Here is a 72089-nt window from a genome sequence, read left to right as displayed (position 1 = left end):
GATTTCTAAGCTCATGTAGAGTTTGAGAGTGTGAAAGAGATTCTTTCAGAGTGTTCTTTTCTTTCACACCTCGATTTGATTAAAAATTTTTGTGTACACTCAGATAGTTCCAAGATATGTCTTGTTACTGAGCTCTTCCACAGTTTTGTGGTAGGTGAAGTGATGAAGCATTTTTTTTGAGCTGATGCTCACAAAGTGTGAATGCAACTACCCAGTCACTGAGATTGAGGCTGTAGCTGTTGCATGGGATTTTGTGAAGTTCAGATTTTATTTGTTTAGTCGGATGAGCAAAGTCTATACTGATCACATTGTACAGGAATGTTTGACGTGTGTGACGATGACTCATGGTCATTTAGCAAGGTGGGGACTGTATCTGCAAGAGTTGACCTTCAGGATTGTGTATATTCCTGGTAAGACAACATTGTTGTTCATGCTCTTTCTAGATCTCCTCGAGTGTAGAATCATCGGGCCAAGGATGATCTTATAGAAAACAGTTTCAATTTCTCGTAGTTGTAGAACATGTCATCCAACCATTTCATTAAAAGTTCACTTGAGAATATTGCTGGGTGCAAGGGAAGGATCCATCTTGAAAGTAATGAAGGTGAAACGGAGAAATCAAACCAATGTTGCAATTAGGCACATTTATTCAGTGAAAGTGAGTTGTACTTATTCTGATAAATAATTCAATAAACTGGTTCGGCAGACACAATTTAAATTATGTATACTTTGGTGCAAAGAAGTGTTTTTACAAATGTCATAAAACACGCTATTTTCTGAATATGGAGACATGGTTTAGTAAGGTTTTAGCTACGTGCAAGCCTTGGCAAAAACGTGAAAATGCCGATGCGTTCATCATGCACCATTATTTCTGATTATTCTGTTGAGATTAAGAAGCTTGCAATAGGTTATTTGTTTGGTCCTCTTCTAAGAACTAGTTAAGGGCATTCCTTAGTTTTTGTTGGTGTTAACTTTGAAGTTTGTATCACTGACACCACTGAGGAGACCTACTAGTCGATCTGTTGTACGAGCATTTTTGAATCGCTTTCTGTGAAGACTGGAAAGGTAATATCAGGAAATGGTCCACAATTCAGATCTGTAGTTTGGAAATGTGATTTGCATAACAGAAGAGTGAAGACAATATTCATATCATTGTACCATCCGGCATCTAACTCCTCTGAGCAGGTCATGAAAGAGCTTGGTAAACACTGTAGACTATTCTTTCAGTGATGTCATAAATATTTTGATTCATATTTACATTTGTTTGAAGAAGTGATAAATGAACTGCCAAATGATTCAACATATTTGTCTGTTTTAGTAATGCATACCTGACCACGTTCGAAGTCCATGAGGTCCGTCCAATAAGGTATTGGAGAATGTACTATTCCCAGTTTCTCCTATGTTGACACGTAAGTACTGTATCTGGACACCTGGCTGAAAAAGACTTACATGTTCGTGGGGCCCTCCATCGGTAATGCTGGAATTCAGTATAGTGTTGACCCGCTTTTAGCCTTGACGACACCTTCCACTCTCGCAGGCATACGTTCAATCAGGTGCTGCAAGGTTTCTTGGGGAATGGCAGCCCATTCTTCAGAGTGCTGCACTGAGGAGAGATATCGATGTCGGTCGGTGAGGCCTGGCACGAAGTAGACGTTCCAAAACATTCCAGAGGTTTTCTATAGGATTCAGAACAGGACTCTGTGCATGACAGTCCATTACAGGGATGTCAGTGTCTTGTAACCACTCCGCCACAGGCCATGCATTATGAACAGGTGCTCGATTGTGTTGGAAGATGCAACCGCCATCCGCGGATTGCTCTTCTACAGTGGGAAGCAACAAGGAGCATAAAACATTAATGTAGGTCTGTGCTATGATAGTGCCACGCAAAACAACAAGGGGTGCTCGCCATATCCATGAAAAACACGACCGCACCGTAACACCACCGCCTCCGAATTTTACTGCTGGCGCCACACACGCTGGCAGATGACGTTCACCAGGCATTCGCCATAAGCCCACCCTGCCATCGGATCGCCACACTGTGTACCGTGATTTGTCACTCCACACAATAGTTTTTCCACTGTTCAATCGTCCAATGCTTACGCTCCTTACACCAAGCGAGACGTCGTTTGGCATTTACCGGTGTGATGTGTGGCTTACGAGCAGCCGCTCGACCATGAAATCCAAGTTTTCTCACCTCCAGCCTAACTGTCATAGTACTTGCAGTGGATCCTGATACAGTTTGGAATTCCTGTGAGTTCCTGTTGATAGATGTATGCCTATTACAAATTACGACCCTCTTCAATTGTCGCCGTCTCTGTCAGTCAACAGACGAAGTCGGCCTGTTCACTTTTGTGCTGTACGTGTCCCTTCACGTTTCCATTTAACTATCATATCGGAAATAATAGGCCTAAGAATGCGTAGGAGAGTGGAAATCTCGCGTACAGACGTACGACGCTAGTGACGCCCAATCACCTGACCACGTTCGAAGCCCATGAGGTCCGTGGAGCGCCCCATTCTGCTCTCTCACGATGTCTAATGACTACTGAGGTCACTGATATGAGTACGTGGCAGTAGGTGGCAGCACAATGCAACTGATAAGAAAAACGTACGTTTTTGGGGTTGTCCGGATACTTTTGATCACATAGTGCATGTAGTAAGAAAGGCTTTAGAAAATTTGAGAGGCTGCAGAAAGGTGTCGAATGAGAAGTGCAAGAGATCAAAGGCATCTTTTGTGGTAGGGCAGAAAGTTCTGATGAAGATGCACAAACTGTCCTGCAAGCGTCATGCATTGACACACAAATTTTTCCTTATTTAAATTGTACTATTTATGGTACAATAAGTGGCGCACCAGAATGCAATAAGAGTAGAAACTCTGTAAACCAAGAAATCTAAGGGGTTACATTGTATCTCATATGTAAAATTATTTTGTGCCTAGTCGTAATGGTAAGTGTAGTGGAGACACTGAATCTAATCTGCAATTTTATATTATAATGCGTTTTTATGTTTTATGTATCATATGATATTGTGTAAAAGTTTTTAGCCGCAGCTACCAGTCATATAATTCCTCAACTAATGTATTACTTATATATCGTGCAACATATTTCGAGGTCATGCCTCTTCATCAGGCTATACGGCATTATAAAAACAATTTCACAATAGGATCATTCAGATGTTAGTCTTTTCATAAATGCTGTGGTTATCCTGTGGAAGAAGGGAAAACCTAGTAAGAGGCGATGTGGCTTTGTAAGCTGGACTGATGTTTGCATGAATTGTTTTATAACAGTCGCTCACTTTGTTCTTATGGCATGGCAGTCTCGTTGTGATGAGCTGAGGTGTTTCCATTTCTGTGACTTTCTTGGCTTTCTTGATTACTGTTCACAAATTTTCACAAACGTACCAGTAACTTGGAAACACGATCACAAAAACAAAGCTGTAGAGCAATGGACAAAATGGCGATCAAAATACAGCTGGTTTCGATTTGACTATCGATCTGTCGATCTATGTGGTGTCAAATGTTTACAATGTCTTCTGCACGTCTTGTTAACGTATTACAGATGTAGGTTGACGAAATACATTGTAAATTGAGCACATGTTACAATATTATTGTACAAATGATGACATAAAAACTATTTATTTTACACGTTTCTAAGCTATTACTGGGGCTAGAGTCAAATGACTGTGATGTTATGTCTCTTTTATTCTGAGAGCACTGTAATGAAAATGGAAAAGAAATATGAATTTTTGAAGTCTTTCACTTTATTCAGGATCTTGTTATTCCCCATGTGGCCATGGATGAATATTTCCATTTCTTCCAAGATGTCCATTTTCCAGCTCTTTTGTAAATTATTTAGTACTTTGAGATCGTTGTCTGTTGTAATATTGTGTCCTGTATAGCTGCTTTAATTGGTTTGCCTGAAGTAGTCAATGTGTTCTTTAAAGTGGGTTTTAAAATTTCTTCACGTTTGGCCAATAGAATATTTGTCACAATGGGTGCATGTAATTTTATAAATTCCTGATTTGTTCAGTTTCTCTGTAGGATGTGAGATGTAATGTATCAGTTTCTTACTTAAGTCGTTGTTGGTGGCAAAAGTGATCCTGATGACTGCTTTTTTACACAGCTTGGCTATTTTGTCTGATATGACACCTAAATATGGTAACGTTATATACTTGAGTTTTTGGATGTTGTGTGAGGAAGCTGTGTCACATTGTTTGTTGTCATTTTTAGTTGTTCATTGTGAAAGTGTACCTAATTCTTTGAATTGCTTGGTAGCTATGTTTCACTGTGAAAGAGGTTTGAAATTTGTATTGTTCTTTATATTTGAATACAGCTTATGCATAAATTTGTAGCCTGTTTGATTTATAGCGTTGATAATTGGTCTGAGAGGGATATTAGGTTTATGGACCTTTGGCTGGGTTCTTAACTTTGGAACTGTTGAGTTAATAATTGTTAGTCCTTGTGTTTCTTCCCCTGTGAATAAGAAATATGTTTTATTCAACTGTTTTTTTAGGTTACTGTTGAATTTCTGTGTGTGGGCATGAGAGATTCCTTGTATATGATTATTTTGAAGAACTCAAGTGTTTTATTTATACATTCAAGTTTGTCCATGATGACTACTGCATTGCCTTAGTCAGATTTTACTGCTAGTGCATTACCCTCAATGAGATTCTTGTTGGTGTTTTTAAGTAACTGGTTCTCTCCTTAGCGTCTTTTACTGGATTATTGCTGCAGTGTTTCTCTATTAATTTGTTAGTTTTATGTCCATGGCCAAACGGGGAATAACGAGATCGTGAATGAAATGACAGACTTCAAAAATTCATATTTCTTTTCCAATTTCACTATGGTACTCTTAGAATGAAAGATACATAACATCACAGTCATTTGACTCTAGCCCCTGTAATAACTTAGAAATGTGTAAAATAAATAGTTTTTATACCATCATTTGTAAAATAACATTGTAACAGGTGCTCCGTTTGTAATGTATTTCGTCAACCTACATCTGTAATACGTTAACAAGACGTGCAGATGACATTGTAAACATCTGACACCACATAGATCGACAGATCGATAGTCAAATCGAAACCAGCTGTATTTTGACCGCCATTTTGTCCATTGCACTACAGGTTTGTTTTTGTGATCGTGTTTCCAAGTTACTGGTACGTTTGTGAAAATTTGTGAACAGTAATCAAGAAAGCCAAGAGAGTCACAGAAATGGAAACACTTCAGCTCATCACAACGAGACTGACATGCCTTAAGAACAAACTGAGTGACTGTTATAAAACGTTTCATGCAAACATAAGTCCAGCTTACAAAGCGTCATCGCCTCTTACTAGGTTTTCTCTTCTTCCACAGGATGACCCCGGTATTTATGAAAAGACTGTTTAACATCTGAATGATCCTATTGTGAAACTGTTTTTGCTTATGCCGTATAGGCTGATTCGTACACTCGAAACATGTTGCACAATAAGTAAATAATACATTAGTTAACAAATTTTGTGACTGGTAGCGGTAGCTAAAAACCTTTACATATTTTTGAGGCAGTCACGATCGAAAAACAGTCAAAATGGCTTCAAATTCTCATATAATATTAATAAACAACTAAGTTTCCGGATATGAGAACTTCTTTTTTAATCCTTTTCCATCATCTATGTGTTTTAAATCATTCAAACCAAGGAAATAAGTTTATTATGGGAAGGATATGTTGGATATATATACAATCCTGAGCAATGAATAATGGTGTATCACACTGGAAGGTGTCATACAACCTATGAGGTAACGCATTAGCAAGGGAGGTTCAAGGTACTGGTATCATTTAATGTGATTTTGCTTCTACTCTGAAAGGCAGGCACACTAAGATAGTTAACGTGATATTTCTTTTTGCTCTTTTCATATTCTTATGTACTGTGATAATTCTTTCCGTTTTGTTATGTAATGTGCTGACTCATATTAGGTGTTACGAGCACTGTGATGAAGGAAGTGCAACAAATGCTAGAGGATATAAAAGTGGTTTCGTATAATTATACAGGATATCTTTCCTAAGAGTCATCAAGTACAGTTTCTCTGGTGTTTTGGCAGATATTTCCAATTTTGTTTTTGAGATCTGTAGCTGGAGTCACCCCAAACAAATACCGTTGTTCATGTCTCTCATGTGACACCTAGTGTCGACAGGAACCATCAGATTGTTACCTATTAAAAATAAAATGATTTTTAAAGCAGACTTATGTGTCCATTCGACAGAGCAGTTCCAAATTAGTATAGTCCAATAACTTTTATCGATATGTATCAAGATGGGGAGTAAAACATTGTAGTGGTTAATAAAAAAAAAGAGAAGAGAAGAAAATAAAAGGTTGAAAATGTGGGAAGAAATGGTGAATAAAAAGGGGGTTTTAAAATCGTTAATGACCGTGAAAAAGGGAAAGAATGAAATGCAAATCGGACTTCGTATTACAGAAAAGTTATCGGACTTCGCGATTCGGAAAAGCTATTGTTGGGGTGGTCCTTGTGGCGTTTCTGAGCAAAAGTCAAACCAATTTCCACTACAAAAATTATTTGAAAGAGAACAGAGAATAACAAAATGTGATTAACAGGGGGAAATGGCGTAGATAAGAGTTCATCATTTACCATGTTAACATGTGTTCTCTCGTGCGGCGTCCAGGTCTTGTTCTCAAAAATCTCCTGCTTCATTTCTACGAGAAAGCTCTTAGCTGCTCCGAAATTTTTCAATAAATTTCGTTGTCCAGGAATTACTAATGTATACTAATCAAAATCGTCTTGATATTAAATGCAATGTATTTTATGTTGCTGCTTCCATCCTCTGAATTTCATACAAATATTTCCACAATATGTCTGCACATCAATAAGTTTTTTCGTCTTCATGCGACCAAGACTAGCTGAAAAGTAAGTTAAGCTTCCGCTCTCCAAGAGACAAAAAACGGATAGAAAACAAATAGAGTTTCAATTTTTGTACCTTCATTTTGTTATATATTTTCTCTGCCGTCGAGCGCTCATACCGCTGCGACGGTATAATTTATATCTGAGGGAACGAGTGTAGCGCGTCGAAATTCAAAATCCCGCTACAACATGATGGGTAGCCAACTCTACAGCAGCAACAGCACCGCTCTTACTCACAATGACTGCGACTGCCATGCAGCAGCACTGCATAGTCACTGCTGAAGTATCGGCTATTCTGTTTTAATGTTAATAGTGTTTAGCTTTCAGAAGTATTCGTTGATAAGTTGTTTATTTGTTACGAATTGCGTCAGCTGTCTGTTTCAGTGAGTGAAGAAGCGAACATATATGGGTAATGTTTGGTCTTGACTGTGGTTACCAAAAGATGATCAGTAGATGTGAGTTGGGCCGAGTAGTGTTGAAATTAATGACGTAACCGTGTGTAGTTTGGAGTGCTGTGTATAAGTAAACTTTATTGTCATGAAATGTGAAAGCACTTTCTGGTACTAATCTGAGGTCTCTGCATGATGTGATTATTTCTATGTTGTCTTGTCATGTTGCGATGTAAATCCAGTCTTATTTGGGCAAGCCTATAGTGACTGTTATGAACCACCTTTTCTTCTCATTACATCACTGTAATATTTTACTGTCATCCATGAGTTTTGTATACTAATACTGTCTTAATTGTTGTCATTGGAAACGATTTTAGTAATTCCATAAGAACGATTTTGATTTCATTTGTCAATGTATGATATACAGGGTGGTCCATTGATCGTGACCGGGCCAAATATCTCACGAAATAAGAGTCAAACGAAAAAACTACAAAGAACGAAACTTGTCTAGCTTGAAAGGGGAAACCAGATGGCGCTATGGTTGGCCCGCTAGATGGCGATGCCATATGTCAAACGGATATCAACTGCGGTTTTTTTAAATAGGAACCCCCACTTTTTATTACATATTCGTGTAGTACGTAAAGAAATAGAAAAGTTTTAGTTGGATCACTTTTTTCGTTTTGTGATAGATGGCGCGTTAGTAGTCACAAACATATGGCTCACAATTTTAGACGAACAGTTGATAACAGATAGGTTTTTTAAATTAAAATACAGAACGTAGGTACGTTTGAACATTTTATTTCGGTAGTTCCAATGTGATACATGTACCTTTGTGAACTTATCATTTCTGAGAACGAATGCTGTTACAGCGTGATTACCTGTAAATACCACATTAAATTATGTCCGTCAACCTCAATGCATTTGGCAATAAGTGTAACGACATTCCTCTCAACAGCGAGTAGTTGCCTTCCGTAATGTTCGCACATCCATTGACAATGCGCTGACGCATGTTGTCAGGCGTTGTCGGTGGATCACGATAGCAAATATCCTTCAACTTTCCCCACAGAAAGCAATCCGGGGACGTCAGATCCGGTGAACGTGCGGGCCATTGTGTAGTGCTTCGACGACCAATCCACCTGTCATGAAATATACTATTCAATACCGCTTCAACCGCACGCGAGCTATGTGCCGGACATCCATCATGTTGGACGTACATCGGCATCCTGTCATGCAGTGAAACATTTTGTAGTAACATCGGTAGAACATTACGTAGGAAATCAGCATACATTGCCCCATTCGATTACCATCGATAAAATGGGGGCCAATGGTCCTTCCTCCCATAATGCCGCACCATACATTAACCAGCCAAGGTCGCTGATGTTCCACTTGTCGCAGCCATCGTGGATTTTCCGTTGCCCAATAGTGCATACTATGCCGGTTTACGTTACCGCTGTTGGTGAACGCGTGCAAAAAATCTGTCATCGTCCCGTAATTTCTGTTATGCCCAGTGGCAGAACTGTACACGACGTTAAAAGTCGTCGCCATGCACTTCCTGGTGCATAGAAATACGGTACGGGTGCAATCAATGTTGATGTAGCATTCTCAACGCCAACGTTTTTGAGATTCCCGATTTTCGCGCAATTTGTCTGCTACTGATGTGCGGATTAGCCGCGACAGCAGCTAAAACACCTACTTGGGCATCATCATTTGTTGCAGGTCGTGGTTGACGTTTCACATGTGGCTGAATGCTTCCTGTTTCCTTAAATAACGAACTTTCCGGCGAACGGTCCGGACACTTGGATGATGTCGTCCAGGATACCGAGCAGCATACATAGCACACGCCCATTGGGCATTTTGATCACAATAGCCATACATCAACACGATATCGACCTTTTCCGCAAGTGGTAAACGGTCCATTTTAACACGGGTAATGTATCATGAAGCAAATACCGTCCACACTGGCGGAATGTTACGTGATACCACGTACTTATACGTATGTGACTATTACAGCGCCATCTATCACAAAGCGAAAAAAGTGGTCCAACTAAAACATTCATATTTCTTTACGTAATTCAGGAATATGTCATAAAAATGGGGGTTCCTATTTTTAAAAAAACGCAGTCGATATCCGTTTGACCTATGGTAGCGCCATCTAGCGGGCCAACCATAGCGCCATCTGGTTTCCCCCTTCAAGCTAGACAAGTTTCGTTCTTTCTAGTTTTTTCGTTTGACGCTCATTTCGTGAGATTTTTGGCCCAGTCACTATCACCACCATATATATATATATATATATATATATATATATATATATATATATATATATATATACAATGATGTCGTCCAGGATACCGAGCAGCATACATAGCATACGCCCGTTGGGCATTTTGATGACAATAGCCATACATCAACACGATATCGACCTTTCCCGCAATTGGTAAACGGTCCATTTTAACGCGGATAATGTATCACGAAGCAAATGCCGTCCACACTGGCGGAATGCTGCTCGGTCTCCTGGACGACATCACCCAAGTGCCCGGACCGTTCGCCGGATATTTACGTTCTATATATAGAGTGAGTCACTACTGCCACCAAGAATAACTCCGAAAGTATGATAGGAGCTGAAAAGTTTGTGGGACAAATGTTGCGTGGGACAACGGGGGCAATAACATGACGTTGGTTTTTTGTTGCTAGGTGGGGTCGCTTCAGAGACATGCAGGTCAACTTTGTTTTTTAAAATGGGATGCTATAGTTTGGTACTTATTTTCTGATAGCGGCTATCGAGACGAATCCTACGATGTACAGCAGTAAGGTCTTTGAAGGCTAACGAAGGTCACAAAGGTGGCGTGAACGTCCATTTACAGAAGGTGTTCGAAGTGGTGACTATTGGTATCAATACAGTGCTTCAATCTTCTTATCATGGATTGAGTAGTATTCCTTATCACATCGGCACTTATCGAGGCACGTGTTCTCTCCATTCTCTCTCTCATATCTTCAGGTGTAGTTGGTAGGTCTTTATAAACAATGTCTTTTACGAATCCCCACAGGAAAAAGTCCAGAGGCATCAAATCTGGCGAACGAGCCGGCCACGATACATCTCCTCTGCGTCCAATCCAACGACTTGGGAATTGTCTCTGCAACTCATTTCCAGCCATCAGCAAAAAAATGTACCCGACACCCATCTTGTTGATATCACATTCTGTTCCTTGTTCTTATAGGTATTTCTTCGAATAAAAGACCTAATGTTTCTTGCAGGAATGTGGTGTACTTCCTACCATTGAGATTTCCTTCGATGAAATACTGGCCTATAATTCTGTCCTCCAGAATCCCACACCATACATTGACCGACCACGCTTTTAGGTGTGCAACTTGCCGAAACCAAATGGATTTTCAGTTGCCCAATAATGCATGTTTTGCAAATTAATATTTCCATGGTTCGGGAATATAGCCTCGTTAGTAAATAAAATCAAATTAATAAATGCGTCATTCCTCAGAATTCAATGTGACGCATACAATCCGTACCAGCCAATTCTTGGTGGAGAGTGATATGGTAAGGATGATATTTATGGCGATGCAGAACACGAACAACACTACTCTGGCTTATGCCAGATTCCCTTGCGATTTGAAGCGAACTAACACAAGGATCTCTAACCACAGTGGCAAGAGTACCATTTTCCGTTTCCTCATTAGTAACTTCCCTCTGCCGGATATGTTTCCGATGCGTTAAAGATCCAGTTGTTCTCAATTTATCATACACGTATTTAAACGTACGACTTGTAAGGCGAGTAAGTTGAGGATATCTTTCAGCGTATAAGTCTCTAGCTCTCACTGAATTTCCTTGGCATTCCCCGTAAATGAGAAGCATACCGACTTGTTCTTCGAAGGACTACATCATTCACATTCGCTTGATTCGACGATAATAGCCTTACCGTTCCTATTAGTGTTGTATTACGAAATGGCGTTTACATGTCAATGGTACGTTAGATGTATTCGCGAATATTTACTATTTCTGCGATATACGCGAGAGAATTGTCACAGCATGTGCTTCGTTAAGTGCCAAAGTGATGAGGAATACCACTCAATCCATGATTAGAAGATTGCAGTACTGCATTGATACCAATGGTCATCACTTCGAACAGTTTCTGTAAATGGACGTTCATGCCACCTTTTTGACCGTTGACCTTCAGATGCCTTACTGTTACACATCATTGGATTCGTCTCGAATGCCGCTATCAGAAAATAAGTACCAAACTACAGCATCCCATTAAAAAAAACAACAAAGCTGAGCTTCATATCTCTGACGCGACCCCACCTACCAACAAACAACCAATGTCATATTATGGTCCCATTGTTCCATGCAACATTTGTCCCACAAAATTTTCAACTACTATCATACTTTCGGAGCTATTCTTGGTGGCGATAGTTAGTGACTATAATGTTTATATGTAAAGAAACCTATGTAAAATCATGATTATGATGTAAATTTTCTGCAGTTAGGATCAGAAAGATTAGAGGAGAGAGAGGATTAGGTGCTGGAGTGGTAGATCTCATGGAGGTTCCCTCTGGAAGTGCAGTGCCATAACTGAATCAGGAGCCTGGCGTCGTTAGCTGCTGTGTATTCACAGAGGTATCAGAAACTTCCTGATCTGCAGATCAGTGGATAAATGTGCGTATGGGAATTAGATTCCCCTAAGGAATCGGAAGTGTTGTTGGTTCACACTAATTTAATGTATCTCTGGGACAATGTGGTATGTGTGCGTGTGTGTCAAGGCCACATTGCACTTTGTATCACACTTTCATGATCAGAGAGATTTGGTATGCAAACCAGGTACTTGCGCTTAATCGCAGTGAAGAAGATAATGAAGTACTGTTACTGCTGTGGCGGTCCACTTCTAGACATCGTAGCGCCTACTGCATCTGCATCCCCCTTCACGTCCAGCCAACACGGGATGCCTGCATTACAGGGCGTATATTCACCAGGAAAACCCAAGTCGTCTGTGTTGTCAACCCAAATATTTGCCGGCGGCCACAGCACAACACAACACCAGGTCTCCACCAACGGCCACCAGAGACCACTACCCATTTGCGGAGACTGCAGAATAGCTCAACCAGAGGTCGCAGCTAGCCCAGGAACTACTTTCATACGCCAGGCACGTGATCGCAAGTAGTTCCAGAAGATACATCCGCCAAATGGGTTTTATAGTGCGGCGTACTGCCGGGAAAGTGCCGTTCGACGCACTGCTTGGAAGCGTACCGAGCTGCCACCTCGGCAGCCACGGCCAGACGCCTCTTCTAGCTGGTCGATCTCTTATGGATGAACTTGGTATATTCGACGAACCTCCAGACATTGTAGAATTGTTTGATTGTGATCTTTCCCGGTGACGAGTCGGGTCTTTTCTATTATTATTTGTTACTTTCTATTTGTGACGATCCGCAGTTGGGATCGAGTTTGTTGTTCTTTTGGAGTTGTATTATTGTTTCGTTTTGGTGAGTCCAATAAATTGTTTCGGACTTGTTTTCCGCTTTTATATTCTGCTAGTGCAGATACGAGGGTGAGTCAAATGAAAACCTTAAATAGTTTTTAAAATATTATTTATTGTGCAGAAGTGGTATAAAGCTGTATAACTTTTCAACATCATCTCCCCCAAGCTCAATGCAAGTCCTCCAGCGTTTACAAAGTGCATAAATTCCTTTAGAAAAAAATTCTTTTGGTAGTCCACGCAACCACTCATGCACCGCGTGGCGTACCTCTTCATCAGAACGGAAATTCTTACCTCGCATTGCGTCTTTGAGTGCTCCAAACATATGGAAATCACTTGGGGCAAGGTCTGGTAAGTATGGTGGATGAGGAAGACACTCAAAATACAGGTCTGTGATTGTTGCAACTGCTGTACGGGCAGTGTGGGGCCTTGCATTGTCATGTTGCAAAAGGACACCTGCTGGCAGCAATCCACGTCGCTTTGATTTGATTGCAGGCCGCAGATGATTTTTTTATGAGTTACGTGTATGATGCACTGGTGACAGTGCTCCAAAATGACGCCATTTACGTCCCAAAAGAGCCAGCATAACCTTCCCTGCTGTTGGTTTTGGTGATGAGGAATGGCGCCATTCCTTACTCGCTCTCTTCGTTTCTGGTTGGTGGAAGTGAACCCAGGTTTCGTCCCCAGTAACGATTCTTTCAAGGAAGCCGTCACCTTCTCGTTCAACGCGTCGAAGACGTTCTTCAGAAGTATCTTCACAAGCATCAGCACGTCGTTCTCTCATTTCAGGAGTCAGCTGCCGTGGCACCCATCTTGCAGACATTTTGTGAAACTGGAGCACATCATGCACAATGTGTGTGCTGACCCATGACTAATCTGTAAACATGCTGCAATGTCATTCAGTGTCACTCGGCGGTTTTCGTTCACTACGGCTTCAAATGCTGCAATGTTCTGGGGAGTCACAGCTCGTTGTACCTGACCTGGACGAAGAGCATCTTCCACTGAAGTCACACCGTTTGCGAACTTCCTACTCCATTCGTAGACTTTCTGCTGTGACAAACATCCATCACCGTACTGAACCTTCATTCGTCGATGAATTTCAATAGGTTTCACAGCTTCACTACGCAAAAACCGAATAACAGAACGCTGTTCTTCCCTGATGCAAGTCGCAAGTGGGGCTGCCATCTTTATACTGATACTGCGACGGTATGTGTGCATCTGCACTATGCTGCCACTTACAGGACATTCTGCACGCTGTCTGCAGCAGGCTTGCCAACTTACAGGATAACGGCGCGAAATTTCGATTTGTTATTACAAATTTAAGGTTTTCATGTGTCCCACCCTCGTATTTCAGTTGCAGGTAGTTTCTTCTGTTCAGAAGAGTTGAAATGATTACTCCTGTGTCAAGTGTGTGTAAGAATCTCAGCTGCACAGGGGAGTCTGTAACGAAAAGTATGAGTTTTGAGGTTTTTGAAGCTACTGCGCACAGTGTAACTGGGGTCGGCTCAGTCTGGTCCGCCAGTACTGTGGATGCATTTGAATACCGTGAACGGTGGTGTCAAAATTCTTGTTAGGGAGGAGCAAACCCCACATGAGGTCTTTATAAATGAACATGTCATCATAAAATAAAACACTGTTACGTAAAACAACGAATATTTATTTGGCACTAGGAATTGGCAGTGGCTGGTGAATACATGACTAGACAGTTGGTCGATTGATCTCGTCGATGGTCTTGTGGTAGACGACGACATCCCCGATGTGGGTGTTGGGCAAGTCGTAGTAGTGCGGGATGCGGCGGTCGAAAGGGAAGGCGACCGGACGGCCATCTGCGAGCTCGGCGGTCCAGTAGCCGGCGACGAGCGACTGCGCGTCAGCAGAGGCGGCGGTGGCGTTCGAGGGCAGGTAGCTGGCGATGACGTAGAAGCGCAGCGGCAGGCCTTGGCGGGAACCGCGCGGCAGCACCAGCCGCTCGGGGAATCCCCGGCGGGCCGCGGCGGCCGGGCTGAAGGGCTGCTTGCCCTGCAGGGCCTCGTTCACGGCCGACTCCAGCTCGCTCGTCGACAGCGGCGAGGGCCGCACGCTCGGGAAGTCGCGAGAGCTGCGCGAGATCTCGTTCTCCCCGGCTTGCACTGCACAGCGGAACAAGCGAAACGTAATTACTGTTTGTCTTGAAACTAGGGCTTTTGATTGTGAAATTTTTCTAGATAAGCTTAAGTATTGTGATATGAGTGGGACGGTGCATACATGGTTTAATTCATACTTAACTGGAAGAATGCAGAAGGTTGAAATTAACAGTACAGATAGTCTACAAAAACCAGCAGTCCTCTAACTGGGGAGGTATCAAGAATGGTGTCCCACAGGGTTCAGCCTTGGGTCCCTTATTGTTCTTAATATATATTAACGACTTGCCACTCTGTATTCATGGAGATGCAAAGTTAGTTCTTTTTGGTGATGATACAGGTAGTCACCACACCCAAGAAGCAAGAATCAGCTGAGGAAATTGCAAATGTCTTTCAGAAAATTATTAAGTGGTTCTCTGCAAATGGACTCTCACTAAATTTTGAGAAAACGCGGTTTATACAACTCTGTACAGTAAATGGCATAATACCATTGATAAATATAGACTATGAACGGATGTCTGTTGCTAAGGTAGAATACTCAAGACTTCTGGGTGTGTGCATTGATGAAAAATTGAATTGGAAGAAACACATCGATGTTCTGCTGAAACAGGTTCAGCTGTTTATGCTATTAGGGTTATTGCAAATTTTGGTGTTAACCATATCAGTAAATTAGCCTACTATGCCTATTTTCATTCACTGCTTTCATATGGCATCATATTTTGGGGCAATTCGTCATTAAGAGAGAAAGTATTCATTGCACAAAAGCGTGTAACCAGAATAATAGCTGGAGCCCACCCAAGATCACATTGCAGAAATTTTATTTAAGGAAGTCGGGATATTCACAGTACCTTCGCAATACATATATTCACTTAAGAAATTTGTCATTAGTAACCCATTCCAATTCAAAAATAACAGCGAAGTGCATAGCTACAACACTAGAAGAAAGGATGATATTCACTATTCTGGGTTAAATTTCACTTTGGCACAGAAAGGGGTGGATTATGCTGCCACACAAATCTTTGGTCATTTGCCAAATAGTATTAAAAGTCTCCCAGATACCCAACCAACATTTAAAAGCAAATTAAAAGAATTTCCGAATGACAACTTCTACTCAACAGATGAATTCTTAGATATGACGTAGTAACTAAAAAAATTAATTAATTAATTAATTATTTTGTGCAAAGAAAACTTATGTTAACGTGACACGTTCTACATCATTACGGAATGTCGTATTCATGGTCTACGGAACAAGTACTAATGTAGGTATGTATGTATGTATCCATAATTTCTGTCTGAGAAACCGGGACGTTTGTCTTAAACTGACTGAAAATGGACTTAATTTGGGAAGCAGAAACCGGGACAAACCGGGACACTTCTCTAAAGCTTAAACAGAGTGAATTGGTTAATGGAAGAAGAAACTGGCGTAGGCACACGTATTCAAATACAGAGGGTGTAAACAGGTAGAATACGGCGCTGCGGCCGACAACGCCTATATAAAACAACAGTTGTGGATCGATTACTGCTGCTACCATAGCAGGTTATCAAAGATTTAAGAGAGTTTGAACGTGGTGTTATAGTCGGCGCACGAGGAATGGGGCACAGTACCTCCGACGTAGCGATGAAGTGGGGATTTTCCCTACGACCATTTCACGAATGTACCTTGAATATCAGGAATCCGGTAAAACGTCAGATCACCGACATCGCAGTGACCGGAAAAGGATTCTGCAAGAACGGGACCAACGACGACTGAAGAGAATCGTTCAACGCTACACAAGTCCAACCATTCCGCAAATTGGTGCAGATTTCAATGCTGAGCCATCAGCAAGTGTCAGCGTGCGCACCCTGAACGAAACTTCATCGATATGGGCTTTCGGAGCCGAAGGCCCACTCGGGTACCCTTGAAGACTGCAGCACACGCCTCGCGTGGGCCCGTCAGAACTGACATTGGACTGTTGATGACTGGAACATGTTGTCTGGTCGGACGAGTTTCCTTTTATATTGTACTGAGCGCAAGGATGTGTACGGGTATGGAGACAACCTCATGAATCCGTGGATCCTGCATGTCAGCAGGGGACTGTTCAGTATGGTGGAAGCATTTTAATGGTGTGGGGCGTGTGCAGGTGGAGTGATGTGGGACCCCCTGCTGTGTCTAGATACAAATGTAACAGGTGACACGTACGTAAGCATCCTGTCTGATTACCTGCGTCCATTCATGTCCATTGTGCATTCCGACGGACTTGCACAATTCCAGCAGGACAATGCGACACCCCACACGTCTCGAATTGCTACAGAATGCCTCCAGGATCACTGTCCTGAGTTTAAAGACTTTCACAGGCCACCAAACTCCCCAGACATGCAGCATATCTTGGATGCCTTGCAAAGCGCTATTCAGAAGAGATCTCCATCCCGTTTACTCCTACGGATTTATGGACAGTCCTGCAGGATTCATGGTGTCAGTTCCCTCCAGCACTACTTCAGACATTGTTTTACAGCATGCCACGTCGTGTTGCGGCACGTCTGTGTGCCTGCGGGCCACTGCACGATATTAGGCAGGTGTTCCAGTTTCTTTGCAAATCTGTTTGACAGCGTCGCACGCTGTCATTGATGTCACGGTTGCTGTTGCTTTTGTTCTGCCCAACACCACTTCTTTTTTTTTTTTTTTTTTTTTTTTTTTGCGAGACCTTTCAGAAATATAGATTTAGTAATGGTGAAAATGTGTTTTTCCTCTTTTAAAATAAGTACCACATCAGGGATTCCCAAACAGTGGTACACGTTCCATTGGTGGTACGCAAGTACATTTCAGGTGGTCGCATACAAGCAGACAAAACACGCATTAATATAAGTAAAATTATTCTCTTCCATTACTTTATTTTTAAAGCAAAATGGTAGTGACAAAAACTAATTAATAATAGTAGCACCTCTATAATCATAAAGAAAATACATTCACGCAGAATGTTTTGGACTGTGTGCACGACACAGGAAGATCGGATTGTAACTTGCCTACCCCTCCCACTTTCTTAATTAGTCGTCGCTGCCTTGGCAGGGAATGATTCTTTTTGTTTTGATGTCAGCGAATTTCTGATAGGGACTTGACGGTGGTTATTCGAAAGTTTTGATGCCGCTTTGCAACTGCTGCCAACTTACACGGTGTGCCAGTGTGTGTTATCACTACGCAGTGCATCGTTTATTGCTGATGTTATCGCTTTCTTGAGCGTTAGGGTAAATGGCATCGTGATACGAAGGAAGCTTTCTTCTGGAACCGAAATGAGCATATTACAACGAGTTGATTCTTGACTGTCATATGAAGCTTAAATTGACTGTGTGACTTATACGTGATTCTATTTTCAGTTAACCGCAAAGCAATTTTTAACCCAGGAAGCCACTTCTAAATTCAAGGGTGCAGTTAGAAAACATAAACCGACACTTAACCGCAAGTATGATGAAAACTCTTTTTAAGTTACAAGTACTGAAGAATAACTTTTTCGCATTCCCTACTCGTACATCATTGTTGGAAGGTACCCTACTATTACATCGTTGTTGGAAGATAATGAACTAACTCCGATGGAAGATTTACTTCGAGATATACGTTTAGAGGTACTTCAAGAAAGTTTTGGAAAGTGCTTTCCCAAATATGCAAGTGCATAGGCTTCCTTGGCTAGAGTCAGTCGACATAAAAGTTTTCTAAGTATCATACGGCGGAATAATGTGGAAAAAGAACTATACTGGAGGCGCTGAAGAAGGCCACTGTGATCGTGACTGAAACGTTGATTTCTCCAACATAGTTGTTTACATTATGACGTGATACGACACGAGAAGACTTTTATGTCTACTATCCCAAAGATCATGCAGAAGGCCTGTCTAAGTCGGTTGTCTCGTATGTCTAGGGACGCCCCGGACACCGGTAGTATACCAAACTGACTGTCGCTTGCCATACTGCCCGACAACCAGGTGTGATAGCCTGCGATGCCATTTCTTTTCTTTGGTTGTCATGTGCAGCACCCGTACAACATAGCGGTACGTAGATGATTTTCAACGCCTCGTTTTGTTGCCCTCAATTACAAGCTATCCTGGGCTTACATTTCAGCAAGATAATGGCCACCCACACACGGCGATGAGGAGGAGGAGGATATTGGTGTTTAACGTCCCGTCGACAACGAGGTCATTAGAGACGGAGCACAAGCTCGGATTAAGGAAGGATGGGAAAGGAAGTCGGCCGTGCCCTTTTCAAAGGAACCATCCCGGCATTTGCCTGGAGTGATCTAGGGAAATCACGGAAAACCTAAATCAGGATGGCCGGACGCGGGATTGAACCGTCGTCCTCCCGAATGCGAGTCCAGTGTGCTAACCACTGCGCCACCTCGCTACACACGGCGAGAGTTTCTACTGCTTGTCTTCTTACGTGCCAAACACTACCGTTGCCAGAATGGTCGCCGGATCTTTCCCCATCTGAGAATGTTTGAAGCATTATGGGCAGGGCCCTTCAGACATCTGGACAGAATTTGGTACAGTATCCATCAGGAAGACACTCAACAACTCTAGCAGCCAATGCCAAGCCTAATAGCTGGATCAGAGGTGGACCAATGCGTTATTGACTTGCTCAGTTTGTGTAGCTCTTTCTCTTGAATAAATCTTTACAAATTTTTTTGAAATTGTAATGGTTTGTTTGTTCGTATATGTACATCACATCAACCTATTTCCGTCCCGTTCCATAATTCCTTCCATGTGTGTAGTTTTTTTCGTCTGTGGGAAAAATTAATATTTGGGTCAACACTTGTGAAACTCTAATTCCTCTCTCTCAGACCCCACCCTATGGTTTAGTAAATCAAAATTTACGACGTAAATAAGTATATTTTATTTATCAGTAACCATTTTCCACGCAAAAATGAGAACATGGATTTTGTTGAATTACAGCGCCAACTACCAAGAATCAAAACAAATGTTTAAGGCAAAATATACGTAGTTTTTTAATGTAGAATCAGATTCGGCAATAAAAATGGGGGTTACCATTTGAAATTTTAAAGTTGCCTCCCGCCAAATCCCCTAGGGGCTGGGGAGCGGGCTAATTTTAGCACCAGCAAATGTCCCCCTCGAAAATAAACAACTTTGGATTCCACACATTTTTTCGTGTGAAGCTTATTTTTCGAGTTATCCTGGTTTGTCAACTTAAAATTTACACCATGTATATGAAGAAACCTTAACCTGCAATTCTGAGCCCGAAGGATAATACATATGCTGCCTTAGTTCTTGAATTTATATTTGTTTTCGGAAGGGCACAAGGTGTGAAAACCGGATGTGGAGATATGTAATGTATCCAATTTAAGACATTATGGGACTGGGCGAATGGTTAGTAAAATTATGACAAAAACTCTGGGGAAATGATGTCCACATTATTTAGAAAGAGTGTACGTACCGCCGATGGTTTTACTGCAGTAAATTTAACATCTAATGCACGTGGGATAATGTATGTAAGATAAGCTGTTAGCTTAAAGCCAAATGAAAATTCTAATGCGTCCATAAGGTGTATATGACGCTTGATAAATTAGTTGTGCGGATAAACAATGTGTTCACTATCCGCTGTTCAGTTTTGCTGTATTTGTAATCCTATGCGGCAAAGTGTAATGTGCACTTACCTTCGTATACGAAGCGATCAAATTCAACGAAGTACTGCCTAGCCTCGTCCACCGTCATCTCGTTGCCGTACGAGTCGTAGCGTGGTCCATAGAAGGTACGGAAGATGGCCTTGGTCGGCTTCTCGCTGGACACCTTGATGCGGTACGTGAAGGGTTTGTGGTTGAGGCGTGGCTGGCGGGCGAAGATCTTCACCTTCTCGGCTTCTTCGGCGCTGGATACTTTGAGCGTGTTGTCCACCTCGATATCGAAGGTCTCGAAAAACGTCACCAGTCGGTCGACGTCCACAGACTCGATTTTGACTCCAGGGAATTCCAGCTGTAAAGAAGCAGAGTTGGTTTGTGACTCATAAGCATAGAGTGGAGAAACAGCACCTAATACATGTATGGAACAAGAGCAGTCGATTCTGTGTTATCTGTGCTTGAGATGAAAGCAGTGTAGTATGTCTTTCCGTTACTCTAGAAAGAAAACTGACGCTGTTCACCAGCTGCAATGGAGAAACTGGAAAAGACAAAGCTCTGTGAAGTTACTGAAATCGTAAATTACTTTAAACATACGAGGCACGTCCGGAAAGCAAGTTCCGTTTGTATTTCTTTCCGCAGCAGCGATACAGTCGCATGATAGATGCGCTGAGTAAAGGAGGAATGATGGCCGTTGAGCTCTGGGTGCTTTTTAATACTACATGGTGCTTGTTTAGAAAGGCAAAGTTGATTAAAAATACCGCTGCCTGTGAAATTAGATATGTAATTTGTTTACTGGATGTGAAGATTTCTAAACCAGTCGATAGTCACCGACATACTTGTATTTCCGAGGTTTACAGAGAAACTTGGACGTCTGATTCAGTGGTAAGGAGATGGGTCCGCCAGTTCAAAGAAGGACGTGTTGTACATGGTGACGCAGGAAGTGGTCGTCCGTATTTAGTTAACCCTTTGTACTGCCACTTTGTAGTTCAGCAACATATCATTCAAGTCTCCATAAATAATTATTCTCGAATATTAGAGCACGAAATTTTCAGCGTTGCAGTGCTCCGACATTTCCTCTTCCTTTCTAAGTTCTCAACCTCCACCAAATATCTCTGCTGCGAGTATTCGTCAGTTGTTTTCCAAGGATACATGTACCTGAAGTCAGCTGTTTTTGATGAGGGAAAAATCGGAAAGAAGTGTTAAGTGAGACTGAACTGCCGGTATATTTAATAGGTAATTTTACGTGTATAAGTAAAGTTATTTCTTTATTGCAGTAATGCAACACTACGTGAATACGGTCCTCAAAAACCCACTATTTCATGCAAGACGCTCAAGATGAGAGACAGATAATAGTAATTTGCTTCCTGTTACAGACCCTATCTGGAACAGATTGTTTAAAACATCTCTGACAAAGAAACTCAGTGAAAAATTTGGTAAAGGACCTCTTGAGCAATACTTGGCTGTTAGTGAATACATGTGCTCAGCAAACCCTCGTAACAGCATGAGCCGGCGCATGCCAGACAAACCATACTATTAGGGTTATAAAAAGGGGTTTGTACATAATGCTGTATCAGGTTTTGATTACAGGCTGAAAGAGACAAACAGAATTTGGTAAGAGATAGAGATTCCACATATGGGAGCTTCCTCAAATATAGATATATGTCTAGCAAGGGACATTCCAAGATATCAGAATTATCATCTTTTTTTGATAATTATTTCAATTCCTTTGTTATGTGAACCAAGGGAGGTTCCTACCCTTTGTACTCTTAGAAGAAACTCTATTCCGAACTGTAATATGCCAGTTGTGAATGAAATACGGAAAAAGGACGTCAGTGGAGGAGAAGTTTCTGTGATTATTTGGACGGATAGTAAGACAGAAAATCTGGCATTAACATTTGCGTGAGAAACGCCTAAATGACAAGTGCCGCGTTATGACAAATCTCAGGGAAAGTATATTTCCATTTACAGGCCACTGATTGTTGGTGAATGTAATCGACATACTGGTGGGGTGATCTGACCGACAGTATTATGGGGAGATAAAGAGGAGCAAGAAATGACCTGTATGCATTTTTTACCATTTTATTGTTTGTTATATAAATGTGTGTAAAAAGAGAAAGCGCTTTCAAGGAAAACAATGACTTTAGCGGAATTTCGACATTATTTCGCAGAATTATTGCGCAGTCTAAACACAAGTGTTCAGTGGAAGAGGATATTCAAGAAAAGAAACATAAAGGCCCCACACAATATGTGCCACCAAAACCTCTACATCAGGTCCAAGTTGGTCATTAGACAATAGGGACAATAGGGACAAGAGGATTATATGAAAATTCCTGAAACGTTCAAGTTATGCACAAACCGCTTGTGAGAAGTGTTGCGTTGAATTCTGTTGCAACAACAATTGTTTCAAGAGATCTCATAGCAACTAACACCCCAGAAGTGCTATGTTTTTCACATGTAAAAATTATGGCTTGATATCGCAATGTTGCAGAAGAACTGCAACACTCACATTTGTCAATAAAAATAGTGTTACTCGAAAGCAACGACCTTTTTAATTATTTTTCCCTCGTACCATGCCTGCTGAAGAACATAATTTTAGCTATGTCGCTTGAAATTGTTGAGATATAAAGGTTAATGAAGAACTCGTAAAGGGGAACCGTTATTTCTACACTACCCGACTTTTCTAAAAATTTTACACAAGTTTCAAGGTCGCTTCTTCATAACATTGTTTCTGAAAAAGTGAGTTATCGAAAACTGTGCGATCGCTGGGTGACTAAAGCCGTACAGAGCAACATTCAAACACACACACACACACACACACACACACACACACACACATGAAAAAAGTCTGGACAGTGCAGTTGGTTTTTTTTGGCGCTTTACAATAAAGATGGGGATGAATTCCTAAGCAAGATAGTGACAGTGAGCAGGGATGAGTCTCGGATCGGTTATGAAACCCCTCAGTCGTAACAACAACCAATGAAATGGAGGCTCACTGCATCACCAGTGAAGATTAAACCTAATCAATTCTTGACACCTCGGAAAGTCAAGTTTACAGTCTTTTGGCACAGACGCGGCGTCCTAATGTTGCATTTTTTTTACTGCGAGTCGAACAATCATTGCAAATGCTTACTTTGAGACGAGAATGAGCGCTGCGGAAAGCTCACATACAGTACTGTTTTGATTAACGTCAGTATCCGACGTCACTCACCCTGCGAACAACTCTCACTGTACTTCGTCTGGACCGAGCGAGGTGGCGCAGTGGTCAGCACACTGGATTCACATTCTGGAGGACGACGGTTCAAACCTGCGTTCGGCAATCCTGATTTAGGTTTTCCTTGATTTCACTAAAATCGCTTCAGGCAAATGCCGAGATGGTTCCTTTGAAAGGGCACGGCAGACTTCTCTCCCCAATCCTTCCCTAATGCGATGGGGCCGATGACCTCGCTGTTTTGCCGCGCGGGATTAGCCGAGCGGTCTCAGGCGCTGCAGTCATAGACTGTGCGGCTGGTCCCGGCGGAGGTTCGAGTCCTCCCTCGGGCATGTGTGTGTGTGTGTGTGTTTGTCCTTAGGCTAACTTAGGTTAAGTAGTGTGTAAGCTTAGGGACTCGTGACCTTAGCAGTTAAGTCCCATAAGATTTCACACACATTTGAACATAAGATTTCACACACCTCGCTGTTTGGTCCCGTTCCCAAAATCAACCAACCAACCAACCGACTTCGTCTGGAGCTGATTTGACCGCTATTCGTACAGCTCTGACGTCGCCCCTATAGACTTCCACTTTTCTGCACCTGAAAACGTTCTTTGGTGGTTAAAAATTCAACAACAACGTCGATCTCGAAGACCATATTACCACATGGTTGTGAGACAACGAAGGCGGCAGCGTTCTATGAGGAAAGCATACAAATCCTCGTGCCAGGCTACGACAAGTTGAAAGACGCCAAGCTCTCCTGGCTTGTCCCCTTCCATTTTTTGCCTTGATTCAGTTTTTTCTCACACTGATGACCACACAGTTGAGCGCCGCACAATCCAAACATCAATTTTTTCTCGTGAAGTTCCCGAGTGGTGACGGCGAATTAAGGTCACTGGAGTAGTGAAATCTGGAATGAGAGCTATGATTTTCTAAAGACAGAAAATGGATGACAAGGCTGGCGTACTTTGTTAGGCATGGGACGATGTGTGGTGGCAAGTTATCTGAGCGAGAGGAGGAGTGTAACTTCTCACTCGTCGCAACGCAGTGGATGCCTAGCTTTCTTTGTAGCGGTACGAGCAAGTTATCTGGGACATGGGTACCACCTGCGATGTGGCCTTAGTGCACTGGGGTCCGCTGCACGCCTACCAGATGACGTCCAAATGGCTGCATTGCCTGCATCAGCTCTGCGTCCAAAGGGGTCGACAATACGGCGCCCACGGGAACAGTGCGGTCCATCGGCCAGATATAGTTTCAGGCCTATACTTCCCCACGTATAGACCGAAAAACGCCATCTGATTGACGCGTGCTGACGCAAAAGAGCGCACTCCGAATCTGGAGGGACAACCCACGATAGGAGGAACATTTGTTGTAATGGCTTGGATGGGAAAGGAGCGGCAGAATCTGAGTGTGATTAGTAGCTGTTTCTGTGTCCTCCCACGATTGAAGGTCTTCCTGCGCAGTGGGGGACAAGGCACTAATATTATGGTGTGAGGGTGAAGTGAGGAGTTTTCTGGCATTTGATAATGGACAGCTGGAGAGATCGGTCGTGTCTCACTTCTGGACCGCCAAAGCGAACCGCAAAGTTCTTCACATCTGGTCAGCCAGAGTGAAGGTGATCATATAAGAGTTACTGTTACGGTAATCCGGGAAGCGCCTATCTGTTACCATTTGGTGACAACAGTCGGGATTGTTTGTCCTTTCGCGCTTGCGCTGTTTCGGTCGGGTCATTAACCATGGGAGCGGACCCCACTGAGAGCAACTGCACGCAACATAATACCCGTGCTCCGAGGTGTCGGTAAGTGGCCAGTCTTGCAGACTGGTAACGTATTTGCAGCACTGGCGCAGCAGGTTGTCTAGTTAATTGGACCCCTCCCAGCTTACGCTTTCGTCTTGTCGCCAAACACAGACACTGCTTGCGTGTATGATCTGTTCCAAGGACTCTCATTCCCGATCAACATTGTTCATAATAGTCAGGGGTAACGTGTTAAGGCATACTCTTACTCACAAAGTTTGTAGGGCTCTATAACGTGATAGTTGATCTCACTCCTGTATGCAAATGCCGCTGTGGACGAGCGGTTCTACGCGCTTCAGTCCGGAAGCGCGCTGCTGCTATGGTCGCAGGTTCGAATCCTGCCTGACTAATGACCTCAGATGTTAAGTCCCATAGTGCTAAGAGCCATTTGAACCTTTTTTTTTGTAAATGCAGCCAACATCTCAATATCTAAGTTACATTGTTCTTGGAACTTCCTAGCAGATTAAAAATAAGTGCCATACCGAGACTCGAACTCGGGACCTTTGCCTTCACGGGCGAGTGCTCTACCGACTGAGCTGCCCAAGCCCGACTCACGACCCGTCCTCACAGCTTTACATCCGCCAGTACCTCGTCTTTTCGTCGGTAGAGCACTTGCTCGCGAAAGGCAAAGGTCCCGAGTTCGAGTGTCGGTATGGCACACAGTTTTAATCTGCCAGGAAGCTTCATAACAGCACACTCGTCGCTGCAGAGTAAATATTTAATTCTAGTTACATTGTTCTTATTTACATTCTATTCAATATTTTTGTGGTGTAGTACTTTAGGAATTCTCGCAACAAATCACTTTGTGATACCAACATCTCTGTGTTACTTAAAAGTTGAATTTCACCTTTATCATCAGCTCCCGTTGCCCGATACGAGTGATCAGCTATTAAATGATCACAAATAGATTCATGTCGAAGGCGCAACTCTTCAACTGACCACAAACAGGGCCATATCATGATTTTCCCCATAAATTGTCTGTTGTGTGATAGGAACTGTGGTAATTAAAGTGGGGTTGAGAGTATTAGCCGAAATAATACGGATTTATTTAATGAATTTGGGTGACATGTCCACCTCTCAACCCCGGCATTTTGCAAAGTGCCTACAAAATGTAGGCAGCAGCCTTTAGTCGCATTTTTTTTAATTATTTTGCCTATTGGCTACCAGTTTCGGCACATAGTACGATCCTCAGGCAATCCCGTAGTCACGCACAGTCACCAGGCTCGCTTTCCAAGTAGGTCTGTCAAATATTTGATACATCTGCTTGGGAAGCGACAATGACGATTGAATGCCAGAGAATGGCCTGAGGATGATACTATGTGCCGAAGCTGGTGGCCACTAGGGAAAATAATAAAAAAATTGCTGCCATAGACTGAAACTTGTATTATTTTCAAAAAAATTGGTAAGGCTAACAATAGCTCTCCCGGTAGGGAATTTTCTGTCGGATGTGAACATGCGGTAAGACTGTTCTAGAACTACCTCTAACTTACCTCTCGTCTCGTGTACGGTTTAAGATAGTTCTGGTACTCCTGGAAAACTCTCAACACTCTCTTGACAATCTGGTAGTACAATGGGTCACGGAGCATGGTTTCATATTTCCCAAATACTGTGCCGGCGACCTGTGAACAGAAATGAACGACATTTTCTCCATGTCTAGTTTGAAGCTGGTAATTTCTGTGCGGTTCTGTTAGACCATGCCTTAGACACTTACTCCATATCGCTGTGCGGGTTCGAGGTATTTGCCAAAGAACGACAGGAGGTCGTTGTAGACGGAACCGTAGTACCTGGGGTGGATGGAGTCGGCGTTGTTCTGGATCATGTTCGCCAGCATGTTGATTGCTTCGCTTGGCTTGTACCTGAACCTGCCGTCTATTGCCTGCGGCAGAAAACGAATTTCGTCAGGAAGTCTGACTTGCGAATCTGTTACACAGAGACAAAAGAGGAAGGGAGTTCAGGTACTCACGTGTATGGCGAGGCCCATGTCGATAGCCTCGAGCACTCTGTACTCGCTAAACCAGATCCTTTGCAGGGCGGTGAGGTCACCCTCCGGAATGTTTAGTTTTGCAGGACGCACGGGAATTTCGACGCCGTTCTGCAGCCTGAGCTCAGGGTAGTAGGCAGTCTGGAAAGGAAACGAAGCCGATCTTAATAGCACGCGCAAACTCCAACTCATAACAGCTCTCCACAGAAAGTGGCACCATCTTTCAACTCTTACATTTAAACTACATAATGGAATTTACAAAAATCAAACAATGGAAAATCCAGGATGGATTATAACAATACCAGAGAAGGAAAGTTGCTACTCACCATATAGCGGAGATGCTAAGTCGCGATAGACGCAACTATAGCTTTCGGCTATTAAGGCCTTTGTCAGTAGTAGACACACATACACACACACGCACACACACACGCACACGCACACACACACACACACACACACACACACACACACACACACACACACACACACACGCAAACGCAACTTGCATACACGTCTGCAGTCTCAGAGGTGTGGTTTCAGCTCTCTGAGACTGCAGACGTGTATGCAAGTTGCGTTTGCGTGTGTGTGTGTGTGTGTGTGTGTGTGTGTGTGTGTGTGCGTGTGTGTATGTGTGTCTACTATTGACAAAGGCCTTAATAGCCGAAAGCTATAGTTGTGTGAATCTTTTTGTTGTGCCTATCGCGACTCAATGGAAATTACAAATACATCTAGCAGTAACTAATGAACTACCAATTAGATTATTAATATCATTCAGTCGTATGTTGCCACACGTTTACGTTTTAATGTTTCCATGATTTTATGATTCCCTTCTTTCAGTTTCTATAGTTTTATAATTCCCATTTTCCCCTTCTTTGCCTTGATATATCTCCACAATGTGACAGTAATATGTTAAGTAGGACCGTAGATGTAGGGTGTGTGAAGTACAGATTGCTGTGCTTTGTTTGGAGTGTGATAATACACTCAAGCGGCAACGAAACTGGTATAGGCATCCGTATTCAAATACAGAGATATCTAAACATGCAAAATACGGTACTGCGATCGGCACCGCCAATACGAGTATAAAATAAAAAGTGTCTGGAGTGGTTGTTAGATCCGTTACTGCTGCTACAAAGGCACGCTATCAAGATTTAAGTGAGTACGAACGTGGTGATATAGTCGGCGCTCGAGCGACGGGATACAGCATGTCGGAGGTAGCGATGAAGTGGGGTTTATCCCGTACGACCATTTCACGAGTGTATCATGAATAGCAGGAATCCGGTAAAACGTCAAATCACCAACATCGCTGCGGCCGGAAAATAATCCTTGTAGAACGGGACCAGCGACGACTGAAGAGAATTTTTTTAACGTGACGGAAGTGCAACCCTTCCGCAGACTATTGCAGATTTCAATGCTGGGCCATCAACAAGTGTCAGCGTGCGAACCATTCAACGAAACATCATCTATATGGGCTTTCGGAGCCGAAGGCCCACTCGTGTACCCTCGATGACTGCTTGACATAAACTTTTACCCCTCGCCTGGGCCAGTCAACACCGCCATTCGATTGTTCATGACTGGAAACATGCTGCCTGGTCGAACGAGTCGCGTTTCAAATTGTGTCGAGCGAATGGACGTGTACGGGTATGGAGACAACCTCATGAATCCATGGACCCTGCTCTTGGCTCTATAATGGTGTGGGACGTGTACATCGGGAGTAATGTAGGACACCTGATACGTCTAGATACGACTCTGACAGGTGACACGTACGTAAGCATCCTGTCTGACCACCTGCATCCATTCATGTCGATTGTGCATTCCGATGGACTTGGGCAGTTTCAGCAGGACAATGTGACACCCCACACGTTCAGAATTGCTACACAGTGACTCCAGAAACACTCTTCTGAGTTTAAACACTTCCGCTGGCCAGCAACCTCCCCAGGCATGAGTATTATTGAGCGTATCTGGGATGCCTTGCTACATGCTGGCGGTACTTCTGCGTGCTCACGTGGGCGCTACACGATATGAGGCAGATGTTTCTTTGGCTCTTCAGTGTATTTAACTCGTTCAAGCTGGCGTGTACCACCGGTGGCTTACTGTCGATTCTACCAATTATGCTACTAGCAATACACTTACGCATGGTGTATTGCCTTTCACGTAGGCGCAACGAACAACTGTGAGTAAAATTTTGTGTGACCCTTCAACGAGAGACCTTCCCCTGCAAATCATATATCTCATAATTTGTGATTCATTTAATGTACCATTATTTTATGTGATAACTGTTGTTTGAAAAAATGAACTTACGCCACTTTCAAAATAAAAAGTCAGTATGTTAAAACAGTAGTAGCTTGTGGCGTTTGAATACGGCCACCGCATCACTGAGAAAACGTGAAAATCAGCGCTGCCAAAAGAAGGATAGCATGAATATTCGCGTCACCCCATTGCGAAAAACATAATTCTTGGCGCCAGCGTGAACGTGTTATGAAGAAAAGATAAAGCAGCATTCTTGAATGGGGCGAAGAAACTACCCTTAAATGAAGAATTTGCTAGTATCCAAGTTTAGAGTGTGGAACGCATTTGACAAACTATATGAAAAAAATAGTTGTAGCAACCTGTTAACTGCGAATGCGGGACTGAGAAGAATATGACGTGGAAAAGTTATCGAAAAACAAATGATATTAGTATAGAATCTTTAGCTTCATTGGTGGCACTCGCAAGAGCATTTAAGAACAAATGCATTACAAATGCAGTACAAGAGCATTTAAGTACAAAGTGCATGAAGGTAGTAAAACCTTCTAGAAGGAATTGAAGTGCAAGAAACCAGTTTTCTGATAAACCATTCAGCCCCATACACACATACATAAGGTAGGATGAGTAAAAGAGAATCTACATCTACATCCATACTCCGCAAGCCACCTGACGGTGTGTGGCGGAGGGTACCTTGAGTACCTCTATCGGTTCTCCCTTCTATTCCAGTCTCGTATTGTTCGTGGAAAGAAGGATTGTCGGTATGCCTCTGTGTGGACTCTAATCTCTCTGATTTTATCCTCATGGTCTCTTCGCGAGATACACGTAGGAGGGAGCAATATACTGCTTGACTCTTCGGTGAAGGTATGTTCTCGAAACTTTGACAAAAGCCCGTACCGAGCTATTGAGCGTCTCTCCTGCAGAATAGTGGGTTTATAATCAAATTTTGTATTCAGTTACTTGTATTACGAGTTATTGAATGGTTTTACTTTACAATTCGTGCGCTGTACTTATTCTCTTTGAAACATGAAAATAAAATGGCTCTGATGTAATTTTTGTACATAGGCCCTTTGCCCGTATAAGAAAATTGGGATAAATAAAGGACTGGACTACACCGCGCAATTAGATAGCCAGTGTATGAGAAACCATTACCAAAGTTAAAGACAGGTTAATGATACATTTGCAAAGATTTCGTGGAACTGAAGACCCAACAGTGGACAAAAGCACAGGGTGTTTATAAATGAATATCGGGGTTTTAACGCTTTATAATATTTATTATATTAAACTTACAATTATAAATGATGTGTTAAATGAAAGAGCAACTCAAACAGTTTTACCAAGAACCTTATAAATGTTCAATGTGAGCACCATTTGTCACGCGGCACACATCAAGTTTATAGCCGAGTTCTTGCCAAATGTTGATAAGTATGTCATCAGTGATAGTAGCAACAGCTACTTCAATCCGGTTTCTTAATTCAGGGAGATCAGCTGGTAGCGAAGGCTCGTACACACGATCCTTGATGAAGCCCCAAAGGAAAAAATCGCATGGCATTAGGTCAGGTGAACGTGGAGGCCATGCAAAGAAAGCCCTGTCATTGGGGCCCTTGTGGCCTATCCAGCGCTTGGGTACAGTGAAGTTCAACCAATCGTGTACTTCGCTATACCATTGAGGTGGTGCACCATCTTGCTGGAAAATGAAGTTCTCTGACTCATCTTCTTCCAACTGAGAGAAGAGCCATTGCTCTAGTGTGTCAAGGTAGGAAGTGCCAGTTACAGTAGGTTCACCAAAAAAGAAAGGCCCATAAACTTTCCGCTGGGATACGGCACAAAAAACAGTCACTTTAGGGGAATCTCGTTACATTTGTACCACCTCGTGAGGATTTTCTGAGCCCCAGATGCGCACATTGTGGGTGTTAACATGTCTACTACGGTAAAAGGACGATTCATCACTGAAGACAACATGATCCAGAAAATCTTCATCGTCATGAAACAACATTTCGTTTGTGAAGTTGGTACATAATCCATTGTCTGCCGGCTTTAGAGCCTGTAATAACTGTAAACAGTAAGGACGTAGTTGTACGCATTTTCTTAAAACTTTCCAAACAGTCGACACGGGGACTTGTAATTCATGACTAGCCTTCCGGACTGAGTTCTTTGGGTTATGAGTGAACGAGTCTCTCACTTGCTCAAACAGTCTCTTCACTATTTCTTGGTCGTCATGTGCTCTTCCCTTTACAAAGACAGCCGGTATTTTCAAATTGATGATACCATCTACGAATGCTATTATCACTTGGAGGATCACAACCGAACTTCAGCCGGAACGCGCGTTGCACAGGAACTACTGATTCGGTCTTTGCAAACTGCAAAACACAAAACGCTTTCTGTTCACTAGTCGCCATCTTCGCTACTACCGCTGTCTAGCGGATTGCGGTGGAAACATAGCACGCTGCGCATGCGCACTGGTGCCAAACACAACTGTCTGCGTTGCTCTTTCATTTGACATATCATTTATAACTGTAAGTGTAATGTAATAAATATTATAAAGCGTTAAAACCCCAAATTCATTTATAAACACCCTGTAAATGTGAAGCTTGTAAGGGCAGAAAAATGATGTATTCAATTATCTAGATTTTATTCCTTTACGGGCTAGCTCTTACAGTTTAAATATATGTCCAGTGCGACCCAGTGATGGAAGACTTGTGAATGCAAAAAATGAACTATGAAGCGAAAATCTTGTGTGAAATGTGTAGAGAACGAAGAGTGTATTCCAAGAGAACGTTACATAAGACACAAAGAGCTATTGCAAGCAAATGAAAATTATAAAAGGGCGAAGAAATACAGAAGGTGGTGGAAAGTGTGTGCTTTTTTTGAATAATGCCTAGAGCGATAATGCCAAGATATCATCAGGTAGGAGGCCAGGGGAGAATCACAGCAGCTGTACATAGGAGGTGTGCAGGTGTCAGTAGGTAGGAGTGCTAAGCACACAAACCACGAAAACAGAAGAATTCTTAGGCAATTGTTGTTGTCGTGGACTTCAGTACGAAGACTGGTTCAGTGCAACTTTCCACTGCAGAGCTCCATGTCCTCGGGAAATATAATGGCTTGCTTCCAGCCTTTCGCAGTACCAACATAGACAAGATCATGTCGGTCAACGTCAGAAGGCCCAAATCAGTCAATCATCCAGAGACTGTTGGCCCTGCAACTTCAGAAAAGGATGTTACCCCTCTTCAGGAACATCTCTGTAGACATCCCTCCCCATGTGGCTGCACGTGTATCGCTGAGGCATGCAAGCCACCTCACTACGCCAAGATCCATGGCTTGTAGGGGTCTTAGAAATAGATCGTAAGGACGATGGAAATAGTTATGTTGTGGGAAGATAGGGAAGAGGGAGGAATGTTGCATGGAACACGAGACAAGAGGAGACAGTCATAGCCATACTGTGAATGCCCGTCAGAGGTGAGTTTGTAAAGAAATGCCTACCAGTGAGACTTTGTCGTCGTTGATAGGGGAGACATCTGGCAGGCCGAGCGACAACCTCTCGAGGAAGTAGCGGGCGAACAGTTGCCGCAGGACTTGGTAGAAGACGTCACCGCGGGCTTTTCCGTACTCCATGGTGTAGTTGGAAGCGCTGAGGAAGTACGGGAAGCGGTAGTTGAAGTCTGCAAAGAACTCGTTGAGTCCGACATCTTCCAGGTAGTACGAGAGCCTCTGGTCGGGTGTGTGGGCAGTCGGATAGCCAGTGTAGTTGGCCAGGATGTAGTAGGGCTTCCCGCCGGAGGCGTATCCTGTGAACAGACACCACACCTTTCAGTGACGCAGTCCAGGTACATAGAGTGAAATAGTGCTATCTGGTTCTGACAGATATTTCTTGTATTACGTACATTATCATGTTTTGTCACATTACTTGCTCTGTCAGTAAAGTCATAGCAGAACATTATAATGTTGTCAAGGATATAACAAAGAGTCATCTTTGGTGTTCAGAATGAGATTTCCACTCTGCAGCTTAGTGTGCGCTGTTAAGAAACTTCCTGGCAGATTAAAACTGTGTGTTTGACCGAGACTCGAACTCGGGGCCTTTGCCTTTCGCAGGCAAGTGCGCTACCCAAGCACGACTCACGACCCGTTCTCACAACTTTACTTCCGCCAGTACCTCGTCTCCTACTTTCCAAACTTCACAGAAGCTCTCCTGCAAACCTTACAGAACTAGCACTCCTGGAAGAAAGGATATTGCGGAGACATGGCTTAGCCACAGCCTGGGGGATGATTCCAGAATGAGATTTCCACTCTGCAGCTTAGTGTGCGCTGATACGAAACTTCCTGGCAGATTAATAATGTGTGCCGGACCAAGACTCGAACACGGGACCTCTGCCTTTCCCGGACAAGTGCTCTACTGTCTGAGCTACCCAACCACCACTCACGCCGTGACCTCACAGCTTTACTTCCGCCAGTACCTCGTCTCCTACCTTCCAAACTTCACAGAAGCTCCTTTCTTCCAGGAGTGCTAGTTCTGCAAGGTTCGCAGGAGAGCTTCTGTGAAGTTTGGAAGGTATGAGACGAGGTACTAGCAGAATTGAAACTACGAGGACGGGTCGTGAGTCGTGCTTGGGTAGCTCAGATGGTAAATCACTTGCCCGCGAAAGGCAAAGGTCCCGAGTTCGAGTCTCGGTCCAGCACGTAGTTTTAATCTGCCAGGAAGTTTAATCTTCGGTGTTGTTGTGACATCTATCGTTGCAAACACCTTGAATGCACTGAATGCTAGATGCAGGCAAGGCTTTTGCCAAACAGGGTTACACCACTTGCCGAAAACGGTTATAGTGTTTTGCCACTACGCCAACTCGTTGCGCTAAGCGACAACACTAGAACGAATCATCCTTGTGGTTGGACGGATTGTTTATGTAGGCAAAACCGGGAGTATTTCCTCTATGATTGTTTCCTGCTTCGGTTTTTGGAACACACCTAAGACGCTCTGACAAGAACCCCCAACAAGTGCTTCATTACAGGAAACATTTTGGTGTTCGCCGGCCGGAGTGGCCGTGCGGTTCTAGGCGCTGCAGTCTGGAACCCAACGACCGCTACGGTCGCAGGTTCGAATCCTGCCTCGGGCATGGGTGTGTGTGACGTCCTTACGTTAGTTAGATTTAATTAGTTCTAAGTTCTAGGGGACTGATGACCTCAGAAGTTAAGTCGCATAGTGCTCAGAGCCATTTGAACCAACCTTTTTGGTGTTTTAATAACTCCAAGATCACTTCTCATGGATATCATGTTGTCGAACGACAGCTGTTCCTTCCTCTACCAACGGCTTAAGTGAAATTTGCTTAGTACACTGCTCTCCCAACTGAACACACTCCATATGAAAAGGGGTCACTCATATGTTGCATTAGTGAAGGGCGCCGAGCGGTTCTAGGCGCTTCAATCTGGAACCACGCTACCGATACCGTCGCATGTTCGAATCCTGCCTCAGGCATAGATGTGTGTGATGTCCTTAGGTTAGTTAGGTTTAAGTAGTTCTAAGTTCTAGGGGACTGATGACCTCAGATGTTAAAGTCCCATAGTGCTCAGAGCCGTGGCGTGGCAGTAGTGAAGGGCATGCTGTTTCTGGATGTGTAACGCTACACTCTAGAGTAATATGTATGACATCTATATGAATTTTGACTTTTGATTGGAGTGTGGATTGAAATTATAATCAGATTTGAGTATCGAAGTTCAAATGTTGTAGGAATGCGAAGCTTACTACAGCGTGAGAACATCGGAGCCCATTATTACAGAACTACACTCCTGGAAATGGAAAAAAGAACACATTGACACCGGTGTGTCAGACCTACCATACTTGCTCCGGACACTGCGAGAGGGCTGTACAAGCAATGATCACACGCACGGCACAGCGGACACACCAGGAACCGCGGTGTTGGCCGTCGAATGGCGCTAGCTGCGCAGCATTTGTGCACCGCCGCCGTCAATGTCAGCCAGTTTGCCGTGGCATACGGAGCTCCATCGCAGTCTTTTTTAACACTGGTAGCATGCCGCGACAGCGTGGACGTGAACCGTATGTGCAGTTGACGGACTTTGAGTGAGGGCGTATAGTGGGCATGCGGGAGGCCGGGTGGACGTACCGCCGAATTGCTCAACACGTGGGGCGTGAGGTCTCCACAGTACGTCGATGTTGTCGCCAGTGGTCGGCGGAAGGTGCACGTGCCCGTCGACCTGGGACCGGACCGCAGCGACGCACGGATGCACGCCAAGACCGTAGGATCCTACGCAGTGCCGTAGGGGACCGCACCGCCACTTCCCAGGAAATTAGGGACACTGTTGCTCCTGGGGTATCGGCGAGGACCATTCGCAACCGTCTCCATGAAGCTGGGCTACGGTCCCGCACACTGTTAGGCCGTCTTCCGCTCACGCCCCAACATCGTGCAGCATGCCTCCAGTGGTGTCGCGACAGGCGTGAATGGAGGGACGAATGGAGACGTGTCGTCTTCAGCGATGAGAGTCGCTTCTGCCTTGGTGCCAATGATGGTCGTATGCGTGTTTGGCGCCATGCAGGTGAGCGCCACAATCAGGACTGCATACGACCGAGGCACACAGGGCCAACACCCGGCATCATGGTGTGGGGAGCGATCTCCTACACTGGCCGTACACCACTGGTGATCGTCGAGGGGACACTGAATAGTGCACGGTACATCCAAACCGTCATCGAACCCATCGTTCTACCATTCCTAGACCGGCAAAGGAACTTGCTGTTGCAACAGGACAATGCACGTCCGCATGTATCCCGTGCCACCCAACGTGCTCTAGAAGGTGTAAGTCAACTACCCTGGCCAGCAAGATCTCCGGATCTGTCCCCCATTGAGCATGTTTGGGACTGGATGAAGCGTCGTCTCACGCGGTCTGCACGTCCAGCACGAACGCTGGTCCAACTGAGGCGCCAGGTGGAAATGGCATGGCAAGCCGTTCCACAGGACTACATCCAGCATCTCTACGATCGTCTCCATGGGAGAATAGCAGCCTGCATTGCTGCGAAAGGTGGATATACACTGTACTAGTACCGACATTGTGCATGCTCTGTTGTCTGTGTCTATGTGCCTGTGGTTCTGTCAGTGTGATCATGTGATGTATCTGACCCCAGGAATGTGTCAATAAAGTTTCCCCTTCCTGGGACAATGAATTCACGGTGTTCTTATTTCAATTTCCAGGAGTGTAATTGATTTAGATTTCCAAATAGTTATTGCTACTATTGGGGGACAACATATTCTGTAAATAAATTATTTTAACAATTGAAACTACTATCACTAGTCTCTTCGTCCGTCACCGAAATGTTTGTCTGTGATGGACATCAATCAGGGCACAGTGTTCTGCCATCATTCAGGTGTTGAGTGACAGCCTTTCTGATGTATGGGAAGGTAGTGTGCCCATTGGTCCATTTAAGAATTCATTGTAATTGAGCAGTTGGTTAAATGAATATCACTCTTTTTTCCTCAAAATAATGCCTGTTCAAAATGTTCAAATGTGTGTGAAGTCTTATGGGACTTAACTGCTAAGGTCATCAGTCCCTAAGCTTACACACTACTTAACCTAAATTATCCTAAGGTCAAACACACACACCCATGCCCGAGGGAGGACTCGAACCTCCGCCGGGACCAGCCGCACAGTCCACGACTGCAGTGCTTTAGACCGCTCGGCTAATCCCGCGCGGCAAAATAATGCCTGTCCGCGAACAACAGTAAAGCATGTGAATATCTGATTTCATGGATCAGGTTTAATTCCTTACTTACGCCACTTCAGTACTTATAGGAAGGAAAACATATACATGTACGAGTGCATGCAGTACATTTCGTCTTAAAGCCGCTTTTCGATCCGCCACTGGCCTTAAGCAGTGCCTCCTTACCTCCCAGTCTGGCGTCGTAGACCTGCTGGATGACGTCAGAGGTAATGAAGAGCTCCGGATATATTTCGTAGAGGGGAGGCAAGACGAAGTCCTTCGTGTCCTGGCGCATCCTTATGGACGTGAGGAATGCTACCATAAACTGATCTCTGTTCACTCGCTCGCGGAGGTACAGGGCCGTCTGCAAAACGTAAAGTAATGTTGGAGTAGTCGCTACTTCATGATCTTAGGCGCAGCTTCGGCTGTAATAATACGATATAAAGCAAAGAACATAGAACACTTGGAGGCAAGTGAAAGGTCATGAAAAGTATCAGAAAAGACAATGACGACAAGTGCAGTATATATTATTGTCACAAGGAAATTATCTGTTTCTGGAGCTATTGGAGGTAACGTACGTATTAGACAGTCACTTAAAAACCAGTAAATGATCGAAGACAAAGTGAGCGTACATGACACACGTGCGTAGAGAGACAAATATGCACACATCAGTATCAACAGCATCAATACAGCAAATGCACCACATAGTCGAAACACAGGCACACACAAACACAACACAACACACACACACACACACACACACACACACACACACACACAGAAGGAGAGAGAGAGAGAGAGAGAGAGAGAGAGAGAGAGAGAGAGAGAGGGTATATTTATGTGATTCTAAAAATTGCCTGAAAATATTTATAACCGAAACGAAGACTAGGTGGTACAAAATGTGGATGCAGATGTGTATTTATTACTTTATGAGTAATTTTTCCCTAATATCGCTATTCTGAAACAAAAGCAACAGTTTTATACTATAGGAGCACCTAAATGATAGACAATATAATCATAATCTGTCGAGTTTTATACAGGAAACTGAACGAATATAACCGTGACGTTAATGCAGTTGCTGTCGGACTGAATTCCTGATAACGAACTCAGCACACTATAGTGGTCGAGGAATTCTTTGAGAGAAGACAGCACCGTCTTTCAAATTGATAACGGTGGAGCTGGTTGTCTGAATCTTAGACCACGGCGAATAGCAAAATATCAGTTATATTAAAAACGAATGTGGCACGTAGAAGGCAGCTTCAGAGGGAAGTATTTCACACGGTTGCGTTGCTCAACTGTTGCCGAAGGTTACGTCCTTGATGAAGAATGCCAGTAACATAAGGAACGGGGAAGGAAAGAAAATTTATAAATTATCGTTTTGTTATTTTCTTCAAACCTTGAATCTGTAAGGCCAATAAATCAGACGTTTCTAGCAGAAGTATTAATCTAGCTCTCTAATTAAGCAGTGCAAGTACATGAAATTGTTACTAGCCTCATGTACAAATAATCACTACATTAATTATTAATGCGGCACAACACACATGTTATGGTGCTCTACGTACCTTGTAGAAGGTGTCGTAGTCCTTGGCGTGGTACAGCAAGTCGAAGAAGAGCTTGATATGATCCAAATGGTGGTCATCAAACACGGAACTGGGCTGCTGCATGGGCAGAAACTCACCGCTCTGCTCCATCCGCGTGAACTCTTCCACTAATTCTGGCACCTGTAAGTAGTGCGTAGATTGTATCAAATATACGATACCAATCGGCTGTGTTACTCGTTTACAAAACACAGGCTCTACTGGGGTAGATCTATTTCTTTGAGAGCGAGCAAAAGGACAAAGGGTTTCAACCGAAACAGAAACTTTGTAAATAAACGTCAGATATCCCTTGTCCTCAGCATCAGTGAATTTGAGATTGTACGAGATTGTTAACTCTTCAGAACGACCGTACCGAGATGAAATGGCACTATAGGCCAAGTATCATCTCCGAACAATGATTACACTATAGTTCAGGCAATTAGTGGATGTATGACGTGTTTTCTGGTGTACAGCTGGGTTGTTGATTAACTGCATGCATAATACTTCGGCGACCGACCATGTCGACTTCCCAGTCGTCTTCTTCAGGTGCTGTAAGCTGTGTTATGCATATTCGCTGACTGAAGCTTAATACACAGTGAATACACATAACACACCTTATAAGTAAATGTTTCCCTGAGACATTTAAGTCTCTTTTTATTATCTACTATAATGATCGAAGCAAACGAAATGAATTAAAGTTTGTGCTTTGCCGGGACTCGAAGCAGAGTCTTCTTGCTTAGCAGGGAGAAATGCTAACCACTACACCATCACAGGACGATGGCCAGCATTCCTGAACAAAATACCTAAGCTGAGTACCCTCCCCAGCTTCAACTCATTTTCCCTTACATATTGTCATTACTGCCAGGGCTCTCCGACACTTGCAAGCACTCCAGCATTGGACGTAATTGGACGTCCTTGTACCATTTGGTTATCTAATAGATCTTATAATTAAATGCTTCCCTGAGGCATTTAAGTCTCTTTTTATTATCTACGATAATGATCTCAGGGAAACATTTAATTATAAGATCTATTAGATCACCAACTGGTACAAGGACGTCCCATTACGTCCAATGCTGGGGTGCTTGCCAATATCGGAGAGCCCTGGCTGTAGTGACAATATGTAAGGGAAAAATGAATTGAAGTTTGTGTTAGGGAGGGTACTTAGCTTAGGTAGTTCGTGTAGTAATGTTGACCACCGTCTTAAGCTGGTGTAATGGTTAGCGTTTTTGCCTCGCAAGCAAAAAGACCCGGGTTCGAGTCCCAGCCGCAGCACAAATTTTAATTCATTTGGTTTGCTTCGACCATTATCGTACGCATAACACTGCTTACAGCACACTAAGAAGACGACTGATCAGTCGTCCAATTTCTTTTGCATAAAACGGAAACAACAACATGGATGTAGATGCCGAAAACACCTGAGAGATCACGTTAGTGGATGTTCTGATCTCAACCAGATCATTAGCAGACATAATCTATACGTATGTATAATTTAAAGTTCCCCCTCAGCGTTTCTCTGTCTGTGTGTGAAGGATAATCCCAGGAACTACTCTAGATATTTTGATGAAGTTTTCACTAACAGACAGACCGGCTCACGAGGAAAGTTTGTTTATACAGAGTGTCCCAGAAACGTTGAAACAGACTTCTAGGGGTTGTAGAGGGTGCCCTGAGGAACAAATTTAGTATAGGAACTAGTGTCTGGAAACATCATCGAATGACGCTATGGGTCCTTCAACATAAAAAGTGACTTTGTAAGCTGATAGAACGTAGGTGGATCGTCTTGCCAGTCGAAAAGATGGAGCTAGATGTTGAGTAGAAACACCCTGTCTCTTATGAATGCGATGCTCTGTTACATCGGTGGACAACGGTTTCAGACATGGGTTTCCAACCACAGTTTCTTTTCATCCTGGATAGCTTGAAAATCTCCAATGTTTTTCGGTATACAGTAGAAAAAAAGCTGCAGATGGAAACCTGTGTCGAAAACTGTCATCCACGAAGGCAACAGAGTACTGCATTCATAGGGGACAAAGTATTTCTACACAGCAACTAGCTCCATCCCCTCCACTGGTGATCGTGGCAATCAGTTGCGATCACTGAATAAAAAAAAATTTAAAAAAAAAATCACCACGAGACGTTCCGCCTATGGTACGTCAGCGTACAAAGTCACGTTTGCTGCTGAAGGGGTAGCCTAATGGCTGGCGCCGGAACGTATGACTTTGACACTCTGCAACGCCGTTGGATGATGTTTCTGGACATGGATTCCTATCCTGGATTTATTCCTCAAGGCGCCCTCTACAACTCCATGACGTCCTCGTTCGACAGAAAACCAATGGGCACCTCAGCCACAGTGTCTACAGGAAACCTACACACACAGATCGGTATCTGCACGCTCTCAGCCACCACCATCCTGCACAAAAACGTGGCGTTCTGAATACTCCATCGTGCTAAGGTCGTCTCAGACTCTGAAAGTCTGCCGCTAGAACTGAGCCACCTCCTAAAAGTCTTCCGGGAAAACGGGAACAGCCACGGACAGGCGTCACAGGCTATATCTGGTGTGACACGCAAGAAACACACCATCAGAGAAGAGAACACCGCCGAAGAAGAAAGCAAGAAACTTGTGGTACAGTGTCGAGGAAGATTAGCCGGCTCTTGAAGAGATAAAGCATTTCATCGGTGTTCAGGTCCCTAGCAAAAACTCGACAGCTCATGAGGCTTGTGAAGGAAGATCTAGGGCTTAGAACGCCTGGAGTGTACAAGGTACCATGTCAGTGTGGCTGTCACTACGTCGACCAAACAGTACGCACTGTGGAGGAACGCCGGATGGAACACGAGAGGTCCTTACGTTTCGCTGTCTAGAAAAATCAGCCGCGGCAGAACACGTCTTAGAAAATGGACAGCGAATTCTGTTCGACGAAACATCTGTCGTTATGAGGCCGAAGGGATTTTGGTATAGCGTCATAAGAGAAGCTATTGAAATAAAAACCTCTGAAAACACCATCAACAAGGACAGCGGTTTGCAGCTCAGCACAGCCTGGAGCCAGGCCATCGCGAGGTTAAAAAGGGCGGGTCGGACGCGGGATGAAAACATTACCATATATGGCGAGGAAGAGAGCACCAGTGACGTCACTGCCAGCAGTGCGGTTATATAACGACGCGGTCACGGCGACACAGCAGTCATTCTTACCACTTGACAATGACTGAGGAGAGCTCGGTCGAATGCTCGTGGGATTTTAACCACCTGACCCGTCTGGAAGCCCGAGAAAACTTTCCTGACTCCTTCAAAATTCATCGCAACATTTCTGGGACAAAAAATGGTTCAAATGGCTCTGAGCACTATGGGACTCAACTGCTGTGGTCATAAGTCCCCTAGAACTTAGAACTACTTAAACCTAACTAACCTAAGGACATCACACACATCCATGCCCGAGGCAGGATTCGAACCTGCGACCGTAGCGGTCGTGCGGTTCCAGACTGTAGCGCCTTTAACCGCTCGTCCACTCCGGCCGGCTTTCTAGGACACCCTACATAATTAATAAATATTTCCTCTAAATTTTCTGAAATATGATGATGCTTGCCAAGTAAGTGCGCGCTGCTTAAATCGTTTAAGTTATATCAGAATTCGTTGTTAAAATTCAGCTACATAACGTTGTTCTCTGAATTTTAATCATAACTCTACGCTGTGACCTGTAAACAAATTTACCGCTACGTCGTCTAGCGCTGAATACTCAGTTCCACTCATGTAAGGCTGGGACAGGTTGCTCATTGAATAATATAGACGTGTGTAGTGCGTATGTCACAGTGTACCCGTGGAACTGCTGGAGCTATTGCTACTGAATTTCGTTCACATTTGAGTTTGTGTCTTGGAAACAGTGCTGTGTGGTTAAGATACATCTTGCATCTCAAGGGAGGAAGAGTTCAAACTTTAGACTGTATATAATTATTTCAACTAAACACTGTACTCCTACTTTAAAAAAAATCTGTGTGTGATGCACCGTTATCGCTCCTAAGAGGAGCAGCAGGGGTGATTGGAACACGTGCGACCTACGAACCGTAAAATATGTTAATGTACCTATAACAACTCTAGGGATAGGATAGGGGTGCGCGATTGGAACTCTGGAGTGCGTGGAGCCACTTCAACCAAACTTGGTACACGTTTGACATAATAACTAGAAAAAATTCAGAGGAGGTAAAGAACTCAAAACATCCGCAATGAGGGAGTGTGGGTGGTAAGAGGGTGAATTGTGAAGCTGATCACAACGTTGGAACGCTTGGAGCGATTTCGATCAAACTCGATAGCTATGTGACTTATCAAGTGAAACGAATTACGCTTTGGGTAAGAGATCCAAAGGGCATACTTAGATGACGACAGGGACAGAAAGGAGGTGAGGAGTTGAAATAACTGACAACAGTCGATATTATTACTGCATGCACAGCTCGTTACAGAGTAAAAATGTAACTATGATTAGTTCGGATTGTTACATCAGTTACCATTTTTTTGTGAAATTAGCTTGACAACAGCGAAAAAGCCTATAATATGTTATCATCAAAACATGCAAGATACGGAGTAATGCAACATACTTCAGAAAGCCTCAAAAACACTGTGATGTGGTTGCTGTCGCGACGCGAACAGCTTAGCATAGCGCCTATTTGCCGCTCTTGCACTGAATTTAATGACAAGATTATGTCCAGACGAGTCAGTCAGCACATGCACTGCACATTTGCACTGTTGTGCAGATATTTTCAGTGCAGTGCAGGTATAAGTATAAATGGGAGTGATAAATCAAACGAAATGCAATCACCGTGTAATGAGCCATCGGAGACCATGGGTCTTTTATTCCAAAATACTCAGATAATATGCGTGGGTTTGTTCTATAAGAGGACCCCTTGCTGACAATTGTTATGAAAAAGAACGGTTTGAGCACTTCATAATCGCTTAAAAAGAACTGAATGCATAGAAAGCCATTTTCCCATGCATATACGACGGCTATTTTTTTCAGGGTCCGATCTGTCGCGAAGTGGTAACCACAGAGAAAATGAAAAATATTTCATCTACAACCTTGCAGCTACGTTTCTACATATTCTCCACTCCGCCTCAGACATTTGTGGTAGCGTCGTACTAACTTTCCAATACCCTCGTCGTAGAAGGTAGACACCTGCGCTTTTCGCCAGTTTCCACTCTGGCTTACAGCTCGGTAAGATGCTGTTCTCATAGCCAGCGGTTCATGTGAGCAAAGAGATGAAAATTGGAGGGAGTCACGTCTGTACTGCCGAGCGGGTAGCCGTGCGGTCTATGGCGCCTTGTCACGGTTCGCGCGGCTTCCCCCGTCGGAGGTTCGAGTCCTCCTTCGGGAATGGGTGTGTATGTGTTGTTCTTACCGTAAGTTAGATTAAGTAGTGCGTAAGCCTAGGGACTGATGACCTCAGCAGTTTGCTCCCTTAGTCCTTACCACAAACTTCCATGACTGATGACCATAGATGTTAAGTCCCATAGTGCTCAGAGCCATTTGAACAAATTTCCAATTTCACGTCTGTGCTGTATGATAGATGATCATACACTTCTTATAGAAAACGCTCCAGGAAAGTCCTTCTTGCAGCAGCACCTTGTCGCCGGCCATTTTCATGCAGAAGAACGATTCCTGATGACAACATTCCTTTTCCCTTGCTCTAAATTGCACTTAGTAGACGATTTTCTGAAATTGCCTGATACACTCGCAGAACAAGGTCATCGGTTGGCACTCGCTTCCTTTCGTGACTGCTTACATCATGAACATGTCCGTTATCTGGGCTGCATGAAACCATGCGGTACCCCTCAGCATGAAAAAATCTAATGTCAGGAGCGCAATTCACACTTGGCTGGAGACACTATTGTGCACTCTTAACTGTGGCGTGACGCTATCGACGGACACGTTAGAGACACTGCACAACATACCGGCACAAAGCTTCATCGGATTTTCATTGTGGTCGTAATTTCACAACCGATTGGAACTTGAAAAAAGAAAAAAAGAAATAGCCTTCGCATGTTCGCAGAAAATGGGACAAATAATTTACTGGACAACGCATTACAAAATATCCCGTTACACTCGAATTCTGGACCTATAGTCATGATTTCATGTTACAATAATTTATTTTTACCTCTTGTATTTAATACATAGTCTTAGGAAACGAAATTCCGCTGTTGTTTGGAGCAGCTCCCTAGCTGGAGTCGTATTGTTCTTACAAAAGTGGTACGCGTGGCACTATTAGGTGCAAGCAAATTACTTCGAAATACTTCTAGCAATGGCTACTTTGTGTAAAAAATGAAAAATACATTGTGTCTGCTACAGTGGAACGCACTTTAGCGGACGCTTACGAAGTCTGTCAATCAGGTGCGCTGCACGGGAAGTTTCACTCTCTGGCCACGCGTAGCTGCATCGCAAGTGATGAGAGGTATGATGTAGGCAAGCGACCAGAAGGGACAACTCGCATGCGGGTTGTTGTCTTGCCGCCTCAAGCAGAGCAATAGTCTACTGCCAGGTGCATCGTACGAGACTACAAGTCCCACCGCCACACCTTCACCTGCCCATGTTAGGCAAAATTTTTCTACCTGACTCATGCAGTACTATCACCGTCAGAGGGTGGTACGGGACTACAAGTCCCACCGCCACACCTCCAAAGCGAATCCGTCACTGCCCTGTGGAAATTTACTGCCTCACCAACACAGTTAGACCGCAATAGACCGGTGACGCTGTATTGTAACATATCACCCCGGACTACAAGTCCATTAAAAAAAAAAAAAAAAAATGCCAGGTGCACGCCATCTGGATGGACAACCTCCGCGATCGTGTGGCCACAAACCACTCGAAAATGACCACAGGATCGGAAAATGATAAACGTTCAGTAACGGCGAATATGAAATCTTTTAAAAAGTCTAAGACTGTGAGCCTACAACAAATACAATTGCGTAAACTCTTGCACAGCTGCGGCGAATGCTCAAACACGTAACTACCTCTCGATTTTCCGCAGCACCTGTAACAAGTCAGTTGGTTTTATCCGTAGAGATGGTATTCCGTGTAGTACTTCACTTTAAACCTCAGAACTAATATCTTGACGTTTTATTTACAAACGGAAAATTTTCGAAACAGTATTGAAAATGTACTGAAACAGTCATTATTTATAACTTACATATACGTAAATGTATTCACAGCCTGCGCTTCCACGCCACAAACGTCGTTGACACGACCTCAAAATGCAGGAAAGTAAAAAAAAAAAAAAAAAAAAAAAAAAAAAAAAAAAAAAAAGTTTATAATCTACCGTTAAGTGAAAATAAGAACACCCTACTTCCGGTTTTCCTCATTCAGTTCCGTAGTAGTATTATCGCAGGTAATACACAGTTAATTCTGTGGTTTGCAAGACAGAAAATTTTCAGTTTGTTAACAAAAGCTGAGAAAGGCGGGAAGTAAGAGTAACGTATAGCGACCAATTGATGATGAGTTTGCTGCGGCGGGAAGGTTTTCGTGAGATGATTCTACTCAAAGGGGCAAGTGTTATACGGCGTGGTTAAAAAATATTTTATTGACATGCTTAGTAAAGCAACAGTGGCTGTTTTGAAGTGGAGGGATGTACTTTTTTTAATGCGACTTTAAAAATTTTGTGTAGAGAACTACAGAGGCAAAGTCATCATCAGTCCCTCCAGCAAAAAATTTCACTATGTGAGAGAGGAAATGTGGTAATAATGGAAGCCCTTTCCGATTATTTTCTTTGCTTGACTTTTTTAATTTTCATATTGAATATTTAAGACACACTTATTTTAGGTTCACGTTAGAGCTGCTGGTGAGTAGAGGAAACGCGCGGCAGTACAATCTCCTACCGCCACATTACTAATTACTCCGCTGCGAGTACAGCCGGCCTTCCGTGTCATTACCTGGTAGTTTTCGGGCTGTAGCTTGTAGTCCCTGGCGATGGTAGCCATGTCTTCCCATAGCGGCGACTGGCGGTAATGCTTCAGCAGTCGTATGATGTCCTTGTGGCGCGTCAGCTGTACCTGGTCAGCTGCGAAACAAAGAAAGTAAAGCCAGTTATTAAAATCAGAGGAGGACTTCGTTTCCTGAAGGACGACACAGATAGGACTACATGTGCAAACGGGTTCTTTATATCTTTTCCGGTAACAAAATTGTAAATATTTGTCGCCACTGACTGGGATGTCCCAAAGGAGTAATTTTGATCATTTTTGTGCAGAACAATGCAACGTTAATAATAATTATTTAAGTAAAATAAGTTTTTTTATGTAACACGTTTTCAACACGGTATAGAAACCATAAAAAATTTCTCCTAATAACATAGAGATTCCTAACGCTATACAGATAGTCCTGAAAATTCAGGCTTGTGAATTTTTAATAGCTGTGAGAATATTTATAAAATTTAAAACGAAAGATGTGAAGCGCATGCAGTGACTATTGATGCATGGAACAGTTGACCAGCGTCACTAACAGTTTCACTGTACTGCAAACTGCACTGTTGTGTGATTTTTCACAGCGACAGAAACTGTCTACACTCTTTACTATTATCTATTGCATGCACTGCACGTGTTTCGTTTTAAACATCACGAGTGTTGTTGTAGCTACTGAAAATTCAGAAGCACAAGTTTCGAGGACTGTCCGTAAAGGAATAGGAGTCTGCATGGGGCTAGGGGAAATTATTTAATCCTTTTTCGTCATGTTATGTTAAAAATTTGTGTTATTTAAATAACTATTTTCTGCTTCTTAGTCCTGGGTGTGTGAAATTTTCAAACATTTTGATGAGATTACAACCAACAGACATGGAAAATTTCAGATTTTTTCAGTTTCTTTGGATCAACTACATACTGCTTTCTGCTACGTATATGTGGTGAAAATACCGTGATAGTTTACCAGCAATCGCTCTTATCGCCAAACGTTAGCGAATGGAACAGATTAAGGGGGAAGTAGCAATAGTAAAAAATGTATCTTCCAACACAAACTAAACAAGAATGTCAGTTAATATTGCATCGCCAACGAATTCTGATCTATTTTGAAAGTTTCAAGCCTCTAGCGCCTTCCCCGTTGTACAGACGGACAGAACACTCAGTGACACAACACTCGCTGCCACCACATGCACCGTATGTGTGTCTGACGCAGTCATTCCTTGCCAAGTGACACTGCTATCGCGTGGATGGTTTTATGTCGATACTAGGATGGTGGCCGTAATGTTCTGGCCAATCAGCGTGTAGTGTAGTGACGTCTCAATCTGGCTGACATACCCTCTGTTAACTCCATGGCATTCTGTGGTTTGGTATTTAATCCACGACGTCGGCGGGAAGTCAGGTGATCATGAGTAATACGCCATTGCCTCCTCTCTTTGCAGACCACATACCGGCAGTGAAACTTTCTTGCACCCTTAGAATACGAATTGCATGTCTGCATGTCGGGTGCCCATCTACACGCATGCATTAGAGAGTTTGAGCCCGGAGCATCTTCCTTGCTAGTAACTCGCTACAAGATCTGTAATACGCAATGTGGAGGCACAAGCACCATCATGAAGCTATTCAGAAAGCGAGGTGCAATTATTTTTCTCTTTTGCGGACTGTACATTGAGTTGGCAGCATGTGGCAAGCTGAATCTGTATGCTTCCCGCATGTAATCCAGATATCTGCCTTTCGCGGACCGTGAATCACGTCTCGCTGAACGACTCAGTGTCAATACGCCATACGCCTTCCCTAGTTTCCTCTAAATTCCTCACAGGCTCTCCCTGTGTCTGCAAAATTTTACAAGAAATGAGAATCCTGTCCGCAGCTCGTGGTCGTGCAGTAGAGCGTTCTCGCTTCCCATGCCCGGGTTCCCGGGTTCGATTCCCGGCGGTGTCAGGGATTTTCTCTGCCTAGTGATGACTGGGTGTTGTGTGATCTCCTTAGGTTAGTTAGGTTTAAGTAGTTCTAAGTTCTAGGGGACTGATGACCATAGCTGTTAAGTCCCATAGTGATCAGAGCCATTTGAACCATTTGAGAATCCTGCACCAAACTGAAGCGTTGAGACACTCCGTGAGAATTGCTCAGATAGCGCAATTGGTATTCTACAGCGCACTGTTCTATTTTGGCAGGGGTATTGCTTAATTATTTCAAAAGAAGTAAGTTTGAATTTCGCACGTTGTTACACATGATTTAATTCTCATTTTGCAACATGTTGTTGTTGTGGTCTTCAGTCCTCAGACTGGTTTGATACAGCTCTCCACGCTACTCTATCCTGTGCAAGCTTCTTCATCTCCCAGTACTTACTGCAGCCTACATCCTTCTGAATCTGCTTAGCCTATTCATCTCTTGGTCTCCTTCTACGATTTTTATCCTCCACGCTGCCCTCCAGTACTAAATTGGTGATCTCTCGATGTCTCAGAACATGTCCTACCAACCGATCCCTTCTTCTAGTCAAGTTGTGACACAAGCTCCTCTTCTCCCCAATTCCATTCAATACCTCCTCATTAGTTATGTGATCTATCCATCTAATCTTCAGGATTCTTCTGTAGCACCACATTTCGAAAGCTTCTATTCTCTTCTTGTCTAAGCTATTTATCGCCCACGTTTCACTTCCATACATAGCTACACTCCATACAAACACTTTCAGAAACGACTTCCTAACATTTAAATCTATACTCGATGTTAACAAATTTTTCTTCTTCAGAAAGGCTTTCCTTGCCATTACCAGTCTACATTTTGTATCCTCCCTACTTCGACCACCATCAGTTATTTTGCTCCCCAAATAGCAAAACTTCTTTACTACTTTAATTGTCTTATTTCCTAATCGAATTCCCTCGGCATCTGCTTATTTCCATCGTTTAATGTCTCATGACTACGTTTTATGGACTAACACATCACTTATGAATGAAGCATTGATTGCGTAAAAGCGAATAGGAACAATAATGTGTGTTGTTTTTATAAAATCCTTTTGTGCATCAGGTCGAAGCATTTTGAAACTAAAACCATTAAAACCGACATTTTAACTAATCTGTGGTGGTCCTCTTCTGGGCTGTCGGTGTAGTCACCGCTGCAAAGACGGTCGAAACGGCGGTTTTAAAAGTCGTTTCAGATTTCAAATTTCGCTGCCTAATGTGCAAAAGAGTTTTATTTAAATTGGCACTGGCCGTTGCAGCCTTCGTGCTTATAGCAGTATTTGGTGTTCATCAACGGGAGGGAAGTTACAGTTTTCACTTTTATACTTTTTATATACTTTTATATACTTTCATACTTTTTATACTTTGCTCGAGAACAGCAACTGTATTGTAGTTTAAAACAATTCTCATTTATTCGTCGCTCTTAGCTACACATTTACTACATGACATGTTTCGATCTCTCTGGATCATCTGCAGGTCAACGTAGTTGCCTCAGAAACCCGTCATACCTGAGTAAGAACCTCATATCTGAGTGCAGTACTGTGATACGGGGTAAAGTACTGTGATATAAGGTTCTGGCACACGCTGCGGGTTGCTGACGCAACGACATAGAACTGAAGATGATCCAGAGAGATCGAAACATATCATATATTTAAAAAAATGTGCAGCTGAGGCTAAAGAATAAATGATAATTGTTTTAGATTACGGTTTTAATGTTCCGTGGACGACGAATTCACAGGGGAGGCAGCACAAGTTTTTATTGGGGAAGAATGGGGAAAGCAAATCGGCTCTGCGCCAATGCAATTATACCGGCATTTTCCTTGAGAGATTTAAGGATACCCCAGGAAATTTGAGTCTTGATTCCTGGAGAGGGATTGTAACCATCGTTTTCCCAACATTGCCGAATTCGTGTACAGCGTGCCACCTCACATCGTTTGGTAGAGCTAGACATTTCGTAAGCCCCTCGCCAAGCAGCAAAGCACTGATTCGTTCCACATCCTTCAAGGATCGTATTCATTACGGGATCAGCTAAGAAAATTCGTCATGAATAATCCACCGCTATTTCAGAATATTACTAATGTGCACAACAGTAGAAGAAGTAATTGCCTTCTTCTCTGACTGCTAAAGCTGTGAGTGATTGAAAAACGAGTTCTACAGAGAGCGGCAGCGTTCATAGTTGGATACTAAAAACACACCATCAGGCAGTAACTGTAATTTATTTATTACCTCTTATGTCAAATAATAGTTAAAGGTATGCCATTTACTAATGTGTAAGTCACTGTGCATTGCGTGGATTACTTTATGAATATGACTCCTGTCAAATGATGCCCCCTCTGCCCAACACATTCTTGTAGGCGGCGTTGGAAGCTTTCGTTAACTCGGCATAACGTATTCCCTGGGATAATGCCGACGGCACTTCTGATGCGATCCTTCAACTCAAGAATGTTGGCCAGAATTTGCATGGATTTCTTGCGTCAGACATTTCCCGGTAGAGTAATTTCCCGTTTTGGTGACATTTCCTGGCCGCCTCGCTCACCTGACCTCTCATATGCAGACTTTTTCCTTTGGGGCTACCTGAAGCAAGAAGTGTTCCGAAGACGTTGTGCCACCATTCCTGAGTTGAAGGATCGCATCAGAACCGCTGTCGGCAATGTCCCAGGGAATATGCTGCGACGAGTTATGGAAAGCTTCCAACGCCGCCTCGATGAATGTGTAGTGCAGAGGGGGCATCATTTGACAGGAGTCTTACTCAAAAAGTAATCCACGCAATGGACAATGACTTACACATTAGTAAGTGGCATACCTTTAACTATTAATTGACATAAGAAGTAATAAATAAATTACAGTTACTGCCTGATGGTGTGTTTTTAATATCCTACTATGAACGCTGCCGCACCCCGTATAAGCAACCACAAACATCTGTGATCATTTACCCAATAACATAAACTGTCTGCTTGCTAACAAAGTAAAGTTTAAATATAATCTGAAGCAATTTTGCTGGACAGCTTCTCTAGTTTCATAAACTACTATCTAATTAAACACCGGCAGCACGTGCAGAATAGGAGAGAAACGTATACTTTGTTTTTCACTTGTAACATAACAAAGACTAATATGTACATTTTTATTAAATTTAAGCCAATGTTCTGTTTAGAAATCGGTAAATGCAGCCGCAATCACAACAGACCAAAGCGTGTAAACTGATACTTTCCACATCATTTCGATAGAAATTGTGCAAATGTTCAATGAAACACGTAATTAACTGATTTTATTATGTGGCTTGGGGCGTGACAGATGGGTACTGGTGATTTGAAGAAAAAATAAGATTTGACTTTCGAAGAATTTTGTTTCTTCACCTGGAGATGAACAACATTTGTAACCCCAGTAACTACAGTGTTTAAACTGATCTGTGTGGGAAGTTTCCAATGGTATCGTCGCTGTTTTGAATCTACCGCAGTTAATGGCGCCTGACACCCATACAGCGGTTCTCCATTAAGAGGCGCAGCAGGTACCTGTTACTACCGAAAATGCCTGCACTGCTAATTATTTCTGACAGCCCGCTAAGTTTCGCGCAGGAAAACGTACTACAGTTAAGTTGGGTTCGTTCTGGCAGCGTTTGTCACCGGATTACACGACGCCTATTACGAAATGGTTATTTCTATTATGAATGTCATTCATTTATAGCGAGGGTTGACTGGAACAGAAGGGAAGGTTAAAGGTTGAAGTTCCGTCAGCGACAGAGCCGGAGCACAATCTTATATTATGTTTGCTTTGAATAATTTAAAACAGTAATCGCTTAAAAACGAAAACAAAATAACACACTTTCATTGGTTTATAAAGGTGGACTGTTGCTCTGTAACATCAACTGACAGCGAATACGACATTTTTTCCGTAGTGTAACAAAAAAAGAATTAGCAAAATAACGAATTTGTGGCTGTACACAAAAACGAATAAGTTTTTCTGATTGTGCTGGTCGCTGTTCCAATCATCAGTATGTCAGGAATATGCAACAGTGTAATCAGTATTTAGTTCAAAGAACTGTTCAACTGTGAACCAATGGAGATGGCGGACTTGTTAAGAGACCGGACTCTTACTGTGGAGGGCCGGGCTTCAAGCACCTGGTAATTCAGACTCACGTTTGCTGTGATCTTCCCTAGGTCACTTATGGTGAATGGCCGGTAGTTTATTTCAAGGCACATCCACCGTTTCCCCGCATCACCCTTGTAAAATCAGAGCTCCTGCCACGTTTCTTCTGATCTCATCGACGTGACAGTAAAGCTGTGTTTTTCTTCATTTAACAAATGTTAAGAGATTTGTAGAAATGTCCAAGTGTCGATATGGGGGCGATGTGACGAAATGTTGAGCTCTGACCGACACTATACGCAAAAGAAGACTCAAGAAAATCGATACTTCAACTGAGATTCAAACACTTTTCAAGGAACACGTGGGAAGCAATCAGAATCTTCGCGAAGTACGATAGCAATAGTCGAAGGTAAACCGTTAGCAGGCAGGTTTATTGAAGAATGGTTTGCGCAAACCAGCAAATCAAGTAATTACTGCCTCCCAAAAGATCTGGATTTACTGCTTACAGTGAGCGAAATCGAAGAACATTGAAGCTGCCTGTATTCCAGAAACAATATGACGGTGAAATTTTTGTAAAGAAATTGTGTTAAATGAGCATCATGTAATGAAACAATCAATCATTTATAAATTTCTGGTTTGGAGGATCTCTTACAGTTACTAAGTGCCTGAAAAAGAGCATGAAAAGCATTTAGGCCTCATGCAGTTGCATAATATTGATAAGAATTATTTACAGAAGAATTCAAAAATTAGTAGAAGGCGATCTCGATGAAGATCGCTTTGAGTTCCGGAGAAGTATTTAAACATGCGAGGCCACTATTTGGACTGAAAAAGTCAATCCTACTTTTATATTATTTGTAGACTCACAGAAAACTTTTCATATCGTTGACAGGAAAACACATCTTGAAATTCTGAAGGTCGCAGGGGTAAAATGCGAGCAAAAAGTAATCTGCAACTTGTACAGAAACCACGCTGCAGTTAGAAGAGCCATGAAGGATAAGCAGTAGATGAGTAGAAAGTGAGACAAGTTTGTTGCCACTCATGTTATTCGATCTGCGCATTGAACAAGCAGTAAAGGAAGCGAAGGAGAAACTTGGAAATGGAATTAAAGTTCAAGGAGAAGGAATTAAAATCATGCGTCTGAGATGGCAAAGGACATGGAAGACTAGTTGAAAGGAGAGAATAGTTCCTTGAAAAGAGGTTAGAAGCTGAGTATTAAAAAACATTAAACAATGGCAATTGAATGTAGTGGAACTAAATCAGATGATGCTGACAGAATTTGATTAGGGAATGATACACTAGAAGCAGTTGACGAGTCTTGGAATTTGGCACCAAAATAACTCAAGGCAGTGAAAGTGGAGAGGACATAAGATGCGGACTGGCAATAGAAAAAAAAATTGTTTCTGAAAAGATAAGTTTGTTAATATTGAATGTAGGTTTAACTGTTAGGAAGTCTACGCTGAAGATATTTTTCTGGAATGTAGTCATGTACGGAAGTGCACTGTGGGCGATAAGAAGTTCAGACATGAAGTAAAAGAAGATTTTGAAATATCACGCTACAGAATAATGTTCAAAATTAGATAGGTAAATGGAATGACTAAAAAGGAAGCACTGAATCGAATTGGGAAAAAAGAAATGTGTGCCAGAATTTGAGCAAAAGAGTTGAGCGATTGGTAGGAGACAGCATGAGGTATCAAGGAACCGTCAATTTGGTAATGAAGTGTGAAAGTAGGAGAGGGGGACCAAGGCTTGAGTACGGTAAGCAGTTTGGAATGGATGTACTCTACGACAGTTATAGAGAGATAAAGAGACATCGGACTGAAGACCACACGAACAACAACCAGACCAAAAGAAAACTGCAGAAAAAATGTTACGCAAAAAAAATGTAGATGAATTCGAGTATCTAGCAGAGTAGAAACGAGAATGGTGAAGTCGGGCGGGTTTTTCCCTAGAAGTGGAAGGAGATGAGAAACGAAACATTTGCTGAGCAGGACAAGCCATAAGAAAAGAATCTAGAACTTCTGGGAAACAGGCTAAGACTGTGACTAAGGAAAAGTAGTAAAAAGTGGCTTATGTACCTTATGCTAGCGCAGTATCGGGAAAGATAACACTTCTGTGGAAGTATGGCATTCGGCGTATTCCACTCCCTTCGACTAACACAAAAAGTATTCTTTATAATGTTAAAGACGGTGTAGACCTCTGAAAGTCGGGTGTGTGTCGCATTCCATGCGCATGTGGCGTGTCTTACAAGGGGCAATAAGAACAGTCGAGGAGAGATGCGATGAACATCACCAAAACACCTTACTAAAACAACAAGCAAATCAGCTGCCGCCTAGCACTGCCTCGGATATAATCATGAAATGAAATACGACCAGACCAGTGTCGGGGTGTAAACGCCGAGTTTGGAGGCTGTGTAATAAAGATGTCAGAAAACCTAATAAACAGAGACGGAGGTTTCAATTTTACACGTTCACGCCGGCGCTGAGAATTGTGTTTCTCGCTGTAGGGCGACGCATATATGCATGGTTTCTTTCATCTGGAGGCGCTGCTTTTTCTTTTACTCGCCGTGGGGCAGCGAGCGCGTTCAAACGTCCTAGGATACTATTTTGAAAGTTGCATGAGTCTGTTCTTTTTAAAACAACGACATATCACATAAAATAATTGTTCATTAAATTAATCACAAATTATGAGAGACTTCATTTATTCAGAAAGCTCTCTCGCTGAAGTGTTACACAACATTGTATTCACAACGTTCTTTGCAACTGGCTGATAGATAACACACCATACTCTACTGCGTTGCTGGTAGCATAAGTTGTAGAGTTGAGGGTGAGCCACCGGCGGTACACGCCGCCCTATAGGATGATGTAGCGCGATCCACTCGTGGTACACGCCGGCAGCAACGTGTTTAGTAACGCTTGGGGTCCGGCACACAGTTTATTAAATTCTCGCTGGCCATTATATCCACCAGAGCAGCAAATCGCTGTCAGAATTTATTTTCTGTAAAATGTCAGCGCGAGCTCTGAAAAACAAAGGGCGAAGGGAGGTGGGATCGAACTCGTCTACAAACAGCATCGCCAGACGGAGACATCTGCATTATTAAAAGACACTGCAGCACACAGTCTCCAGGCCCGGATGGCATTCAGTCACTCCACTTAAAGCAACTTCCATCCAATAGGGGCAAACTATCTCAGCAGCATTTTCAATTCTTAAGTTAAACTGCTTTCCCCGACCTGCAGCGCGGAGTGTCCGCGTGGTTTTAGGAGCCATGTCACGGACTGCGCGGCCCCTCCCGCCGGAGGCTCGAGTCCTCCCTCGGACATCGGTGTGTGTGTGTTGTTCTTAGCATATGTTTGTTTCAGTAGTGTGTAAGTCTAGTAATCGATGACCTCAGCAGTTTGGTCCCTTAGGAATTCACACACATTAGAACATTTTTTCACCGACAAAACTAACGAAGATACTGTATTTCCTCGGAATGATAGACCGATAGCTCTTTTAAATTTCCTAAGCAAAATTTTCGAAAAAACTATCCTGATCTTTCTCTCATCCTTTCTTCAAGACACTAATATAAGCAGTCCTGAAAAATTTGTTTTCCGATCATTCCATAGCAATAACCGATAGAGAGAGTACGGGTCTAGAATTACTAGATATAGAAAAAGACATCGAATTGCATAGCGGATCGCTACACAAATGCTACAGTCATGGATGTGTGCTGCACGTAAGCCAAAACGTATCAATATTTCTATCAACCCCTAAATTTTACGTTCAGGTACATAAATTCAAAAGTATCCTAAAAAGAATAGAAGCCGCAGTTCCGCATGGCTTCCTGCTAGCCCCTATCCTGTATCATATTAACGATATTCCAACCAGACCAAACAATCAAGTAGCATTATTTGGACATGATAGCGCGATGTTCAACTCACAAAACAATCTCAAATATATCGCGTCGAATCCGATTCGACAGCTAGAAAAGAACACACAGCGGTGCAACTTTTAAATAAAAAAAAGTCCTACTAAAACAATGGCTTTCAAATTCATATATCATCAATGTCAACAAGTGCGGTAAATCTAATTGGACAATAACCCACTTCCCTGGAAAAGTATCGTCACATACTCGACACGCATCTTACGTGGAAACCGCAGCCGAATGGTTCTATGCGCTTCAGTCCGGAACCGCGCTGCTGCTACGGTCGCAGGATTGAATCCTGCCTCGGGCATGGATGTGTGTGAAGTTCTTAGGTTAGCTCGGTTTAAGTAGTTCTAAGTCTAGGGGACAGATGATCTCAGATGTTAAGTCCCATAGTGCTTAGAGCCATTTGAACCATTTGTTTTTTTAGAAACCGCATGTCAAACGTCTGTCCACAATAGCATCCGATCGCCTCCTTCAATTCAAGCCAATGCTGAAAGGACGTGGATTAGCAATACATACCAAATTTATGCTCTGGTAAAAAACATGGCTTACGAGTCAACCTACGGGTCGGAATCCTGGGGCACTACCTCGGATAGAAACTTCCATTGAATTCAAATCACTCAAAGTGAAGCTGTACGAATCATAACCTGTTCTCAATGTTATGTAATAAATCATAGTATTCACGATAATAATATTCTGCCCATCTTCCTTATATCCATACTAAAGCCCCTCTTTCAGCAGATAGCCTCCTCTCCCTACCAGCTGATATCCTGCCTAGACAACAATATCAGCAAGATAACTTAGAACCAATCAGTCCAAGATTATAAGTCGCCAATTCTGGTTCTGAAATGATATTCATTCCACTTACACACACGACGGAAGGGATAATCCTAAATTGATCTTTCGGCCTTATTATGGGCTTGACTCGAACCATGGTATGCCCGCTCGTTGGGCAATGGGATCTAGGCAGCGTGTTCACGTAACGGCAGAACGGGCAGCGCCTGGGTCGGTCGTTGAATGATTTTGCAGTGAACACGTAGTGTGTTGTGGGGCGATCACTCTGTTGTATAAATAATTCAAAAGCCAAGATCGCTTAAACACTGTTTACTAGATTACCTGTTTCAACACACTAAAGGCACCATTATCGGATCTGTGAAGATATAACATGACAGGTCTGAGGGAGGGCGTACATGAGTTACACTATATACGTTACTATTAGCACAGCACAACATACCTGACTGTAGCTTAACATGCATAAATAATTTGGATATAACGATACATGACACAGACCAGCTGATATAAAATCATTGTCGCAGAAATAAAAATTAAAAAACAACTGCTCTCACGGTCATACTATTCCATCAGATATATAAAACCGAAGTAACCACATTTCTGCGACAATGCTTTTAAATCTGCTGGCCTGCCTCGTGTATCGTTATATCCAAATGATTTATGCATGTTAAGGTACATTCAGGTGTGTTGTGCTGTACTAGTAGTAACGTATATAGTGTAACTCATGTACGCCCTCCCTCAAACCTGTCATGTTATATCTTCACAGATCCGATGATGGCACCTTTAGTGTGTTGAAACCGGTCATCTAGTAAACAGTGTTTAATCGATCTTGGCTTTTGAGTTATTTATACGTTGAATAATTGTGCATAAAAAGGAAACAATAACTTGGCAGGTCACCTGAAAGCACTACCTTAATGGTTTACGATTATGAGACTCTAGTGCAGTAGAATAGGGACTGGGAGGAACGCACAGTGTACAAAGAGTATAAGAAGGAAGTAATTAGCATAAAACTTTGGAACTATCAATAGAAATCCACTGGTACTTTGGTGACATCTGGTCTTTGTTCGCCCTTTACTCTAGAAGCATATGAAGTCCGTACGAAAACACTTGTCAGTAGAAGGAAAAACCAGTGGTAGTTGCAAATTTCTACTTCTCATTCATTCGACAACTAGCTTCGGGCCGAGACCCTTTTCTAAGCATCAAACATTATGAATCACCTCGAAGGGAACGATATATTGATACGGAAACAGCATGGTTTCAGAAAACATCGTTCTTGTGCAACGCAGCTAGCTCTTTATTCGCACGAAGTAACGGCCGCTATCGACAAGGGATCTCAAGTTGATTCCGTATTTCTAGATTTCCGGAAAGCTTTTGACACCGTTCCTCACAAGCGACTTCTAATCAAGATGCGGGTCTATGGGATATTATCTCAGTTGTGCGACTGGATTCGTGATTTCCTGTCAGGAAGATCGCAGTTCGTAGTAATAGACGGCAAATCATCGAGTAAAACTGAAGTGATATCAGGTGTTCCCCAGAGAAGCGTCCTGGGACCTCTGCTGTTTCTGATCTATATAAATGACCTGGGTGACAATCTGAGCCGTTCTCTTAGGTTGTTCGCAGATGACCAGTATCAGTTGCAAACCGATTTAGGAAAGATTGCTATATGCTGTGGCAGGTGGCAGTTGACGCTAAGTAACGAAAAGTGTGAGGTGATCCACATGAGTTCCAAAAGAAATCCGTTGGAATTCGATTACTCGATAAATAGTTCAATTCTAAAGGCTGTCAATTCAACTAAGTACCTGGGTGTTAAAATTACGAACAACTTTAGTTGAAAAGACCACGTAGATAATATTGTGCGGAAGGCGAGCCAAAGGTTGCGTTTCATTGGCAGGACACTTAGATGACGCAACAAGTCCACTAAAGAGACAGCTTATACTACACTCGTTCGTCCTCTGTTAGCATATTGCTGCGCGGTGTGGGATCCTTACCAGGTGGGATTGACGGAGGACATCGAAAGGGTGCAGAAAAGGGCAGGTCGTTTTGTATTATCACGTAATAGGGGAGAGAGTGTGGCAGATATGATACGCGAGTTGATGGAAGTCATTCAAGCAAAGACGTTTTTCGTCGCGGCGAGATCTATTTATGAAATTTCAGTCACTAACTTTCTCTTCCGAATGCGAAAATATTTTGTTGAGCCCAACCTACATAGGTAGGAATGATCATCAAAATAAAATAAGAGAAATCAGAGCTCGAACAGAAAGGTTTAGGTGTTCGTTTTTCCCGCGCGCTGATCGGGAGTGGAATGGTAGAGAGATAGTATGATTGTGGTTCGATGAACCCTCTGCCAAGCACTTAAATGTGAATTGCAGAGTAATCATGTAGATGTAGATAATAAAGTCGAAAATGGCCTTTCCGATGATGTCAAAATGTGCAATGAGCATTTACAGTGCATACAGGTAAATGTACGTTATGTTCATAGTGCATTTCTGGAATCTTCGGAAGTTTTCCATTTTGTTATGATGATTTGAAAATGGTTCTCGGGCCGAAACTAGTCATGAATAAAAAGTAAAAATTTGCAACTTGGATTAAAGTTTTGTTCTACTGGTTAACAGAAGCTGCTGACCGAAGCTACTCCAGTGTGCCGGAAGTTCGAAAACAGGTGTGTTACTAGCGACAGACTCACCCTCTTTGGCGACCAGCCGAGCGGGCACGGCTGCGACGGCGGCCGCTAGAGCGAGCAGAGGCAAGGCGGCGGCGGTCCTCATGTCTCCTGGAGGGCTGGAGTGCGAGTCTTGGCGCGGAGGCGGCGCGGCCCGCTCTTATAGCCGCCCGTGTCGCTATCTGCGGGAGCGGGGTCGCGCGTGTCACCTGGGGGCCTTCCCCTCACGCGCCTAGCACCCGCGCTGCCCGGACCGGATCGAGGCGTTGGCCATGCCGCCGCACGGCGTGCGGTCGCTGACCCGGCCAGCAGCCGGCACAGCTGGGCTGTCGCCGGGGGACGAACCTCCGTCTCCTGCCCACTGCATCTGCCGCCCTCCTCGGCTTCATTCGCCTTCCACGCTGTGCTACGGCACGAGGACGCTACCAATGTTTCACGAACGCTGTTCGTTTGGTTATACACTACTGCCCATTAAAATTGCTACACCACGAAGATGACGTGCTACAGATGCGAAATTTAACCGACAGGAAGAAGATGCTGTGATATGCAAATGATTAGCATTTCAGAGCATTCACACAAGGCGGGTGCCGGTGGCGACACCTACAACGTGATGACAAGAGGAACGTTTCCAACCGATTTCTCATACACAAACAGCAGTTGACCGACGTTGCCTGGTCAAACGTTGTTGTGACGCCTCGTTTAAGGAGGAGAAATGCGTACCATCACGTTTCCGACTTTGATAAGTGTCGGATTGTAGCCTATCGCTATTGCGGTTTATCGTATCGCGACATTGCTGCTCGCTTTGGTCGACATCCAATGACTGTTAGCAGAATATGGAATCGGTGGGTTCACGAGGGTAATACGGAACGCCGTGCTGGGTCCCAACGGCCTAGTATCACTAGCAGTCGAGATGACAGGCATCTTATCGACATGACTGTAACGGATCGTGCAACCACGTCTCGATCCCTGAGTCAACAGATGGGGACATTTGCAAGACAATAACCATCTGCACTAACAGTTCGACGACGTTTGCAGCAGCATGGACTATCAGCTCGGAGACCATGGCGGTGTTACCCTTGACGCTGCATCACAGACAGGAGCGCCTGCGATGGTGTACTCAACGACGAACCTGGGTGCACGAATGGCAAAACGTAATTTTTTCGGATGAATTCATATTCTGTTTACAGCATCATGATGGTCGCATCCGTGTTTGGCGACATCGCGGTGAACGCACATTGGAAGCGTGTATTCGTCATCACCATACTGGCGTATCACCAGGCGTGGTGGTATGGGGTGCCATTGGTTACATGTCTCGGTCATCTCTTGTTCGCATTGACGGCACTTTGATCAGTGGACGTTACATTTCAGATGTGTTACGACCCGTGGCTCTACCCTTCATTCGATCCCTACGAAATCCTACAATTCAGCAGGATAATACACGACCGCATGTTGTAGGTTCTGTACGGGCCTTTCTGGATACATGAAATGCCACCACATTTTCCAGATTTCTCACCAACTGAAAAGTCTGGTCAATGGTGGCCGAGCAACTGGCTCGTCACAATACGCCAGTCACTACTATTGATGAACTGTGGTATCGTGTTGAAGCTGCATGGGCAGCTGTACCTATACACGCCATCCTAGCTCTGTTTGACTCAATGCCCAGGCGTATCAAGGCCGTTATTACGGCGAGAGGTGGTTGTTCTCGGTTCTGATTTCTCAGGATCTATGCACCGAAATTGGGTGAAAATGTAATCACATGTCAGTTCTAGTATAATAGATTTGTGCAATGAATATCCGTTTATGATCTGCACTTCTTCTTGGTGTAGCAATTTTAATGGCCAGTAGTGTATTTATCCTGGCTGGAAGCTCCGTTACACAGAACCGGACACAATATGATTCACACCGGTAGTCCTTACACTACCTGTTTCGGTCACCCATGAGGACCATGTCCAGATACACAGCAAAACACCGACAAACGAAATACGAGTAATCAACAATCTACATCTTAACACTTTCTCTTCTGTGCAAACCTCTTCACCTCCGAATAGCATTTGCAACCTACGTCTCAATTATTTGCTGGATGTATTCCAATCTGTGTCTTCCTCTAGAGTTTTTGCCCTCCACAACTCCCTCTAGTACGATGGAAGTCATTCCCTGATGTCTTAAACAAGTCCTATCATCCTGCCCTTTCTGCTTGTCAGTGTTTCCCACATATTCCTTTCCTCTCCGATTCTTCATTCCTTACCTTATAAGTCCACCCAATTGTGAACATTCTTCTATAGCACCACATTTCAAATGTTTCTATTCTCTTCTGTCCTGGTTTTCCCACAGTCCATGTCTCAGTGCCATACAATTCTGTGCTCCAAACCTACATTCTCAACCATTTCTTCCCCAAATTAAGGACTATGTTTCATGCTAGTAGACTTCTCCTGGCCTGGTATACCCTTTTCGGCAGTGCTGGTCTGCTTTTGATTTCCTCCTTGCTCCGTCCCCATGGCCCATTTTGCTACCTAGGTCGCAAATTCCTTAACTTCATGTACTTTGTGATCACCAATCCTGATGTTAAGTTAGTAGCTGTTATCACTTCTGCTACCTCTCATTATTTTCGTCGTTCTTCTATTTACTCTCAATCTGTATCCTGCGCTCATTAGACCATCCCATTCCGTAGATTATGTAATTCTTCTTCATTTTCACTCAACAGCAGTGCTATCAGTGAATCATATCATTGATATCCTTTCGCCTTGAGATTAACCCCACTCTTGAACCTTTCTTTCAATTCCGTCATGGATTGAACGGTCGGGGCGAAAGTCTACACACTTACATTCCGCCCTTTTTAATCCGAGCATTTCGTTCTTGGTCTTCTACTCCTATTGTTCCTTCTTGGCTCTTGTATATATTGCATATTATCCGTCTTTCCCTACAGATAACTCCTATTTTTCTCAAAATGTCGAACATCTCGCACCATTTTACATTATCGAACGCTGTTTATAGGTCGGTAAAGCCAATGAACATGTCTTGCTATCTGCAACTTCAAGTTCATTTTCTACATAGTCGCCACTCCGACTAAGACATTTGTCGTAGCGTTGTACCAGCTTTCCAATACCCTCTTTATAGAAGGCAGCCGCCTGTGTTTTCCGCATATTCTCTACGCTAATCTGTCCGCAAGTCGTGGTCTTGCGGTCGGATTCTCGCTTCCCGAGCACGGGGTCCCGGGCTCGATTCCCGACGGGGTCAGGGATTTTCACCTGCCTCGAGATGACTGGGTGTTTGTGTTGTCCTCATCACATCATTATCATTCATAAACATGGCGAGTTTGGACTGAGCAAAGGCTGGGAATTTGTACGGGGGCTGATAACCGCGCAGTTGAGCGCCTCACAAACCAAACATCATCATCATCATCATCATCTACTCTAATCTGCAGCTTGTTGTCTGTACCAGACTGTTGTCTTCATAGCCAGCGGTTCTTGTGAGCAGAGGTGAAAATCAGGGGGAGCCTAGTCCTAGTTGAGGATCAAACACTTCACTTCGAAATCGCTGTAGCGGCATCGTCATTGCCCCTGCAGTGTGTGGCCGAGAATTGTGATGAAGAAGAAAATGCCTGTAGTTACATTGTGTGAGCTGCATGGAATCAGGGGAAATCTCTCACAGGCACTCATATTTGGCGGAGACAGTATTTCCTAAGCATCTTTACGTGCTCAGAACTGAGAAGAGAGGCGTGGCGCGATTGACAGGTATACTAGAGACACTGTCCAACACATCTATGCAAAGCTTCTCCGGATTTTTCAGTTTGGTTTCCATTTCATGATCTATCGAACTTTACTTTCCGAGTAGCCCTCGTACGACTGGTGGACAGTCTATATCTTAAATTAATGAAATCTGCGATTGTGAAAAATATTACTTTTATATGAGGACGTGCTGAAAAGTAATGCCTCCGATTTTTTGTGTGAAAACTTTCAAAGGTTTTTAAATGAAACAAACAGTATTAACATTCTATATATTTATTCTTCTTGTCTACACATTTATGAGTTTCCTCATTTTCAGCGTATTGAAGAGCGATCTGTTTTAATTGTTAAAAACCATTCAAAAGCCAAGACCGCATAATTTTTTTTATTTAAGACCGGTATCAACAGTCATTGCTGTCATCTTCAGGTCTTTTACATCTTTTTGTTGTAAAACATGTTCATTCTACTGAACCTCAAGCACAAGATGTCAAGCGGATAAAACTCAGTACATTGCAAGCGTTTACAACAGAATTTCCAAACTGTTTATTTATTGATAGCACAGTAAAATAACAGTTTGGAAATTAGACGCATAAAAGGTATTTGGTTTGACATTCTGTTCTGAACAGCCGAGATCCCGCAACCATCTCTGGAAAGAAGGACATAGAGAGATTTATGATCGTTTGTCATCGAAGTGCAAATACACTTTAAATGTCGCGTAAGGTGCCTTATATGCCATTTAAAGTGGATGAGAAACGTTTAAAATGTGCTGAGTATTATCCATTGGAAATCTTCTGCGTAGGATCAGCGTACAATGGACGTGTTTTACAACAAATAAATGTTAAAGGCCTGAAGATGACATCAATGACTGTTGAAATCGGTCTCCTAAAATAAATTTTTTTATGCAATCTTGGCTTTTAACGGTGTTTGACTACATCTCGTAACATAGTCACCCTGGCGACGAACACATTTCTCCCAACTACAAGCCAATTTGTTGATACCATCACTGTAGAATGTTTGACTTTTGACCAAGCCACCTCCTCACTTCTGCTTGCCCCGCTTCATCACTATCAATGTGAAATCCTCGAAGGCGTTCTTTAATTTTGGGACAGATGAAAATCGGATGTTGCCGGGCCGGGGCAGTATGGAGGATGATCGATGACAGTGTCGGGTTGTTGCTGTGAGTGGTCTGGCATTGTCGTGCTGAAGGAGCGTGTGTAGACGAACTCTTCGAATTCGAAACTCGCTTACATTGGGCTGCTTCGCAGACGCAGCATCATAGTTACGTTACACACCGCTACATATGAGGCTGCCGCGCGGAGTGGCCACGCGGTTAGAGGCGCCACATCATGGATTGCGTGGTCTCTTCCGCCGGAGGTTCGAGTCCTCCCTCGGGCGTGTGTGTGTGTGTGTGTGTGTGTGTGTGTGTGTCTGTGTGTGGTGTTTTTAGCATAAGTTAGGTTTAGTTTAAATAGTGTGTAAGTCTAGGGACCGTTGACTTCAGGAGTTTGACCCCTTAGGAATTTACACGCATTTGAACATAAGACATCTAAATCTACATGGATACTCTGAAAATCACATTTAAGTGCCTGGCAGAGGGTTCATCGAACCACCTTCAGAATTCCCTATTATTTCAATCTCGTATATCGCTTGGAAAGAATGAACACCTATATCTTTCCGTACGATCTCTGATTTCCTTTATTTTATCGTGGTGATAGTTCCTCCCTATGCAGGTCGGTGTCAACAAAATATTTTCGCATTCGGAGGAAAAAGTTGGTGATTGGAATTTCATGAGAAGATTCCGTCGCAACGAAAAACGCCTTTCTTTTAACGATGTCCAGCCCAAATCCAGGATCATTTCTGTAACACTCTCTCCCACATTTCGCGATAATACAAAACGTGCTGCCTTTCTTTGAACTTTTTCGATGTCCTCCGTCAGTGACATCCGGTAGGGATCCCACACCGCGCAGCAGTATTCTAAAAGCGGACGGACAAGCGTAGTGTAGGCATAGTAGGTCTGTTACATTTTCTAAGTGTCCTGCCAATAAAACGCAGTCTTTGGTTAGCCTTCCCCACAACATTTTCTATGTGTTCCTTCCAATCCAAGTCTTTCGTAATTGTAATTACTAGGTATTTAGTTGAATTTACGGCTTTTAGATTAGTCTGATTTATCGTGTGGATGACCTCACACTTTTCGTTGTTTAGGGTCAACTGCCACTTTTCGCGCCATTCAGATATCTTTTCTAAATCGTTTTGCAGTTGGTTTTGATCTTCTGATGACTTTATTGGTCGATGAACGACAGTGTCATCTGCAACCAACTTAAGATGGCTGCTCAGATTGTCTCCCAAATCGTTTATATAGATCAGGAACGGCAAAGGGCCTATAACACTACCTTGGGGAACGCCAGAAATCACTTCTGTTTTACTCGATGACTTTCTGTCAATTACTACGAACTGTGTCCTCTCTGAGAGGAAATCACAAATCCAGTCACATAACTGAGACGATATTCCATGATCACATAACTGAGACGATATTCCATGGGCACGCAATTTCACTACATGCCGCTTGTGTGATACAGTGTCAAAAGATTTCCGGAAGTCCAGAAATACGGATTCGATCTGAAATCTCTTGTCAATAGCACTCAACACTTCATGCGAATAAAGAGCTAGTTGTGTTCCACAGCAACGATGTTTTCTAAACCTATGTTGACTGTGTGTCAATACACCGTTGTCTTCCAGGTAATTCATAAAGCTACAATTCTGAAACCTCTAGCGGCAGAGGGCTGCAAATATGTCGACATGATGGACAGAAATGCAGAATGTTAATAACATTTTTTTTAAAAAAAGCTTTAGGCGTCTCCATATAAATAATTCGTAAGTATTACTTTTCATCACGCCCCAGTACATGTGGAAAAGACACGCTTAAAATACGATGGCGCATGAAACTTTCTGGCAGAGTAAAACTCTCTGCCTGACCGAGACTCGAACTCGGGATCTTTGCCTTTCACGGACAAGTGCTCTAGCATCTGAGCTACCCAAGCACGACTTACGCCCCATCCTGACAGCTTTATTTCTGGCAGTACCTAGTCTCCTACCTTCCAAACGATGATGCATACTTTAAAAAAAAAATGTTCTACTAAAATGAAAGCCGTTGGCAAAAAATGCACACAAAGTCAGCTTAACATCGTCGCACATATTCGAAATATGGCGTACACAAGGCCACAGTACCGGCAGAGTCGTCGTGTTAACAGCGCTACTGTTCATAACAAACTCAGGTACAGCAGCCACAAAATATGTTTGTGTAGCAAACTCGTTAGGTGTCGCTACTATAGGTCTACACAACTATACAACTTGTACAAAATGCAATAAAATGAAAATATACAAGAGAGAATTTTTTTATCTTAGTGTGGATTACCTGTGCATAGAAAAATCGTTCACTACATACGTAACATTGACAGCTTGCTTGCTTTAATCTCCTTAGTTGAATGGGTTCTCATCTCGCAGATAACATTGGTCTTGTGACTTACGGGATAATGACCCCAAAATCGGTGTAGAGCGAGTTCAATCTTTACTCTTCCGCACCACGTCATTCGTCTTTCACCTACGAGGGAGCCGGCCGGAGTGGCCGAGCGGTTCTAGGCGCTACAGTCTGGAGCCGCGCGAGCGCTTCGGTCGCAGGTTCGAATCCTGCCTCGAGCATGGATGTGTGTGATGTCCTTAGGTTAGTTAGGTTTAAGTAGTTCTAAGTTCTAGGGGACTGATGACCTCAGACGTTAAGTCCCATAGTGCTCAGAGCCATTTGAACCATTTTTTGACCCTATGAGGGAAGACACCAACTGTGGCAAGTACAATCAATGACTTCATCTTCCATTCGTTTCATTTGTTAGCTCGGGTGTTAGACACACGAAATAACTGGAAGCAGAATGCGATCTGTCAGACAAATGTTAATGATTTCCTTGCCCCAGTTTACACGAGTACAATCTAATTATGAGTTAAAGTGCAACACTAACTGTCATTTATTATGAAAAAGCACGTTCCCACAAGTGGAACTGAGTTATTACACACTAAAAGTAGAAGCTTTGTATCAGTGATGGAAAATTGAAGACATAATAATGGTAATGTTGCGAGTAGCGTTAATATGGAATATGATCGATAATTACACTGAAAGTGATAAATCATTTACAAAAAAGTGAAACAGAAGCAGTATCTGCTTCAGTTTGTATTTGAGTATAGCCACAAGTTTCCAGAGAGTAAAAGGAGACTTAATCAAGTAATCAATATTTTTAAAAGATAATGGCGTTTACGCGCTACATTTGCTCACGAGAAATTTTACATGGTAGCTTAAGCAATAAACATTATAAAAATATATGTATATATGTGTGTATCCCACATCTCCTCCTAAATCACAGGACCGATTTAAACCAAATCTAGCACACATATCCCTTATTGCCTGGAAAGAATCTCTATGGGTGTAAGAACCGCGTACCGTACTATGAAAGGGGTTAGAGGGGGATGATAAAGCAGCGTACGCCACCACGTGCGAATTCATCCATTATTTGAGAATGAGACCACTTAATGACTTCCAACAAACTTTACACATACTTTCAAACCTCCACGAAACTTTTCTTCCTGACAACCAACAACCACTCCCCCCCTACCCCCGCCCCTCCCCCCAAAAAAAGAATGTGAAAGGAAAAAGTTTATCGCTTATTGCATTATCACTGTTCGCGCAGTAAAACTGCCTCCTGAGGCATGACGTTCAAATCTACTACTTCTTTATTACTATACATTTTGCAGACATCATTCACATATACCACGAAATGCACCACTAAAGTTATATCATTATACGACGCTTAGCTTACCATATATGGCGTCATAAACATGGAGATGCGTGAAAAACTGCCCGATCACAAATGACATTTAAATTTATGACTTCTTTACTACTACCACCTTTCGTAACACATTTCGCACGCATATCCACATATGCCGATGAATCAACCTACGAAAATATATCATTGTACAGCACAGAGTACAGGAGATACGATGTCACAAACGTTGAGCAGCATGATAATGAACCTGCAGGGTGAAATTCGCTAGAGATGCAGGGGAAATACGTGAAAAAATACGTGCGAAAATTGTTAAACATATGTGAAATATACACTGAAGCGCCAAAGCACTGGTAGAGGCATGTGTATTCAAATACAGAGATATGTAAACGGGCAGAATACAGCGCTGCGGTCGGCAAAGTCTATATGAGACAACAAGTGTCTGGCGCAGTTGTTGGATCGATTACTGCTGCTACAGTGGGTGGTTATAAGGATGTAAGTGACTTTGAACGTGGTGTTATAGTCGGCACACGAGCAATGGGACACAGCATCTCCGGGATAGCGAAGTGGGCATTTTGCCGTACGACCATTTCACGAGTGTACCGTGAATGTCAGGAATCCGGTAAAACATCAAATCTTCGACATTACTACGTCTGGAAAAAGATCCTGCAAGAACGGAACGAACGACGACTGAGGAGATTCGTTTAACGTGACTCAAGTGTAACGCTTCCGCAAATTTCTGGGCCATCACAATTGTCAACGTGCGAACCATTCAACTAAACATCAGGATAACGGCTTTTGGAGCCGAAGGTCCACTCGTGTACCGTTAATGACTGCACAACACACAGCCTTACGCATCGCCTGTGCCCGTCGACACCGACATTGCACTGTTGAGGACTGAAAACATGTTGCCTGGTCAGACAAGTCTCGTTTCAAAAAGTATCTAGCGGATGGACGAGTCCGGATACAACCTCATGAATCCATGGACCCTGCACGTCAGCAGGGGACTATTCATGCTGGGCTCTGTAATGGTGTGTGAGTTGTGCAGTTGGAGTGATATGGGACCCCTGATGCGTCTAGATACGACTCTGACAGATGACACGTACGTAAGCATCCTGTCTGATCACCTGCAACCATTGTGCATTCCGACGGACTAGGGAAAATCGAGCAGGACAATGCGACACCCTACACATTCAAAGTTGCTACAGAGTGGCTCAAGGAACACTCCTCTGAGTTTAAACAACTCCTCTGGCCATCAAACTCCCCAGACTTGGACATTATTGACCCTAGCTGGGATACCTTGGAACGTGCTGTTCAGAAGAGACCTCTTACGGATTTATGGACAGTCCTGCAGGATTCATGGTGTCAGTTCCCTCCAGCACTACTTCAGACATTGGTCGAGTCCATGGCATGTCGTTTAGCGCCACTTCTGCGTGCTCGCGGGGGCCCTACACGATATTAGGAGATGTACCAGTTTCTTTGCCTCTTCTGTGTATATTTAACGTGTATGTACGCCGGCAAAGCCACGAGTAAAAAGCTCATTCTTCAGCTCTGGAACGATTTCATTCGAATTTGGTACACATATTATTTACGATCTGGAAAGAAATGATATGGAGGTAAAAAATCGCCAGCCTCTTATTGGGGTGCGTTGATAACGTGGAGAGTGAAGTAAGTGAGGATATGCACAGACAAAAAATAAGGAGGAGATGAACACAGATGGGGGAGGAGCAAAAGGACAGACAGAGGGGAGAGAAGGAGATGAAGAGAGAAAGGAAGGAGGCGGAGTTAGACAGAAAAATTGAGGAGGAACATATGGGCAGCGAGGGGGAGGAGGAGATAGACAGAGAGAAGGGAATGAGGAAATGGAGAGAGAAAATGGTGGGAGGAGATGGAGGGACAGGAGGTGATGGACAGAGAGAGGGACATGAGGAGATGGACAGAGAGAATTGTAGAGTAGATGAACATAGAGAGGGGAGGGAGGAGAGGATGGACAAAGAAAGGGAAGTGGAGGAGAGCAGGAGCTTAGCACTGAGAGGGGGAGGACAAGATGGATAGAGAGAAGGGTAGGAGAAGTCGGGCAGACAGAGGGGTAGATGGAGAAGGAATTAGAGGGGGAAGGGGCAGTGGACTGAGGGGATGGAGCATATGAACAGAGGGCAAGGTGCAGATGGACAGAGGGAGCGAGAAAAGTGGGACAGAGAGAGGGGGTAGGAGGAGATGGACAGAGAGGGACAGGAGGAGAGATGGGAGAGCGTGGGGGGGGGGGGAGGGGGAGATGGACAGAGATGAGAGAGGAGGTGATGAATTGAGAGAGAGGAATGGATTAATAGAATTGGAATAAGTACATGCCCAGGTAACGCCGTGTACTCAGCTAATGTATTATAAAATTAATAAATAATATTTATTGAGATAAAAAAGAATTTTTGTTACTTTTTATTTTCTTCCGATGCATAGCCTTAGGGGCATCTCCTTATACAATAGAGCACACATTTCACACAACTCATTTTTTATCTGTGGAACCTAGCTGCAGAGTAGCATAGTGAAAACAATAATTTTAATAAGAGTCACCTCAATGAACGTCTATCGACCGCGTACCAGTACGTAAGAGCAAACGGCAATTATAATACGTGGACATGTTTCACTCGCTCGGTAGTGGATAGCCTAATGAACCCTCAGCAACGGGCGCGGACGGAAATTTATCGGAGGGGTAGGGGGTCAGCACTATACAAGCATAATTTACACAGGATTTGTTTGCTAAAGCAGTAGTATTATCTCATTGCAATCAGCCATGTAATGCTATCGTTGGCTAAACGAGGGATTGTGCAGACTGATGAGAAATCACTTGTTAAGTGTATGAGAATTCTGTAATGGATAAAACTCTGCAATACAGAATGCAAGGTAGGACGCCTATGCTTACAGCTAAGATACAATTAGTAATAATTAGGGAACGAGATTCTTTAACTATAAGTGCTGTTTTTATACGAGGGTTGGAACTTAAATAGTGGCAACTATTTATTCACAACCGATACAAAAGAGTTACATGCTTTCACCTGTTAATGTCCTTCAAAGTAGTCACCAGCATTGTTTGGAACCCGTTTCCAGCGATGTGGAAGTAGTATACCGTTAGCAGAACCTGTTCTGTTGATGGTGCAAATGGAGCGGTCTAAAGTTGTGGTAATTCTCGAGTACGACTGTGATGGTGTTATCCTTACGCATTACGTTCCTCCATGGCAGACTGTCAATGCACAGAATTACTGCATCACCTGCGACCAGTTTTGCGAAAGAAGCGGCGACACTT

At 43.2% G+C, this 72089-nt stretch overlaps 1 protein-coding gene across 1 annotated transcript; it reads right to left on the bottom strand.

The window, feature by feature from the left end:
- Positions 1–14393: 14393 nt before the first annotated feature.
- LOC124596367 (hexamerin-like) lies at positions 14394–60400 on the bottom strand. The gene is made up of 10 exons (XM_047135475.1): positions 60271–60400; positions 46839–46966; positions 38927–39085; positions 37551–37728; positions 33149–33453; positions 27410–27568; positions 27158–27322; positions 26937–27065; positions 20503–20818; positions 14394–14881 (listed from the first exon to the last, which is right to left on the bottom strand). The coding sequence occupies exons 1-10, from the start codon at positions 60350–60352 to the stop codon at positions 14451–14453; spliced, it is 2052 nt and encodes a 683-aa protein (XP_046991431.1). The 5' UTR covers positions 60353–60400; the 3' UTR covers positions 14394–14450.
- Between the last annotated feature and the right edge of the window lie 11689 nt (positions 60401–72089).

The sequence above is a fragment of the Schistocerca americana genome, chromosome 2 (assembly GCF_021461395.2).
Source record: "Schistocerca americana isolate TAMUIC-IGC-003095 chromosome 2, iqSchAmer2.1, whole genome shotgun sequence".
Classification (NCBI taxonomy): Eukaryota; Metazoa; Arthropoda; class Insecta; order Orthoptera; family Acrididae; genus Schistocerca; species Schistocerca americana.
This window is presented reverse-complemented; position numbering and strand designations above follow the sequence as displayed.

Bases quoted from the DNA above. Each gene is read 5' to 3' on its own strand.
- LOC124596367 (XM_047135475.1), bottom strand. From the start codon at position 60,352: ATGAGGACCGCCGCCGCCTTGCCTCTGCTCGCTCTAGCGGCCGCCGTC. The intron at 27,569-33,148 runs GTAGGCATTTCT...TTTCCTTTCCAG, and splicing joins ACGACGACAAAGTCTCACTG to ACTGCCTACTACCCTGAGCT. The intron at 27,066-27,157 runs GTAAGTGTCTAA...TTCTGTTCACAG, and splicing joins AACCCGCACAGCGATATGGA to GTCGCCGGCACAGTATTTGG.